Source organism: Urtica dioica, chromosome 2, assembly GCF_054948205.1.
Source record: "Urtica dioica subsp. dioica isolate 48M chromosome 2, U.dioica_male_clone48M_v1_H2, whole genome shotgun sequence".
Taxonomy (NCBI): Eukaryota; Viridiplantae; Streptophyta; class Magnoliopsida; order Rosales; family Urticaceae; genus Urtica; species Urtica dioica.
This window is the reverse complement of record NC_142757.1, coordinates 44,447,727-44,519,815: the sequence shown is the minus strand read 5'-3', so window position 1 is coordinate 44,519,815 and position 72,089 is coordinate 44,447,727. Positions and strand designations below refer to the sequence as shown.

Genomic DNA, 72,089 nt, shown 5'->3' with positions numbered 1-72,089 from the left:
CTTGTGAAGTATGGTTCAAAAAACCCCATTCTCCATAAACAACTACCTGGAATTGAATAAACAAATATAAATACATTAATAAATAAATAAATTTGGAATGTTTGAGTAAAAATGACTACCTGAGATTGAGTGAAAATGTCGTTCTCTCCGTATACCCGCTTCTCTGTGTTCTCCCTGTCTCCCTCACCGGCTTGAGTGTCATCATCTTCTTGCTCTCTTTCTTTTTCTTCTTTACGTGTCTCTTCTCTCTCGTCATCATGTGTCGTTGGTCCTCTCTCGTCATAATCTCGTGGGTCTTTATTCTTCGAAAAGATCAATTGGATCTTCTCGTCAAGGCCCTTGACATGTTGGCTTAACTCGTCAATTTTGCCATATATGTCCTTGAGATCAGACTTTACAGTAGCCATTTGATTCTCCAAAGCTTGCAACCGCTCCTCCTAATAGAATGAAAAAACATTTCAATATACATCAGTTATTAATATTAATGTCAATAAAGACATGTTTTTATTGAAATTCATGTCAGTAAAAACATGTGTTTATTGACATGAATGTCAATAAACACTTATGTTTATTGACATGAATGTCAATAGGAACCTGTAATTATTGACATACATGTCAATAAACACCTGTAATTATTGACATTCATGTCAATAGGAACGTGTGTATTTACCTGGGAATGCTTGTCATTACTCGTCGGTGACACCTTCGAGGCTTCTTTCGCTGCCACAGTGGATTTCATTGACTTTTTTTCACGACTTTCGACAACTCTTTCTTTCGCCGTCACAGTGGATGAGCGAAGTGGAGTGTAAACAATCTGGTACATTAATTCAAGAACATGATGAGTAAACAATGGTGATACATTAATCAAAGGACATGTTACTAGATTTACATGCGAGCTTGAGAAATCGATTTCTCGCATCTTTAGCGCAGAAACCTTAAATGTAGATTTCCATCGGAGCATGAGAGGAATGATCGTGTCGGAGACTTTGTGGCAGATTTTTTGCTCCGAGAGGATGGGAAAAGACTCGAATGCCCAAATTTGAAGAGGCAAAAAGAAACCCGGCAGTCTCACTTTACCTGTGTCCCTCGACCTTGACTTCTCAATGAAGGTTGTAATCTTTTCATGGAGGAAATTCCAAGCCACATTTCCCCACGGGTATCGGTTGAACTCGTCCAAGTTATCCACCAACTTGACATAGTTCATGTTCGGTACCTAAACAAAACACTATCATGTTAGACATACAAAAAGGTTTATCAAAATGCAATACTCATAATTACTATGATTACCAAACAATTCGCGTTGTCGGGGATGAGCACGTTCAGCAGAAAATATAGTATTTTAAACTTTGCCTTCTTCTCAGTCTACCATTCTTCGCTCTCAGAGACCAAGGACTGCACGACGTCCCTCTTATTTAAGGCACCCTTGTGGAAGGAAATTTCGTATAGACCATCCTTAACAACTTCCGAATAAGAACATTTAGTGTAGTCGTCAACAAACCGTAAGCCGGTGATCTCCGCAAAATTCTCCTTACTGAATGACCGAGGTTCACCGCCAATTTCAAAAAACAAAGCATCAGAAGATGAGTCCTTGTATTGTCCAGCCCGCGAGATAATATGGTTGACTATCGCCGAAGAATTGGCTATCTCGGGGACGTCAAGGAAATGCCCAAAACAAGACTGCCTGAATATATTGGTCTCTTCCTCGGACATTGATTTCTTCATGACCTCATTGAACTTTTGAATACCGCCCAAAAAGTTGAACGTAACCCCGGCAATTTGGTCATCGTCCAAGACTCTGCTCCATCCCTAAATGAAAAAAACATTACTTAGAACATGATATCGTTGAAGTACCATTGTCAAACCTGCCGGTTTATTGATAGCAATGTAAATAAAACAGACGGTTTATTGACATCAATGTCAATAAACCAAACAGTTTATTGACATCAATGTCAATAAAACAGACGGTTTATTGACATCAATGTCAATAAACCAGCTACTGTCAACGACCCCGACAACACCAAACACATGAGAAACTAACATCAACGTCAACGGATTAAAACTATAATTAACATCTCACATTTGGGCGCCAATGATCTTTCTTCAACAACATAAAACTATAATCAACATCAACACTATAATCAACATAAAAAATAATCACTAACCTTTTGATTTTTATTGGATGACTTTGTGATTCTGGGCTTAGAGGATGGTTTTTTTTATGACGAAATCGTCAAAGGAATCATCTTCGGATACCACATTGGTATCTATTTTTGGTCGCTTGGCCGGAGACTTCGGCGACTTTGAGACGGTCGTCTTCCTCTTCTTCTTTGCAACACTCGGCTTCTTCTTCGCAACGCTCGGATTCTTCTTCGCCACGCTCGGAGGAGATTTCTCAGGCAAGGGATGGGAAACGCGAGGACTTCTACGCACCACCGGGGGAGATTTCTCAGGCGAGGGTTTGGGTTTCTTGGCGGGGGATTTCTTCTTCGGGTTTGAGTTTGGGTCCGGTATTTGGGTTTGAGTTTCGGCAAAAATGGGTGTGGTTTTAGGGTTTCGGTCTGGGTGTTCGTCGTTAGGGGTCTGGGTATTCGTCATTTTGGGTGGTTTTGCCGAAGAAATGGAGAAGAACTTGAGAGAGAAAGAGAGAGCGAGAGAGGCGCGGTGGTTTCGGTGAGGTGGGTGAGAGGCGTGGTGGGTTTCGGCCGAAGAAATGTAGAAGATGAACTGGAGTGGGAGAGAGGCGCGGTGGGTTTGTTTAGGGTTTCGGTGAGAGAGAGCGAAATGGAGAGAGATGGTGAGCGATATGGAGAGAGATAGTGAGAGAGAGAGAGAGAGAGAGAGAGAAAAAGAGAGAGAGACTTTGGACGCGAGAGAGAGAGATTTTGGACGAAGAAGAAGAAGAAAAGAAACGCAGAAGAAGAAAAGAAAAATTTTGGACGGTTTCAAATTTTAATTCCAAATAAAATTAATTGATATAGGTAATAAAATTAAAAGAAAAAGGTTAAACTAAATTGAAAGGATATAAATGTAATAGCTCAATTCATGTAGTCATATTTTTGGATTAAATTTGACTTATTTGATTTTTGTTCAAAACCATTGTAGAAGTTATAGAATAGGAATAATGTATGACATTCACGCCTAGATTATCCATCTAGTTCTCGTTTCAACTTTATTGTCAAGAATTCTGCCAACTATAAGTGAAAATAAGCATATCTTATCCCACTCATTGTTTACAATTAATCGCCAACAAGAAAATATCTCAAATCAATTCTGGAAATGGAGAATTTTCTGCCTCAAATTCAAACCATTTGCTCCGGCAACTGATCATAATTTCTTTGTAAAAAAAATATTCACCAACATAGTTGCGTTCCAACACCACAATAAAATGGAGTTGTCAAGCGTAAACACCGTAATCTACTCGATGTTGCGAGAGTCCTGCAATTTTAAGGCCACTTGACTTTGTCTTTTTGGGGTTACTATATCATTACCGCAACATATAATCTTATGATTAAACTTCCAACCCCAATTCTCAAGTAAAAATCACCGCATGAAATTTTACTCAAGATTCCTCCATCATATTCTTCACTTAGTGTATTTGGATGCTCGTGTTTTGCTAAGAATATGAGTATTGAACATAAATTGTATGAGAAAGCCAAACCAAGCATTTTTGTTGGCTATCCTTTGAGCCAAAAAGGCTATCGCATATATATACTAATTCAATTCATTTTCATGTTTCTTGTGATTTTGCTATTGATGTCTCCTATTACTACATTGTCAATTCAACCCGTCAAAATTTGTATTCTTCGATTAATAATCCACTAATACGTCTGAACATATTTGCATACCTTCATCTCAAGAAGATAACACTTGTCCTTCATCATCATGTTTTCCTAATGCAAACAAATAACTTTCTATAGAAATTCCCCCTACAATTCTTATACATTCTCTTGGAACTCGTCATCTACCAAACTATCGGCAGGATTCAGGACTCTGTTTGTAGTCATGTAAATTCTCTAAATATCTAATATAAATGTTTCTTATCGAGCCTCACACAAATATCTTGAAAATCAAGAACTATATTCTTTCTCTGAACCTATGAAGTTCTTTGAATGGCCTTATAATGCTATGAGAAAAGAGATCCAAGCTCTCAAACCAAATAAAAACCAAAGCTATCATGTCCTTTTCCTCGATAAAAACCAAAGATTGGTTCCATGGCTTAACAAAATTAAATATTGATGGTACTATTGATCGACATAAGGCTAACTCAAATTTAAGGTATTGATAATCATGACACTTTACACCAATAGCATAACTAGATATTGTTTGACTTTGACTTTCAATAGCTTCTATTATTACGTGGTCCACCAATTAACGTAAAATACTGCATTCTTTCAAGCAGATCTCAATAAAGAAGCATAAATGAAATTTTCATCCAAATTTGGAGTGTACTATGACCAAAGCAAGTGCTATTCTACAAAGGCGATATATCATATGACTATAGAGTTAGAGGTTCTTGCGTTCGCGTCGGGTTCTAAACCAACTACTAAGGGTTCGAACCGGAGTTGGTCACTAAATATCCCTCCTAAATGCAAAGTCTTTATTTGGAGAGTTAGCATGATATAGTTCCCACTCGAGAAAATCTAGATCGTTACCATGGCCTGAAAACATTGCAAAGCTCAGTGTATGGGTATCAATTCGATTCGACGAGCCGTGCTATCACTTTAATTGAAAATGCCATGTTTCCCTGAAGAAAAAAAAAATAGTCTCATATTACAAATGGACTACATATTCATTTGTTGTATGATGAGTGCATGGTTTTAACACTTGACGAATTTTGCTTAAATTCGTTTGAAAATCCATTTTGTGACACTAACCGCCATTAGATTACAAGTATTTTGTTTTTTGTTTTTTTTTTTTTGTCGATATATATCGTAGTTAATACATGTGTTATTGGCTTATTTTTTAGCAGTAAGTTTGTCTCGGCAAGATGTCTTGCAACATGCTCTGTAATATGTTGAGACATCTTAGCTGTTGTGCGTAGATTCCGCTATTTCGGAAAGTTTTCAATTTTACCAAGATTTTCAGTGGAAGACCTTTTACTTATATTTTCTCCGCCTGAATGGGTAAGGAAGCCTTATTTAGACTTCCAGAGATGCTAACCACTATAAAAGAAAAAGTCTGCCCTTAGTAGTCTTTGATGCATTCATTCACACAATTAGGGTTCTTAAACGTGCAGGACCGGCGGACTGTGAAACTAATTGTGTGGTCCCTGTGGTGTATTACTATATGCGCTATTCATCATTTTATTAAGTGTTGGAGTTTCGTTTATGTTTTGTAATTCGTTATTATTGTTCACGACCGCCATTGTTGATATACACAAACACCTGGGGAGTGTCTTAGTGGAAGTGAAGGAATCTCAGATGTGTACTATTGACTACTTAGGAGGAGCCTGAGTTGAAATTCACAGGTAATAATAATAATAAATAACCTTGAAGCGGGGATCATTCATATAAGACCGATGTGTACTATTGACTACTTAACATATAGTGAATTTCTTTTCCACCGTGCAAACTGCCGCCAGAGTAGGTGACGTTGCACTGAACTGATTTACTATTGTTTGTGCCATTTACTTTTACACGCAACATTTATATTTTTTCATCTATTACATCACACCAGATTGTCGTATACATTGGCTCTACATTGAGTGCAATTTTCATATCCTCACATTTTGTGTCTCATAATCATTTGGATACAACTGTCCCATGTTTTTTTAGATATACCTCATTTCAAGTTTGTTTTCAAATTAATTCCCCACTTTAATATAAACTTATATTTGAATGTGTGTGAGAAAAATATTTATAAAAAAAAAACATAGAATCCTATCATTAAAATTATGGACAATTAAGGAATTATCTCATTATCTTTATGTCCGTTTTTTTTTTATTATTCCAAAACTAGAAGTATGACTTCCTAGATGATTTTGGACCAAAATCTAATGTCAAAATTAATCCAAAAATATAACTTCCTTATATTTGTTTGTACAAAATATCCTCAATAAAATATCTTTTTATTTACTTTTGTTATTTACTTAAAATATATGTACATCTCTCTCTTTCTCTCTCTCTCCCGTGCGTGGCTGAATTTTTTTTTTGTTGGTTTTGAGTTGTTGAATACTCACGGAAACAAGTTTGTTCTTATTTTCATTCATTTTCGTTCACCTTAGGGTTTATGGATTTTCATTAAAGTTTTCGTTGTTCTAGCATTTTTCGTCCACTTGATGTTACTTTGTGGTATTTGAATAATTCTGGGCATAATGTGGAAGGACATGAATTTCCATTTCCATGAGAATTCAAGCATGGTGGTACATGGAAAACTTTGTGGCAGATTTTTTGATCCGAGAAGATGAGAAAAGACTCGAACGCTCAAATCTAAAGTGGCAAAAAGAAACCTGACAGTTTGACCTTGCTGGTGTCTCTCGGCGATGACTTCTCAACGTTGGTTGTAATTAGGAAATTCTAGGCCACATTTCTCTAAGAGTGTTGGTTGAACTCGTCCAATTTTTTTAGCAACTTGACATAATTCATGTTCGGTACCTAAAAAAAATAGGGAAAATATCTAGAGTACCCCTTGTGTTTAATCGAAATGCGAGATTTATCCCCTGTATTTCTAGAAATATCAGACATATCCCTTCAGTTTAATATAAATGACATATATATCCCCTAAAAAAATGTTATATTACAAATATCACCCTTTTCGTTTATTTTTTGCAAAAAAATAATTTGAACTCCTCAAAATACCCTTAATAGAATAAATATTTATTTACTATTTTATTAAAAAAAATCAAAATCTCTTTTTATAAAAAAAAACCTTAACTTTTTATAAAGAAATTTTTTAATTTAATTTTTTTTGTATGTAGAATAGAAGATAAAAAAATTATTTCATTAATGGTATTTAGGGGATTTCAAATTATTTTTTTGTAAAAAATAAACGAAAAATTGTGTTATTTGTAATATAACATTTTTTTAGGGGATGTATTTGTCATTTATATTAAACTGGAGGGATATGTCTGATATTTCTAAAAATAGAGGAGATAAATCTCACATTTCGATTAAACACAAGAGATACTCTTAATATTTTCCCAAAAAAATACAATCAATTTGGACGTTTAAAAAAGTTTATTCGATTCCTCAAACCAAAACCAAAACCAAAAAAAAAAAAAAAAAAAAAAAGTTTATTCGACATACAATACACATAATTAATGTTATTTGGTACCACACTACCACACAATTCGGGTTGTCAGGTTGTCAGGTTGTCAGGTTGTCAGGCACACTTATTTATATTAAATATGTATAATATTACTATTATTTTTTATTATTAATTTACCACACAGTCGTTGCTGTCATCATTACTGAAAGACAGCCATCCAAGCCCTGCAAAATTATGTGCCTCATTAATGAAAGGTTCCCTCGATTTCAAAAAAAGGAAAACGAAAAAAAATTCCATATCATTTCCATATACAGTACATTCCATATATAGATAATTCTTCAGGAAGCTAGCTTCTCCAAAGAGCTAGAATACAATATAATGCCTAGTGGTAGTAATAAGACTATGAAAGAAGAGGCAAATAAAAAGCTTCATTTTCTAATGGTTCCACTGATGTTCCAAGGCCATGCTATCCCGATGGTGGACATCGCGAGACTACTCGCGAAACGCGAGCGCGTGACGGTCACGATCGTCACGACCCCTCTGAACTCCGTCCGATTCGAGCCCATCATCGAGCGCGACCGAGCCATGGCCGGCCTCGACATTCGCCTCCTCTCACTCCCATTCCCACACACCGAGAACGTCGACTCGCTTCCCTCCCCGGCCCACATGTCCAGCTTCCTTCGCGCCACGTGTCTCCTCCAAGAGCCGCTCGAGAGACACCTCGCCGGCGCCGGAGGAGGAGATATCAACTGCATCGTCTCGGACAAGAACGTGACGTGGACCGCCGAGACGGCGAGGAGGTTCCATATCCCGAGGATCCTCTTCGACGGGATGAGCTGTTTCACTATCCTCTCCATTCGCAACCTCCATTTCTCTCGGTCCGATCTCGAGAAGGCTGTTTTGGACTCGTCCGAGAAGTTTCGGCTCCCGGGGCTGCCCGGCCCGGCCGTCGAGCTCTCCCGGGCCCAGCTTCCCGGCCCGTTCAACCCGTCCTCGGACCCAGAGCTCAACCTCTTCCGAGAGAAGACAACAAAGGAGACCGAGGAATCCGAGGCTTTCGGATATCTCGTCAACAGCTTCGACGAGCTCGAAGAGGTCTACGCCGAGGCGTACCGGAGAACGACGAGTCGTAGGGTCTGGTGCGTTGGACCGGCCTCGCTGGTGAACGAGACCGATCTCGACAAGGCCGAGCGAGGCCACGCGGACGATCCAAACTCTTCGTCGAGACGGAAGCTCGCCGCGACGTGGCTCGACGCGTGGGAGCCACGCTCCGTCGTGTACGCGTGCCTCGGGAGCATGAACCGGCTGACTCTGAGCCAGACAGTCGAGCTGGGTTTAGGGCTGGAACGTTCTAGAAGGCCGTTCGTGTGGGTGGTGAGAGGAGGGTACAAAAGGGAAGAGATCGAGCGTTGGCTCGCCGGAAAGGAAGGGTTCGAAGAGAGGACGAAGGACCGAGGGTTGATACTCCGCGGGTGGGCCCCGCAGGCTTCGATTCTGTCCCACGGCTCCGTCGGAGCGTTCGTCACGCACTGCGGTTGGAACTCGGTCCTCGAAGGAATCTCCGGCGGGGTTCCGATGCTGACGTGGCCTTTGTTCGGGGACCAGTTCATGAACGAGGCTTTTGTGGTCGGGGTTCTGGGGATCGGCGTCGGGCTCGGGGCTGAATCGGTGGTTCATCTCGGCGAAGAAGAGGAGAGTGGTTTCGACGGCGATGATGGGTCGCCGGTGACTAGTGAGAAGATCGTGGAGGGTTTGGAGAGGCTTACGATTACGAAGGAAGGTAGAGAGAGGAGAGAGAGAGTTGAGAAGCTGAGTGAGGCTTCTAAGATGGCCATGGTGAAAGATCAAGGATCTTCTTATCGGAACATTACGTTGTTATTACAAGATGTCATGCAATGTGTTAAGTAATTAAATTCGTTCCTGATTATTATAAGTTCTAATCTTTTAATTTCTGATTGGGATATTGTCCCCTTTTTGTCGGATAATAATATTACAAACTGTTCCGCAAAGAATCGATTAGAGCATCTTTAATGGTTTTTTGCTTAACAATTATAGAGATTTGCTTGTAAATATAAAAAATGTTTAGTTAGTTGCTTAATCATTATTTTTCATATTGACTATTGATTTAGCTAAACAAATCTAAGCAAATTGGCTCTATTAAGCTAGTTGCTTAACTATTTAGCTCTAGAAAAATCTATGTGGCAAATAGAGCTAATACATTTAGCTAAACCATTAAAGATGCTCTAAGATGCCGAAACTCTACGTACGTGGAATTATCTTTAAATAAAGACAAATTTAATAAAGAAAGATATTAAGCACATACTGGGTGAAGCTTTTAAGCAAGAGTTCTCTATTAAAATTGTCCTACTCTCCTCCTTATTCTTCTCACATTTTATAAGGTTGAGGTCAGTGTTCGTAGGTAATAAACCCCACGATCATGTAGTTATTTCGTAAATTTCCACTTTTGGTATGAAAATTTATATATATATATATATATATATATATATATATATATATATATATATATATATATATATATATATGTATGTATGTCTTATTTCCTTGATCAAATCCTCATCCTCCATTTCATTAAAGCCTAAGAACAGACCTAATAAATAAAGAACATCCCCCCGAAAGATAAAGCTGTGAATATCACATTTCTTCTTAGAAGTAAAAAAAAAATAATAACCGCACCCCACACCTCCACATTAATGAGAAAGTCAAAGGCATCGAAGATCATAGAGAGGCACCTTGATGCTTCGAACCTTGGAATCGGAGACTAGTAAAAATGTCTAAAACTACAATTTTTATTATTTTAGTTCAAATTATCAAAATTGTTATAGCTAATTGATGTCATTTCCACTTTCATATAGTGTTGATAGTTAATTAAGATAACCGTTGTTTGAATTTAATTCAGATAACCGTTGTTTGAATTTTATTTGGATACTGTTATGCCGTCGTTTTCACAATGTAAAAACGACATCCAGAGAGCAAAAAATAATACATCAAGTCCATACATAATGCACAAGCCCACAAAGCAAACTCACGCACCAAGCTCCGAGTCAACACTCATGAAATGTCTTTCAAAAGATTCTCAAAGAATGCTTTCAAGCTAGACTTCTTGACAAATCTTCAAGACAAAGCCACAAAAAAGACCACCCGGTCATCTTCACCCGGCCAAGACCACCCGGCCATCTTCACTCGGCCAAAATCACCCGGTTGTCTTCACCCGGCCAAGACCACCCGGCCATCTTCACTCGGCCAAAATCACCCGGTTGTCTTCACCCGGCCAAGACCACCCGGTCATCTTCACTCGGCCAAAATCACCCGGTTGTCTTCACCCGGCCAAGACCACCCGGCCATCTCCACAACCTAATCAAGTACTTTTCACCAAACTCTTTACTCCTATAAATACCTCATCTCAACTCTCTCTCAAAAAAAGTTCTCTCTGGACTTAAAAAAGCTCTGCTTCTCTCTCACTAGAGAAAAAATTTCCTCTCTCTACCCTATAGAGACGAGATGAGACCCCCCACCTCTACTAATGTTGAGCGTCGGGGGAAAACCCTCCGCGCCCCCTAGTTCATGTTTCTTGATTCTCAGGTTGAAGAACATGATGAACGCGAAGAACACGATGAACGCGGAAGATCCAAAGACCCGGAAACTCAAGAACCCGGAGACCCAAATATCCGAATAACATAAACACGACGAGAAGAGAAGAACTTCATCAAACCCAACCTACGTGCGGTCATAGGGTCCGGCCCTAGATCGAACCACGGACGGTTTTTAGTGCTAATCCAAAAACGCGGTTAACATTTTGGCGCTAGAAGGAGGGGTTCCCGAGACGATCCGACCGGACACAAACAAAGAGACCATTGACAAAGTCCTCGGTTAGAATACTTAATCAAGCCCTGAAAACAAGGTTCGCGACAACGACCATTGTAGCTCAACGCCTCATTGGCTTCGCGACCATTGTCGCTCAACGTCACCTTGCATTGCAACTCTTGTCGCTCAAACGCGACCTTGCCTCCGACCCTTGTCGCTCAAATGCCTCTCTGGCTCGCGACCCTAGTCGCTCAACGCCTCCTTGGAAATTCGAACATACGACCCCGGATAGCTAAGGTGTGATCGGGCCCGAGTGGTATAATGACTCCGACCCGATATGGCTCGGACTAGTCCTAAGAAGGGCAAAGCCCCGATCTCAAGGGGTACGAGTGAGCCTAGCCCAAAAAGGCACCAACCCTAACCGTAAGTGGTTGAGTCATCATGGTATTCGGAGTATGTTTCGCTTAAACTCCCGGCGGTTCGGAAAATTATCGATCCTAAGTGAGACCCTCGCAAAATCTACATTGAGGAGTGCAATGCCCCATACCACTAATAGCTCGAGTCGGTCCCAAGCAAAGCTCGCCTTACGAGGCATGGTCTCCCGAGACCCTGATCTTCCGAGATCGAGCACAGCCACGAAAGGGACTTACTCAGCCGTAAGAAGTTTGAGTCGTTGCACCACTCAACATAAGTTTTTCTTGGGTCCCCTACGCCTTCCGAGGCACGATCTTCCAAGATCGAAGTCTTCCGAGACGCACGCCTTCCGAGGCACGATCTTCCGAGATCGAAGTCTTTCGAGACGCACGCCTTACGAGGCACGATCTTCCGAGATCGAAGTCTTCCGAGACGCACGCCTTTCGATGCACGATCTTCCGAGATCGAAGTCTTTCGAGACGCACGCCTTCCGAGGTACGATCTTCCGAGATCGAAGTCTTCCGAGACGCACGCCTTCCGAGGCACGATCTTACGAGATCCAAGTCTTCCGAGACGCACGCCTTCCGAGGCATGATCTTACGAGATCCAAGTCTTCCAAGACTCACGTCTTCCGAGGCACGATCTTCCGAGATCCAAGTCTTCCGAGACTTACGCCTTCCGAGGCACGATCTTCCGAGATCCAAGTCTTCCGAGACTCACACCTTCCGAGGCACGATCTTCTGAGATCGAAGTCTTCCAAGACAAAATCTTTCGAGATCGAAGTCTTCCGAGACACAATCTTCCGATATCAAAATCTTTTGAGACTTACGTCGACGAGACGCAAACCCCACGATGTCACATTTTACAAATCCATGCCCCACAAAACGCGTCTGTACGAGGTAAATCTCTTAGCCACAAGAGCAAATAGAAAGACATCAACAACAAAACTCTCGGGGAACACCAGACAAATTTCTCGCACGACAAGTCGCACAAGAAACTAGGGGGTTAATGTTATGCCGTCATTTTCACAATGTAAAAACGACACCCAGAGAGCAAAAAATAATACATCAAGTCCATACATAATGCACAAGCCCACAAAGCAAACTCACGCACCAAGCTCCGAGTCAACACTCATGAAATGTCTTTCAAAAGACTCTCAAAGAATGCTTTCAAGCTAGACTTCTTGACAAATCTTCAAGACAAAGCCACAAAAAAGACCACCCGGTCATCTTCACCCGGCCAAGACCACCCGGCCATCTTCACTCGGCCAAAATCACCCGGTTGTCTTCACCCGGCCAAGACCACCCGGTCATCTTCACTCGGCCAAAATCACCCGGTTGTCTTCACCCGGCCAAGACCACCCGGCCATCTCCACAACCTAATCAAGTACTTTTCACCAAACTCTTTACTCCTATAAATACCTCATCTCAACTCTCTCTCAAAAAAAGTTCTCTCTGGACTTAAAAAAGCTCTGCTTCTCTCTCACTAGAGAAAAAATTTCCTCTCTCTACCCTATAGAGACGAGATGAGACCCCCCACCTCTACTAATGTTGAGCGTCGGGGGAAAACCCTCCGCGCCCCCTAGTTCATGTTTCTTGATTCTCAGGTTGAAGAACATGATGAACGCGAAGAACACGATGAACGCGGAAGATCCAAAGACCCGGAAACTCAAGAACCCGGAGACCCAAATATCCGAATAACATAAACACGACGAGAAGAGAAGAACTTCATCAAACCCAACCTACGTGCGGTCATAGGGTCCGGCCCTAGATCGAACCACGGACGGTTTTTAGTGCTAATCCAAAAACGCGGTTAACATTTTGGCGCTAGAAGGAGGGGTTCCCGAGACGATCCGACCGGACACAAACAAAGAGACCATTGACAAAGTCCTCGGTTAGAATACTTAATCAAGCCCTGAAAACAAGGTTCGCGACAACGACCATTGTAGCTCAACGCCTCATTGGCTTCGCGACCATTGTCGCTCAACGTCACCTTGCATTGCAACTCTTGTCGCTCAAACGCGACCTTGCCTCCGACCCTTGTCGCTCAAATGCCTCTCTGGCTCGCGACCCTAGTCGCTCAACGCCTCCTTGGAAATTCGAACATACGACCCCGGATAGCTAAGGTGTGATCGGGCCCGAGTGGTATAATGACTCCGACCCGATATGGCTCGGACTAGTCCTAAGAAGGGCAAAGCCCCGATCTCAAGGGGTACGAGTGAGCCTAGCCCAAAAAGGCACCAACCCTAACCGTAAGTGGTTGAGTCATCATGGTATTCGGAGTATGTTTCGCTTAAACTCCCGGCGGTTCGGAAAATTATCGATCCTAAGTGAGACCCTCGCAAAATCTACATTGAGGAGTGCAATGCCCCATACCACTAATAGCTCGAGTCGGTCCCAAGCAAAGCTCGCCTTACGAGGCATGGTCTCCCGAGACCCTGATCTTCCGAGATCGAGCACAGCCACGAAAGGGACTTACTCAGCCGTAAGAAGTTTGAGTCGTTGCACCACTCAACATAAGTTTTTCTTGGGTCCCCCACGCCTTCCGAGGCACGATCTTCCAAGATCGAAGTCTTCTGAGACGCACGCCTTCCGAGGCACGATCTTCCGAGATCGAAGTCTTCCGAGACGTACGCCTTACGAGGCACGATCTTCCGAGATCGAAGTCTTCCGAGACGCACGCCTTTCGATGCACGATCTTCCGAGATCGAAGTCTTTCGAGACGCACGCCTTCCGAGGCACGATCTTCCGAGATCGAAGTCTTCCGAGACGCACGCCTTCCGAGGCACGATCTTACGAGATCCAAGTCTTCCGAGACGCACGCCTTCCGAGGCACGATCTTACGAGATCCAAGTCTTCCGAGACTCACGTCTTCCGAGGCACGATCTTCCGAGATCCAAGTCTTCCGAGACTGACGCCTTCCGAGGCACGATCTTCCGAGATCCAAGTCTTCCGAGACTCACACCTTCCGAGGCACGATCTTCTGAGATCGAAGTCTTCCAAGACAAAATCTTTCGAGATCGAAGTCTTCCGAGACACAATCTTCCGATATCAAAATCTTTTGAGACTTACGTCGACGAGACACAAACCCCACGATGTCACATTTTACAAATCCATGCCCCACAAAACGCATCTGTACGAGGTAAATCTCTTAGCCACAAGAGCAAATAGAAAGACATCAACAACAAAACTCTCGGGGAACACCAGACAAATTTCTCGCACGACAAGTCGCACAAGAAACTAGGGGGTTAATGTTATGCCGTCGTTTTCACAATGTAAAAACGACACCCAGAGAGCAAAAAATAATACATCAAGTCCATACATAATGCACAAGCCCACAAAGCAAACTCACGCACCAAGCTCCGAGTCAACACTCATGAAATGTATTTCAAAAGACTCTCAAAGAATGCTTTCAAGCTAGACTTCTTGACAAATCTTCAAGACAAAGCCACAAAAAAGACCACCCGGTCATCTTCACCCGGCCAAGACCACCCGGCCATCTTCACTCGGCCAAAATCACCCGGTTGTCTTCACCCGGCCAAGACCACCCGGCCAAAATCACCCGGTTGTCTTCACCCGGCCAAGACCACCCGGTCATCTTCACTCGGCCAAAATCACCCGGTTGTCTTCACCCGGCCAAGACCACCCGGCCATCTCCACCACCTAATCAAGTACTTTTCACCAAACTCTTTACTCCTATAAATACCTCATCTCAACTCTCTCTCAAAAAAAGTTCTCTCTGGACTTAAAAAAGCTCTGCTTCTCTCTCACTAGAGAAATATTTCCTCTCTCTACCCTATAGAGACGAGATGAGACCCTCCACCTCTACTAATGTTGAGCGTTGGAGTGCGCGTCGGGGGAAAACCCTCCGCGCACCCTAGTTCATGTTTCTTGATTCTCAGGTTGAAGAACATGATGAACGCGAAGAACACGATGAACGCGGAAGATCCAAAGACTCGGAAACTCAAGAACCCGGAGACCCAAATATCCGAATAACACAAACACGACGAGAAGAGAAGAACTTCATCAAACCCAACCTACGTGCGGTCATAGGGTCCGGCCCTAGATCGAACCACGGACGGTTCTTAGTGCTAATCCAAAAACGTGGTTAACAGATACTACTGTCGGAGAACATGTTCAATTGTATGTCATTTTCCCTTTTCATGTAGTGAAGACAGTTAATTCAGATAAACGTTTTGAATAATTTTATATGGATACTTTCGGAGTACATGTTCTGTTGTCTTTACATGATCATTTTTATTTAGTTTAACTACCATATGACTTACTTATCAAATTCTCTTTATTTCAAAATCCTGCTGAGAAAGTTTGGTTCTTAGTTCTTACCATATAAATGGATAGTTATTTCAGTGATCCTAAGAGCCTACTTTACACGGACCCAACTGTTGAATACAAAGTTGTTCTCTACACCACGGATTGAAATCCCGGGGGAACCGGGCCGGTTCCCCCTTTTTTGAACTCCCCGGCACCGGGACCTCAAAAATCGGAAGTTTTCGGTGATTCTGGGGGAACCGGACCGAGAACCAGCGAGGAACCCGGTTCCCACTTCCCGGTCTGGTTCAATTAAAAAAAAACCCGGGTATAAATACCCGGTTTCCTCCTAAACAAGCTCATACACGTCGGTATTGGATCCCCAAATTCCCGCCACGAGCAAGAAGCTTCTTTCCCAGATCCCGCCCGGATCCCGCCAATTCGCCAGTTTCCCGACGCGACGACGACCATTTCTTCCCGGATCCCGCCAGTTTCATCATTTCTCGGTGAGCTTCCCGACTTTTTTTTAATGTTTTTTTTTAATGATTTTGAGTTTAATTTTTGAAATTTCTTGATAATTCTTGAAGATTAAGTATAAATTGATAGTTGTAAACATGAATATAGTGTTTATTTAGAGTTTGTGTTCATGTTTCTAATTTTTTTTGTAATTAATCCGAATTATGTTGTAATTTTTTTATTAGTTAGTGATGATTAAGGTTATGTTGAACTTGTTTATTGATTTATGACCAAATTTTTATGAATTGTTTTTTATTTTAGAGTTTGTGTTCATGTTTCTAATTTTTTTGTAATTAATCCGAATTATGTTGTAATTTTTTTATTAGTTAGTTATGATTAAGGTTATGTTCAACTTGTTTATTGATTTATGACCAAATTGTTATGAATTGTTTTTAATGTTAGAGTTTATGTTCATGTTTATAATTTTATTAGAATTAATCCGAATTATTTTGTAATTTTTTGATTAGTTAGTGATGATTAATGTTATGTTGAACTTGTTTAATGATTTATGACCAAATTGTTATGAATTGTTTTTAATTTTAGAGTTTGTGTTCATGTTTATAATTTTATTGTAATTAATCCGAATTATTTTGTAATTATTTGATTAGTTAGTGGTGATTATGGTTATATTGAACTTTGTTATGAATTATTTTAAATTTTTGTTTAGAATCCGTGAATATGTTAGCTCTTGTGAATACGATTTATGATTGTTAGTTTAATTTAATTTACTAAAGGTGATTTGTTAATTTGTAGGTTACAACTTACAAGAATGTCGGCCCCCGACCCAACTAAGAGGTATATTTTGCGAGCATATTATGAGAGGTGGCGGCATCACGAGAGTGAAAAACACCTAGCCCATGTAGACCCAACCAAGAGTGTCAAATTTTGTGAAAAAGTCTCTCCTGAAGTGAAAGCAGAGATGCAAGCTTTATTTCAAGGGAATGTCGTAAAAAATAAGAAGAAACAATCGTTGGATTCTACGCTTCGCAAGACATTGAATAAAAAAGTTGGCGTGAAAGAATCAGATGAAGAAAACTACGAAGCTCAATTACGAGCAGTGATGAAGAGGTCAAGCCAAAAGACGGCTCCGACAGAATGGGAGGTTAGGATGATGTCGAGGCCCGACAGTTGTTCTACGACAAAATCTCCACCAGCTGCTCCGTCATTATATTCATTCTATGTTGAATTTGTTGAACCATAGTATTTGGTAGATTATGTTGGAACTTTATCACTTTGGTTTGTACTATTGAACTTACTTTTTGTTGTGTTTGTAATTTGATATTGTGTTGAAACATGGTACACTATTTTTAATTTTATGAATTTTATATCCTACGTACTTTGTATGTTTTCTATATATATTTTTTTTTTCTGAATTCTTCTCAGTAAATACGATATTTGACGGTATTCTTCTGCGGTAACGATAAATTCAACGGTACCAGTTTCCTTTTTTTTTCTTACTGATCCTTGCTCTACACTACCCAATTCTACGAAACGCGAGTGTTATTTTTCAACTTAATTTAGTGTTTTTTACTGCTTAAAATAAGAGTTGTACACAAAGAGACATAAAAACGTCAATAAAAATTAGCAACAATTTGAACCGGACACGAAACACGAAACGGTTACGACACGATTTAAAGCAGATTTAGATCTCAATAAATGGGTTGGTTCTTAATTGGGTCGAACACGCTAACACGATTAAATAATGGGTCAAAACGACACGATTACGATAACACGATTAAAATCCGATTAACACGATTATTAAATGGTCGACACGAAACACAATTACGATCCGCACGAATATGACCCAGTTAATACGGTTACGAGTAATAACACGATTACGACCCAGTTAAACACGATTAATATTATATATGTAAAATTATTAATTTATAATTATAAACATAAAATTGATATTTGAAAATATGATGGAATAAAGTAAGGTATATTTCTATTTACTTATGATAACATATAGTCAATAGTATATCAATTGACTTCACGACAGCAATAATAATCTAACGAATTAGTTGTTTTCAATTAATAATTTAACTAGTATATTTAGTGGTGTTCTCATAATTCACAATTTGCAATCACAATAATAAAGGTCTCATATAACATATCGTATTCAATTCTTATTTTATTTCAATTCATATTGAACAATCACATTAACAATAGTCTCATAATACTGTATCATATTAAATTTTATTTGATTATAATTCATATCGAACAATCACAATACAATTCACAATAGTCTCATAATAACGTATCATATCAAATTTTATTTGATTTCAATTTTAATTAAATTCATATTGAACAATCACAATCACAATTACTATGGTCTGATAATAACATATCATATTCAATTTTATTTGATTTCCATTTTAATTCAATTCATACAATTAGTATGGTCTCATAATAACATATCATATTCAATTTTATTTTATTTTCATTTTAATTCAATTTATATCGAACAATCACAATTCACAATCACAATAACTATAGTGTCATAATAATGTATCATATTCAATTTTATTTGATTTCAATTAACATCAAACAATCACAATTCACAACTCACAATCACAATAATATCATAATAACGTATCATATACAATTTTATTTGTATTTCATTTTTTATTCAATTCATATCGAACAACCTGTACAATTACAATTTATGTAGTCTCATAATAATGTATCATATTCAATTTTATTTTATTTCAATTTTAATTCAATTCATATCGAACAATCACAATTCACAATCACAATAACTATAGTCTCATTATTATATTATTCAGTTTTATTTGATTTCAATTCAATTCAACTCATATCGAACAATTACAATTTAGAACTCACAATCACAATAACTATAGTCTCATAAAAATGTACCATATTCAATTTATTTGGTTTCAATTCATATTGAACAATCACAATTCAGAACTCACAATCACAATAACTATAGTATCATATTTAATTTCATTTGATTGCAATTACAATAAAAATGACTTATTACCTCTAATTATAATAAAATGATTTCAATAACATTAAAACAATTTCTCTAAAAACCCAAATCTTTTAATTTCCCGCTCTAATTGTTTACCGCATTCCCCCCAAATATTTTCAACTTGAACTTATATAACCAGTTCCCAGCAAAATTGGATATAATCAATGAGTCAATAAAATAAAAAAGAAATCACCAAAAAAGAAGAGAACACAAACCGTCGAGCCCTAAAACCTTAAACCAAAAATGCAATCTCACCTCTATCTTCCTCGGCGCCGATTGGGGCTTCATCTAATGAAACCTAGCCTCCGCCAATGACAGCGACGAGGTGCGATCTACCGCAACAACGCCGATGATGCAGAACGCGAAATATAGAACATTATGTTTGAGGAAGACGGTGAGGTAATTTTTTTCCGCCGTCATCCGTCTGTTTAGTGCCGCCGCCTCCGTGTCGTGTAAGTCCCCTCTCTCTCATATGATACGACCCCGAGAAGTCGACGATCTCGTCCAGCCTGTGAAGATTCATCCCATTAGCAAGACTAAGACCTTTCTCGAAGTTCTTGTGCCGTCCAGGAGCACACACCCGGCCGCTAATGGCAACCTCGGGATCCCGTTGTAGTCTCAGCAGCCCAATTGTTTTTTTTTTATTATTTCGTCATTTTAAGTACATTTTGATGTTATATTGCTCTGGGTTGGATACATGTTCGATTCCCTGAATTCAAGTTGGTTGTTTTATTTTCTCTAAAGTGTTAATGTATCCTTGTATTTGCATACCATGTGTTTGTCAAAATGTCGCAGAGATAATTTGAAATGGTATTATTTTCTTGACTATTTTTTTCAGGTTTTGCGTGCCGATTCCAACAACAATGAGAGGATTTTGGGGATTAAGGATGATGAGGCTTCGGACTTTCTTTTGTTAGAGCTTTGTTCAATTAAAAGGTATGCTCTTCGACTCACATGTTTGTTGAATGTGATTTTATTGATTTTAAATTGAATGTGTGGAACTTGTAAATAGAAGCTTATATACTGCGTTGGATGATATGGAAGGAATTAAAGTCTCAGCAACAAGCTTTATTATGATGTTTTCACTGCATGCAGTAAAAAATGGTGAATTGAATGTCTTTTTGTGTTCAATTATGATATCTTTATAGATGATATCTTGTGAAATATAATTTATTATTATTATTATTATTATATAATAGTCTTTAACTTAGTTATATATATATATATATATATATATATATATATATATATATTTTATGAAACTTGTCTCGATTTATTTTGATTATCTAACGTAGGAGTTTGATGAGATGCCTCTTTCAGACGAGCCGATGATTTCATAAAAGACGTTTTGAAATTCAAGTTACATGACGAGGATGTATAATCTAAAGGTTCAAGTATTTTTATTGGATAAAACTAATCATATGTCTGTTGGAATTGATCTAGGGTTTAAGAAAAAGATTAAACGCTTCGGGAAGCGGCGGAATTTTAAAAAATTTCTTTACAAGTAAAACCAGTTTTTACTAACCTAGACAAAGAGCAAGTACACGTAATTAAAAACTATTATGAGCTAAGAAGTTTACTAACCTTTCTTGAAGCTTGATCTTTGAGAAGCTCTTAGAAAGTTGCAACGCTCGTCTCCCCTCGCAGCACGTCCCTCTTTCTTTCCTCGGCACCTCGAGCAACCACGAAAGTTTCTATCACTAAATCACTCGAGAGAAAAGGAATTAGTGAGTGGGCACTTTTAAACATTACGACTTAAGAACAAGTCTTGAAGTCGCAGAGCTAAACTCTAGGTCAAATGAGGACCTAGGTGCCAAGACAAAAATCGAAAATAAACTAGAGAGAGAGAGGAGTTCGGCCAAAGTTCTAGAGAGAGAGTCTCTCAAATCTCTTAAACTTGGATGAATGAAATGTGAGGAAATGAGGCTCCTATTTATAGGACAGGTCTCACCTTCAATAAGATAGTTTCCTCTTCTATAGAATATCACATATTCATGAGCCAATTTCCTTTTTTTTTCCTTTGAGATACTCGGCCAACACAAGCCTTCTAGAGGCCTTGATTTGTTTCCTTTTTTGTTCCTTTCTAGCCTTGGCCGATTCCCCTATTGCATCCTCATGCAAATTTGTTTCCTCTTTTTCTTTTGGCAAGTATCTTGATACATTTATGCACAAAATATTCTCTCTATCTCTTGGGTAGTAGGCGCCCAACATGTCCTCTAGAAGGAGCTTCTAGAAGTTTCTTTATTTGTTCATGAGAACACGAAAAAGGCCCATTAAGAATTTTCAATGAAATTCTTATGAAATGAAATTAATCCACAAGGCCCAATAAGACTAGTATTGGCCGAGTGATGCATGTCATCAAATGACCTTGTCAACAAATTTATTGACATTCATTTCATCATATGTCTCAAAAGACAAAAATACCCTTTTGACAATTTTCGTTCTTGTTTTGACTTAGCTTCCAGTTTAACTATTCCTACTCGATGTGATTCGTGACAGTGACCTCATGGACTCAAATGAACAAAGCTTGAGCTAAACACTTGGACTCAAAGGTTCACAAACTTTTTCCAAGTTTAGCTTAATGCCAACTGACTCCACTAAAGAGTTGACACTGAAAAACTCTCGGTTCAAATGAATTTATTTTCTACTCAAGAATTCGACCTAATTATGATGAGCGGATCCACTGAATATTATCTATGTTTACCCTTCATGAATGTCATCAGCAAGTCGGGATTTACTAAATTACCATTTTACCCTTCTAGCTGTTATTTCCTCAACTCCTTTGTCGCTTGTGAATAAGTTAGAAACAATGTATTGACGAGGAGCTAACAAGTCACATTGTTTCATCCAAAAGAGTCAGGACTCAATTTGGACACTGGCCAGTTCATTTATTCACACTCCAAGGAACAAAGCATGAGGTGACATACATTGCATTTCAGCAATCTTGTACATGAATTCCATATCTATGAGAACTTCACAAAGTTACTCATGACATTCTCACAACTTAGTACTTCACCAATAGGCCCTGTTCGGAATCACATAGTGAGTCCGAACTCTGACTTTCTCAAATGAGAATACTAAGGTGTGAAATGACATGTCCCATTTCAGGATTAAGGTAAGCATGATGCAATTCATACATAGTGACTTCGAGACATAAGAGGTTAAATGGTTTGTTCTTATCTTGTCTCTAGAAGTGCACTGGTCAATTCGATACCTTCGGAAGATACCTAGAAGAGCTATAGAGTCTCCAACTCTCAATGCCTCATAACCAGACATCATAGATTCTTCTAACAATCGTACTGAGGTCAATAGTCCTTTGACCTTAAGATTGCGAATATATCGTTTTAAGCAAACTACGAAGAGTTTGTTCATGCAGATCTACATTTGTCTCTTCGTAAGTTGTTAAGTTTGTTTATGGACTAAAAGACTAAGGTTTTATCATAAAGCTTCAAACAAAGAAAGAATGAATGAACGTTTCAACTTTATTATTAAATGAATAGGCAATTACAAGCAAGAGTCTTCATGAGACTTTATTACATCAAATGTACAAAATAAATACTACAACTCTTCTTGTGGGCACCATTGACAACAATGTCTTCTTTTATTTATTTTTGAGAATGATGATTGTATTTTGGGGCATGTTTGGTTTAAAAGTTAAATTGGAATGAGAATGAGAATCATAATGAGAATGGCAATGTAATGGAATTGAAACGATTTTACTTTGTTTGGTTTGTGATTTTGACGTGTACGTAATGAAAATTAAATTGACAAAACTACCCTTATCTTCTTCATTGAAAATTATTTATACTGAAGCTTGTTCTTCAGCAGAAATGGTTTTTTTACATTAAAAAAAAAAGATGCAAAATTCAAATCATATTACTTTTCCAAGATTTCAGGAAATAATTAATTAGAAACCGAACTTGACAAATAACCTCAAATCAACCTAAAATTGATATTAAAAAAAAAAACAGATCTCGTTTTTTTTTTTTTTATAAAATCTCCAACTCCACCACCGACGGCAAAGAGATTGTCGGCACTTACTCGGAGCTCTCCTTGGCGAAGGAAGGCGGCGCGGCGGAAGGGGATCGGCGGCGGCGGAGACGACGACCTCGCGGCGGACGAGGCAGGGAGGGTGTGGCGGGCGAGGGAGAAGCGGTGGCACAAGCCGAAGAGGCGGCGGAGGTCGGAGACGGTGCCGTCGGCGGAGGCGGGACAGGAGGTGGCCGAGGTCAAGGACGGTGGAGAGTTTTTTGGCACAGATAATCGGAGTTGCACCAAGGAAGAAAACAGTGGAGATATGGGTAATTTTGGAACAAAGAAATTATTTCGTGGGAATGAGGGATTCTTAGCATAACGGGAGGAATGAAAATACGTGAATGAGAATTCAGCTGGAATGGTTTAGAATGGTTATTCTCAGTTTTTTTAACAAACCAAACAAAATAATAGATTCTATTCCATTCTCTTTCATTCCATTCCCTTGTTATTACGTCGAACCAAACATGCCATTGGAGTCTTATTTTCCCATGACTATTATGTTTGATATATTTTTATTTTGTTAAGATTATTTTTTCTCTTATAACTATTATGTTTTTTATAATTTAATCTCAGTTAATTGAGTCCGAATGTCTAAACACGATTAAAACACGATTAAATAAACCATTTAACACGTTTATTAAATTGTTTAATTTAAGCGGTAATGGATCTGTAAAAAAATAAACGGTCGGATTTGGATCTAGATTTCAAACACGATTAATAAATGGTCGGATTTGGTTTTAACAATTATTTATGCAAACACGATTAACACGATACGATTACGACACGAACACGAAATTGTCATCCCTAATATTTAAGCGTTATTGGTCATATTTTTAGATATATCTAAATTATAATTCAATTGATAAACTGATCTTCAAGTAATTAATTATTTTGGAAAAAAATGATTATAATGTTATTAATTATCAGTAATTTTTTTACAGTTAATAATATAAAACATAATTAAATTATGACAAATTAAATAAAACATGCATGTAATTGCCACAACAAGGTAGTTGGAATAATAAATAATAAAACCATATAGCTAAAGTTCAAAGGACCTAGCTAATATAATCACTAATATAATTTAATATATAGCTATCAGCTAGGGTTCTCAATTCACCTCATAGGATTTACTTTACATATATAGTAACATTAAATTTTCTACCTACATCAATTTTTTTTCCCATAACCATATAATATATGGTCTATATCTACATGGCCTATAGGTACCGGCTGAGGAGCGATGTCCGGACATTCAACCTGGGCGGCATGGGTTGCAGCGCCGGAGTGATCGCAGTTGACCTGGCAAAGGACCTCCTCCGAGTCCTCCGCCGCGAAACCCTAGCCCTACCCCTAGTCGTCAGCACCGAGAACATCACCCAGAACTGGTACTTCGGAAACGACAAGTCCATGCTCCTCCCGAACTGCCTCTTCCGCGTCGGCGGCGCCGCCCTCCTCCTCTCCTCATCCCTCCGGAGCGCCAAAGCTCCTCCACGCCGTCCGGACCCACCGCGGCGGCTCCGACGACGACACCTCGGCCTTCTCGTGCGTCGTCCAGTGCCAAGACGCCGCCGGCGAGACCGGAGTCTCGCTCTCCAAGGACCTCATGTCCGTCGCGGCTCGGGCCCTTCGCCGGAACATCACCGAGCTCGGCCCCCTCGTCCTCCCGGTCTCCGAGCAGCTCCGGTTCGCCGCCGCGCGGGTCTTTCCCTCCGGGAACAAGCTCCGGCCGTAAGTGCCGGAGTTTGGCCGAGCGTTCAGGCACTTCTGTATCCACGCGGGCGGGCGGGCGGTGATCGAGGAGCTCGAGCGGAGCCTCAGGCTCTCGCCGGACCAGACCGAGGCGTCGAGGATGACTCTGCACCGGTTCGGGAACACGTCGTCGAGCTCGATATGGTACGAGCTGGCCTATGTGGAGGCGAAAAGGAGGGCGAAGAGAGGGGATAGGGTTTGGCAGATCGCGTTCGGGAGCGGCTTTAAGTGCAACAGCGCTGTTTGGGAGGCGATCAGGGACGTTGAACCGTCGAGTGAGAACCCTTGGGATGACTGTATTCATGATTATCCGGTCACTGTTGTTCAACGATGATATGTATGTATATAATATATATATATATATATATATATATATATATATATATATGCGTGTGTACTTTGTGTGTTTACGTACGGAGGAGAGTGAGGGTGGTTTGTTTGAGTTGTGAATGGTATGACACATGCACGTACGGTTTTTCTTGTTTGGTTGGTTTGGTTTGGTTTGATTTGATAAGTATTGTGTGTTTTTTTTGTGTTAGTGCTCTAACTTCTAATAGTTGTGAAATTTAATGCAAACGTGGGAAGGAATAGAAATATTCCAACTTGGTATTTGATAACATGGGAATGAGAGTATTTTCGCATTATAATACAAAGATCTATACAATGTGATATTGCAGGGATCAATTATACAAAACAGATTTTGTTTTACTAATCTCAATTTTTTGGAGTCTCGTACTAATTTAGAAGCGAAAACGAGATCAATTAAGATGACGAAAGAGATGGAGAGTAAATACAGAGTTAAAAAATTAAATAACTCAAAAATCAAAAAGCATCAAATAGTTTGAGGTTTAATTATAACATTTTATTTCATCAAAATGAAAATACAGTTTTTAAACTTGTTAAATTAGTTTTTTTTTTTTTCTAATTCTTTGATAACTTGTTATATGTCTAGTTCAAAAGAATTCTCTACATATTTAACGGTTTAGAAGCATACATAATGACATAATCTTAAAGATAACATGTTAGTTATACAAATATATATATTCTATGGTACTATAATCAAATTTTGAAAAATTTTGCTGACGACTTATTTTTTTTCATGCTATATATATAAGTGGTTGGTATTTGTATCAAATATGACAAATCATGGTTGTATTTAATACTAAAAAAGGCGTGAACAAACGTGAATTTTTGTTAATGTTTGCAAGTTATGAATATCTTTATTATTCTACCTAATAGTACTTCTGAAAGTTCAAATGTATATTAAACATACAGTTCTAAGTAACCTAGATAATCAAAGCTCCATAAATCACTTTATGTTGGCAGCTTCCATACAAATCCTAGGTACGTAATATAATACAACATCTTGTATATGCATTGAAACAGTTAGCGTGACAGATCCTTATAATAATTAAGATTTAAGATACAAAATATGTCATCAACAGAACACTTTACGCTTCAATTCTACTTTTGGTCATATTTTTTATTTGCATCATGCGTTTAGAAATTACGTGAGAGCTCTACTTTTTGGTCATATAATATGTCAATCCGAACAGTAAACCAGTCAAACATATAAAAATTGCGAAACTCTATATATAACGTACGGTCACTAGTATTCTATTCGCGTGACGCAATTAAAATCCTGGGTTGGGAGAAAGGATGAAAAAATAAGGCATATCCCCAAAACTTGTTGTGCTATTTTCTTACAGAGCCATCTTTGTTCAGTGTTTTCCTTCAAATTGGAATGAATGAGCTATATATATATATATATATATATATATATATATATGAAGGCTCATCACAACCCTTCAAAGTATCCTTAAAACAAAACCCATAGATGATTCAACCGATACGGTGATTGGGCTTAATAACAAATACAAATACATTATACATTGGCAATCAGATTCAAACAAGACAGAATTTTAGTCATGAATAAAATCTGAAATTGTACTATGCTCCAGTCCAGAAACTCCCATAATAATAGCACGTCTTCATTATTAGTGCCGTTAGCTGAACTATCTTATCCAGTATAAACTACCCACGCACGTTATTTTGTGTCTTGAATGATGTAGAGTTAGAAAAACATATTAAAAAAATGAAAATGAGATGTGGAAATAAAAAATAAAAAAATATATATATTTAAATGACTAGCTATTTTATGATTTCATTTTTGTTTTTTGTTTTTTTGCTTGTTTTTTGTTTTATACAAATTCAAATGACCTTAAGTAGCAAACTCAGTGCACAAGCCCAAGCTTCGTAAAACTTTGCACCGACAACGAATTAAATGTCTGATGACGATTATTAACGGAGACAATTCGTTGGTGCGTTGGCAAATTTACACCACGTGCGTGAACTGTAGATAGAGAGGTATGGCATACCGTCTCATTCAATGCGGAAATGAAATGAAGATAAATTTGAAGATAATAATTTGATCAAGTCAACTTGTCAACTTGTACACACCAAACAACCCTATAATAAATAATACACATATATATACGTAATGTAGGATAGGACTGAAGAGAGAACCTTGGGTAGTAAGCAAAAAAATAAAACACAAAAAGAGCTAGCTATGGTGAACCTCTTGACATCAGTGACCTATGTGGTGGAATTATATTTATCAAAAGTTTGCGGGTTGAGTCCCCACACCGTAGAAATCGAGCCCGGGACGGTGATCCGCTTCTGGTCACCGTCCCGAGACTCTATAGAAACGACGAAATCGTCCTCCGATAAGCCAGTTCTGTTGCTTTTGCACGGCTTCGGGGCCTCGGCGGAGCTGATGTGGGTATTCCAGATAGCCGCGTTCTCGCGGAATTTCTCGGTGATCGTCCCGGACCTCCTCTTCTTCGGCGGGTCGTTCTCGCGGGACCCGGACCGGTCCGTGGCCCGCCAGGCCCGGTGCCTGGCGCGGGCCCTCGGGGCGGTCGGGGTGGGCCGGGTCGCCGCGCTCGTGGGCTGCAGCTACGGCGGGATCGTCGGGGCCCACATGGCCCGCGATGGCGGCGGGGCCGGGCTGGTCGTGGAGCGGCTCGTGCTGTCGAACTCGAACGTGGCGGTCACGGAGTCGGACTGCGTGGAGGCTCTCCGGCGGGTTGGGGCCGGGTCGGTGCCGGAGTTGATGCTGCCGGAGACTGTCCCGGGATTGAGGAGGCTTCTTCGGTCTGTTGTTCACAAGCGGTGGTGGTTCCCGGATTGGGCCTATAAACACTTCCTACAGGTATATACATATATATCTATATATTTTTAGTCTAATAAATATATATGTATATAGTTGCGGGAGCTCGATTGGGGCCAATTTGAAAAAATAAATTTCAAGGGGAAATTTAAAAAAACATATATATAAGTTGGGGCGAAAATTATAAAAATTTAATATAAAATTTTTAATTTTCAAAATTCAGAGATATCTACCGTCCTTTGTATATATATGGTGGGACCAAAGTTTTAAATATAGGCGATATCTAACTATATTTAGCCGTTATCTAAGTTTTTGATGAGTTTCGGTATGATATGTGTAATATAATTTATAGTTTTAAAATATCATCCAATTTTTTTTACAAAATTCGTGAGTCAAATATTTAAAATTCGGTAAAATTGTGTTCAATTTTATTAATTTTAATTTTTAAATAAAAAAATTAGATTATTGTAAAATATGTTTACTAATTTTATTTTAAAATTTTGAATTATTGTTGACAGAGAGCATTTATAGTACACATGTTATTATGCATAATAATTTCATATCAAGTCTTGTGTCCTCGTAAAGAAACGAAAGGAACCCAAATATGAAGAACATATTAAGATCATTTGAAAAATAAAATAGAACTAATATAAGTTAAGATTTTTATTTTGAAATATATATATATATATATATATATATATATATATATATCATTTTATAGAATATTCGTCGGTATCCCCATCGATAATCGGTATCTCGACGAATATTTTATAGATATTAAAAGTACCGCTACCGATGTAGATACCGACGAATATGTACACGTGTGATGTATGGACTATACATTAATTTTATATACACATCACCATATGGTATCAGTCTGAGACATAAGTTTGCATGTGTTTTGTTGTGGTATATTAAACTGCCGATAGATATAGTATCATATACGTATCATATATGTACGTCCTAATGAAAAATTAGTGTCGTACTTAGACCTGGGAGCTTGTTAACCTATCCTTAACATAGTTAGTAGTTACTAAAATCTATTAATAATATATATATATATATATATATATATATATATATTATGTATATCGTATAAATATATCCGTGTGTGCATTCAGTTCAGTTAGAAATTGTGGCAAGAAAGCGAAGTGCCTGTTAGAGCATCTTTAATGGTAAGCTAAATGTCATATTTAGCTTATCATGTTACATGCTTCTCATTGGTTGAAAAAAAATAAGACTCATTTTTTGCTAAGCTAATGGCTAATTAGCAATTTGCTCTATAAAGCTAATTTGCTAAGCTAAATCAATAGCTAATATACAAAACAATGATAAGCGTTGTAGAAGCCCATTGGATTCTACAACGGATATTTAAGCGTTGTAGAAGCTTCTACAACGCAGGATTCTACAACAAAAAGCGTTGTAGAATCCTTGTTTTGTAGTAGTGCAAGTAGCTTAAAACTTTTGCTATTTATTAGCAAGTCCCTCCAAATGTTAAGCAAATGACCATTAAAGATGCTCTTATTAGCTAAAAACGAGCCCGACACGAAGTATCTTAAACTTAATTACTATAATGACCTTGTAATTAGTGTACGAACGTGGTATATATTGAAAGAAATTGCACAGTGTAATTTTGAAGGACACTCTTTGGAAAGGGATAGATAGATGGAGTAATTAGGCTACATATATAATTATTGTGTTTCATAGATAGTTGTGTTAATTTGCTCTAGGCCATAAAACTAACCCACCTTTTGTTTGATAAAAATATTTCATATATATCTGAGTTTAAATGTAACTGAGATGAATCAGGAGTTCAATAAGCATTTGGCATGGAAAATACTTTACTACAAGTTATTTTTGTTTTTCAATGTGTGTGTGTGTATAAATATAATATATATATATATATATATATATATATATATATATATATATATATATATATATTAGGCCAGTTTTAAGTATCCTAATATTTTAAATTATGGACGTTATACTGTTCTACCAAATATTAGAAGTAGTAAGTATTTTAGTCTACTTTAATTATTAATTTTTTTTTTCTGTTTTTTGCTAGGACGTTGTTATTTTACTTGTTTAAATTATGAAAAACCTTTTCCCTTAAAAAAACCTTTAAAACATATCATAAGTAATCATTTTCCCAAGTGAAAATAACATATGTGTGCTTTATTGTAAAATGAGACGATCATTGCACCTATAAAAAATTAAGAGAAGTGTTTCACATATGTATCACCACATGACATCCAAGTCGCACTTATAATTTGAAAATTTGATAAATAGTACTCTTTATGCAACACCCTAATATTAAAATATTTGAATGTCAAAACTACCAATTCTAATTGGTTCATATGAATACTTGTACCGGAAAAATGTAATAAGAGTTTTACAATTTATTTTCTCGTAGTTTTGATTGAGCAACAAAAACATGTCATTAATGACACACGGCTGTCACACGCTATCAATGCTCAAATCAATGATCAATCAATGCCCAAGTCCTTTGAGCGTTGACGATTAATTGATTTTTCTACATCTTTTCTAGCAAATATATATATATATATATATATATATATATATATATATATATATATATATATATATATATTTCTTTTCTGGACAAGCTATTTCCATTTTTCCCCTACAAGAAAGAATATAAGTCAAGTTCAAGAAAGAAGCTATATATGTAATTGCGCCAACAACCAGAACATTAATTTCCAATCACAATAAAAGATGACAAAGTCTTACCAAAAGAATAAATAATCCTTTTTTTATCACATTAAAATATGACAAAAACCTTACCAAAAAAGAAAAAAAATAAAAAAAGGGTATGTAAATGTTATTCACGTGTAGACATATATATATATATCACAGGTCATGTTTGAGTGTAGAGAAGAGAGAGCCGAGCTTCTAAATGCTGTTATTATCAAAGACGAGGAGTTCGTTATCCCCAACTTCTCACAGGTACTATAAATTAAAGTGAATTTACATACGACTTTTAGCTGTATTGACTTTTGAATTACTTAATTAACATTTATATTTACCGTCAAGTTTTTTGAACATACGACCGTTATAAATTACCTTTGTGGGAAAACATGGTAATAATTATCTATAGACCGTTATAAATTATGATTGAAATCTTCTACTGAATATTTGTAGAAAGTATACATTATTTCCGGTGAAGAGGATCAGATTTTCAACATAGAAACAGTCAAGCAAACAAAGGAGTAAGAATCTTTCTTATGCTTCCCTTCTTTTGAGTGTATATATATTTATTTATTCCCCTCGTGATATAATTTCATATACATATATAAGTATGTATGTATATCGTTTTTTTATGTGACGAAAAGTATTTTTTTTATTTTTATATATTGATCCATCAGGAAATTAGGTCATAAAGCAACTCTTTACCCTATCAAGAACGCAGGCCATCTTGTTCAAATAGAGCGACCATTCCTTTACAATCGCCTCCTCAAGAAGATTCTTCAGGACTCTCCTAAAAATAATTAAGACTATATGGTATTATATATAAGTTGTAATTTGTTTGTAATTATTAATCCCTCATTTAGCCCAAAAACTGTGACAGCCTCAGCCTGAAAAATAGTATGTATGATTTATAACAAATATCGACGGTTGAAGTCGGATTAATGTACAAATTATAGTGATGCTCGATGAAAAAATTGGGCAATGTAATTAAGTTTCAATCGATAAAAATCAGTATAAAGTATTTACTTTATTTGAGAATGTTGTTACATTAATTGGCGATTTAATGTTGGCAAAATAATATAGAATCGTGAAATATATTATCGGATAGCGTTGGGCTTTGTTACAATTTTCGGCCACAAGTGTCGCAGTTTGTGTTGTAACAGTCCTGTATAACAGTCTCGGCCCATTGACTTTTGGGCTTCGCTACTCCGACTTGAAGAAGGATTCCAGCTTGGATTAATGAGATAATGGGCTGGTGTTCCTAATCCGACTTCAAGATTTGTGTTGACCTAATTTTCTCTATAAATAGGTCATCACCTCACCTTCTACACTCACGCCTTTGGAGAGATTTATTTGAGTGTTTTAGTTGAGCTTAGAACGACATGTGTTCAAGCTTTTAAGGTGTCTTTTACCTCTGCTTTGTTGCCTATATACGGGTGATTGTATTAGAAGCTAGAGGTTAGGTTTTTCAATTGTTTTTGTTGGGAAACACATTTAGAAGTCTCGGGAGAGATATTCTGTGGAAATCGAGGGGATCTCGTACTTAGGGGGAGTCTAAGTTGCTGTTGAAGAGGATAGACGTAGGTTGGGTAGCTAGCGAGGGAGTCGTTGAGTGTAAATCCTTATTGTACCACGTTATCATAGTAAATTGTTTTCCACCGGGCAAAGGCCCTCCAGACGTAGGCACGAATTGCCGAACTGGGTTACCAACTCTGGTGTCTATTTATTATTTCCGCACTAACATCGTTTATCTCGTGTTTCTCTAAATTTCAGCAACTGTCGCACTTTCTGTTACAACAAATTCTGCAACAGCTGCACAGAATCAGTTATTTCAATTGGTATCAGAGCGGTTCACTCAGTCCTGTTGAGTGTGATCCGTAGTGTTACTGATCTGTTTATTTAGAGATGGAGTTCATGAGAGAAGGTGCATCTATTGGCCGTCCGCCCCTCCTCGATGGTGGAAACTACTCGTATTGGAAAGCTCGGATGAAGGCCTTCTTAAAAGCACTAGACGAGAAAGCTTGGAGAGCCGTCCTCACTGGCTGGAAGCACCCCACCACCACCGATGATGCCGGAGAGACTATTTTGAAACCTGAAGTTGATTGGTCTGTGAATGAAGATAAACTGGCAAGCGGTAACTCTAAAGCTCTTAATGCGATCATGGCTGCCGTTGACCCCAACACATTCAAGCTGATTTCTACATGTGAAGTGGCCAAAGACGCATGGAATATCCTTCAAGTCACTCATGAAGGAACTGATACGGTACGAATGTCTCGTCTCCAGCTTTTGACTACTAAATTTGAGAACTTAAGAATGACAGAAGATGAAACGATTAGTGAATTCAATTCTAGACTTTGTGACTTGTCTAATGAATCGTTTGCCATTGGTGAAAAAATGTCTGAGAAAAAACTTGTCAGAAAAGTTCTACGGTCGCTTCCGAAGCGGTTCATCTACAAAGTCACTGCCATTGAAGAGGCTAAAGACATATCCACGATGAAGCTGGAAGAGTTAATGGGTTCCCTCAGAACCTTTGAGATGAACGATGAGCACCACAATCCCGAGCCGAAGACTCATGGAATTGCATTGAAAGCTAACCTCGACAACAACCACAGCCTTACTGAAGATGAAGACTTGGCTAGGACTATCTCTCTCCTGGCTAAGAACTTTGGCAAATTCATGAAGAGGATGAACAACAACACTCGCATAAGTGTTTCAGAAACTGTCTCTGACAGTTCCCAAAACAGATCCAACGCCAACGAAATTTCCACAGATTTGAATGTTAAAGCTAAGGGGATTCAATGTCGAGAATGTCATGGATTCGGTCATATCCAAGCAGAATGTGCCAACACCCTCAAGAAGCGTAACAAAAGCTACAACACCCGTACTTGGAGTGATGAAGATTCAGAAGAGGAAGACATTATTGACAACTTCCTTGCTTTTACTGCCCGTGATTCTCAAGACAATTTGAAGCCATGCAACACTGTCGCAGGTTGTGTTAGTGACGCTTTCTACAACAACGAATCTGAAGTCAGCAGCAACGAAGAAGATGAAGAAGAATTAACACTTGAGTCTGTTACCAAGGCTTATGGACTTCTCTATAGCAAGTGGAATGAGGTTGTTAGTCTTAATCAAAGGCTTTATGAGAAAATTGCCACCGCTTCAAAAGAAAACGATGAACTCCTTGCCTCTGTTGCCTCCTTAAATGAAGAATTGAAATCTGAAAGATCTCAACAAGATAAGTTTCTTTCTGAAATAACTCTCTTGAAGAAAAATATTAGAATGCTCAATTCTGGAACGTCAAAACTTGATGAAATTTTATGTATAGGAAAAACCAGTGGCGATCATCATGGTCCAGGCTATCAGAGAGGAGGAGTATCCAGCTCTAAGACTATATTCGTCCCGAGCATAAATTCCCAGAATGAAGCTACTGGCTCAACAACTGTTACAACAGTTTCTGCAACACCTGCGAAGGCGAGCCAAAAATCTTGGGTTTGTCATTACTGTGCGAAGAAGGGTCATATTAAACCATGGTGTTACAAGCTCCTGAAAGATCTGAAAAAGCAAAGACGTTCAAGGTCAAACCCTCTTGCCATGAAAAAAGTTTGGAAAATCAAAGATCCACAAAATCGCGGTGCGTGTACTCCTCTAAAAGTCCTGACCAAAGACGAGCAATCTATCGTATGCGGTAACTTCATAAAAGAGAATGTTGCTCCGGAACAACAACTTGCAGATATTTTCACGAAAGACGATTCAAAGTTCGAATCACTTAGGCCTGTCGTGGGTCTTTGTGTGACTGATTCGTGATCTATCATCGACGTGTATTCGAGTATAAATATGGAAAATTAATGCTCGAGTACACTTTTATTGAGGTACGATATTTTTTTACCTCAAGTGCAAGTTGTCATGTTAATTCGGATTTTTAGTGTTCGTCCGATGAGTTGTCTTTGTGTTTTTCGTAAAAAAAAAAAAAAAAAAAAAAAAAAAAAAAAAAAGAAGTCGAAATTCGAAAAAAAAAAAATTGCAGATTTCCAGATTTTACTGTTCTGGTTTATCACTCGGCAGACAGACTTAAACGTCTCAGAATCCAATCTCCACCGTTCAAAATGTACCTTTATGTGTTACGACCTGGTTACGACCATGGTGTACAAAATTCGTGACGATCCAACGATTAACGAATTCAGAAACTCGTGTTTGGCAAGGCTGGTCGGAGTAGTTGCGATTTTTTTTTTTTTTAAATTTTGTTTTCTTCTCCGATGAACCAACGTTTTTCTCTCCCTCCGGGGTAGATTTAGACTACCATGAGCGCCTCTTTTCTACACTCATTGAGCTAGAAGCTTTTGTATTGAGCTTGGGCCGTGTTTTCTCCGACGCCGTGATATTTTCTTTTCGACAAGAAACGAGTTCTACGATGATATATCATATTCAGGGGGAGCAAATTGTTGTTTGGTGGTTGTTCAACTTTGGAGGTATGTTTATGGAAAAAAGGGGGAGATTATGTGACTCTTGGTGACTCTGCTATAATGGTGTTGAAGCTTCGTCGTCGTCGTCATCGTCACAAGTGTCACAGGTACGATTCTGTTTTGCATTTAAACGCCAAAGGAGGAGATTGTTGTTACATTAATTGGCAATTTAATGTTGGAAAAATAATATAGAATCGTGGAATATATTATCGGATAGCGTTGGGCTTTGTTACAATTTTCGGCCACAAGTGTCGCAGTTTGTGTTGTAACAGTCCTGTATAACAATCTCGGCCCATTGACTTTTGGGTTTCGCTACTCCGACTTGAAGAAGGATTCCAGCTTGGATTAATGAGATAATGGGCTGGTGTTCCTAATCCGACTTCAAGATTTGTGTTGACCTAATTTTCTCTATAAATAGGTCATCACCTCACCTTCTACACTCACGCCTTTGGAGAGATTTATTTGAGTGTTTTAGTTGAGCTTAGAACGACATGTGTTCAAGCTTTTAAGGTGTCTTTTACCTCTGCTTTGTTGCTTATATACGGGTGATTGTATTAGAAGCTAGAGGTTAGGTTTTTCAATTGTTTTAGTTGGGAAACACATTTAGAAGTCTCGGGAGAGATATTATGTGGAAATCGAGGGGATCTCGTACTTAGGGGGAGTCTAAGTTTCTGTTGAAGAGGATATACGTAGGTTGGGTAGCTAGCGAGGGAGTCGTTGAGTGTAAATCCTTATTGTACCACGTTATCATAGTAAATTGTTTTCCACCGGGCAAAGGCCCTCCAGACGTAGGCACGAATTTCCGAACTGGGTTACCAACTCTGGTGTCTATTTATTATTTCCGCACTCACATCGTTTATCTCGTGTTTCTCTAAATTTCAGCAACTGTCGCACTTTCTGTTACAACAAATTCTGCAACAGCTGTGCAGAATCAATAATTTCAGAGAATTTTGATAAAAATATGATTGATTTGGATGATATGACTCTTTTGACTAAAATACCAATGAAGACCAAAATAATTGAGAAAGTTATGATTCTATGTTTGTCGCGGTAGTAACTATATTTTTTTTTGTCCAACTTTGGCGTAGTGATTTTGTTAGTCTTCAAGGTTATTTTGATCGTCCTAGCTTAATTTTTTTTTACACTTTATGTAGAATTAGTCATATTTTATCAAAGTTATTCTCATTTATTTTAATAGGTATTGATTTATATTTTTTTTATTATCAATTGTCATAACTTTCGGAGTTAAGATCAGAGGGTTTAATCGAGGAAAAAAAAAATTGGAAGTCCTTGATGGCAAGGACTTAAATGTTAGAAAATTAGGAGAAACGCCCTTAATTGCGAAGATTCCCCGCGCTGCTTCTCTCCGTCTCATTATTTCGTCTAACACTTTGAAATTATATATTGCGGAATCTTGTCTCCTAGCTTACTCCCTCTTTTTCTTTTTCGTTATCAGTTATGGGGCTAGGTGATATTTCATTTTTTTGAGGGATCAATATGAATTTTGTCAATGAAATTCGTTTTAAAACTAATGATGTTTGAGAGGGGTAAAGCCTGAGCTAACTCCATAACTGCTTGTAATGCACTAACTCACTAAGGGTAAAGTCTGAAGCTTGAAACTGAAAGGAGAAAAAAAAGAGAATCTTGTTGTATCGTTGGTGTGATGTTTGCGTTATAATTTTGTTTCTTCGAAGAATTATAAAGTTTGATGTTTAATAAACCTAGTTATAAGTTATAACTATGTTATGAAAAGAAAATATGACGTCCATTTTTTTTAGTAGACATGACGACGTCCATTTATATTAACATATTTTTCATGTATAAGTGATGATTTATTATTAAAAAAAAAAAAAGTTCAATAACTGACGGCATTTAATTTGTCCGGTGACGGGCCTTGACAATAAAAAATTATATAAATTATATGAATTGCCTTATTTTGAGAATAGTAGCTTTTTATGCCTCTTTCACATTATTTTTCTTAGAAATGCTATATATTTAGTATATAAACATATTTTTCCATTAAAAAGAGAATTGATTTGAAAATAAAGATGAAATGAGACATAAATATGTACAGCTAAAATAAATAAATTGTACAACCGTATCCAAATCCAAAAAAAAAAAAACACTTTTAAAGCTTTGAAGTAATTTAGTCATGAATCGATAGTTGATACTTGATACTACTGCGAGTTAGTTGCTACGTTGACTTTGTTTCTCCTCAAAGTCAAAGGTCAAAAGGCGTATGCTAATTAAATGTGTTTAGTTAACCAGTGTGTAGACATAAATAAAAGTAGATAGCAGTTAGACACGCATTCATGTTTTAGTCGCTGAAAATAACTCGTATACGTACGTTACGGTAGATATGAAACCAGTGAGTAAAGCTCTAAATGACCATATCATTGAGATGTCTAAACTTCATATGAATTTCAACCATGCACTTCCATGCTCTAAAAACGACACCCTCCCCTACAGAAAACGATAGCAATATTGCACCATCACTTCATGTATCTATAGATTACACTTTTTGTACGGATTTATTTTAGTTTTATTTTTTTTGCCTTTTATTATTTACATTGTTATTAGTTCCGCGTAATTCAATCTATTCGATCAAGTGAGTTTATCGCGGTAAGTGTTGATCAGAAATACGCACGAGATCGACACTATGCTTCCCTTCTTCGTCGGGATCATCACCCGCACCGCACAGCGTGTTTCATCCCCAGAAGACACCTTCCACGTTGACCTCGAACACCCTCACAAACTCCGCCATGTCAATGCTACGTATGTCGTATGCCTCCATGATGACACATTACCCCAGAAACATTCTCAGGAAAGATCCACTAAATGCAGGTTATGCAGCTTTTAAATCGGATTTGACCTCACTTTTTATTTAATCATGACATTAAGAGACTATTTTTTTTTTTTAAAGAAAACTGATTCATTAACATCATAACAGAGCTTTAACATCTCTTTGAATACAGCAGTCAAGCCACGCAGGGCAGATGACAGAAACAAAATCAGAGATAACCAGCCCCGTAGAGCCGAATCTCTCCGTCAAGACAAGAATGTCTCTGATGATAGGCCCCTGCAAACCGTTGACCTGCTCCCCACTCACCAGTTGAGTTGCACGAAGACAGTCGGATTCCACAGCAGCCACACGCCAACCCTGAGCCTGGATCAGACGGAGACCCCATCGCAGCACTAGACACTCAGCTGTCAAAGCCGAGTCCACCCCTCCGACCGAGACCGCCGCAACACCGATCACTTCGCCGCATCAACATTGAGTTTAAGCTCCCCGGGATTTGGCCTAATCCACGCTTCCTGCCGCACCGTTCTGGCCACGCCGTGCGTTCCCGAACTAACCACACCTTTCCGAAAACTCGCCAGCCAGTTTGCCACTTCACCGACCCATGCCTCCGGAGACTTTATGACGTTCTCAAAAAGTCGGAGGTTCCGATCAGACCACACCGCCCAAATCAGACCACAAATCGTCGCTCTAAAAGGGAAAAACTAAACGCACACCGTGTGAATATCGAGTTTCGACCTCCATTTGAATTTTGACCATCTTACGTTTAGTGTTATTGCTTCTTAATTATCTAACTCCATTACCGTTCACCGAGCAATTGTATTTTCATTACTCGATTAAGTGTTTTAGTCCCCCAAAACTGCCTTTGTACACGTAACATCAAAACTGCCTGTCCTTGCCAGCAAACTAGTAAAAACCATGTTCCAGACTTCCTTTCATTTTTGGACTAAAGTAAACTTTTGCGTGTTGAAATTGTTGGCCTTCTCAGCCTCCAACAATTTTAAAGAAAGTTTTAATTTTCTAAAATTGTAAACTAGATTTATGAATCTTCGAACATCGTAGTAAGTAGAGCATCGTTACGGTCGAAAATAGCAAACTATTTGTAAACTTAATTTAATATAATCAAATAATGTAATACAAAAATGTACCACAATCGAGACCTATGTATGGGAAGTTACTAGTAAACGCCTAAAAATAAAATAAAATAAAGGCATTTATCAGCGAAACCTCCATAGATTTGATTTCGGCCTCCTATGAATCAGAGTAAGCACCATATTATTTTAAGCTTATCTGGGATTAATAGAGGCTCTTATCAGAAATTGGTACGGATTTTCATTTTACGTCTTTCATATCTCCTCAGTACAACATGTAGCCATATTGACACTCAAAACTGATATTGTTAATGTTGATTATAATTATAATTCAATTGCACAACAAGACTGATCAAACAGAGCATCAGTTCTCCAAGGTGATATAACATCAAAGGTGATTCAGTCGCAAATTACCCATTTGTTATTAAGGATTCATCATACGCCCATATCTAATCCATAAAAAAAATGAATATTATACTAATTTCGTTGAAAATCTTGAACAAAATTATAATTCAATCCGAAAAATAATAGAGATCAAACAGAAAGACGCAAAAGAAGATAAAGGGCATCAGTTCTCCAAGGTGATATAACATCAAAGGTGATTCAGTCGCAAATTACCCATTTGTTAATAAGGATTCATCATACGCCCTTATCCAATCAACCAATTAAAGAAATTAGAAAGCCAAAAAAACAAACATTACTGGATGGAAACTTGAGATATTAAAAGAGCGATCGGAACCTATTAGGATTCATAATAACAACATACTGTTAAACAGTTCAGTGGATTGACAGACATGAATTTCTATCGTCACCTCGCTTTTTAAATCATCTCAATCCATCATAACCAATCATACACCAAAAACAATTATTAGCAATTTCAAAATCTAGGAAAAAAGAATTAAAATTAAATAAAAAAACTACCAGTGAAAACTGAGAGATGAAAGAAAGCGATCGGAACCTGTCGAGATTCGTAGTTACAACATACTGATTAACCAGTTCAGTGTATATTTGAGCATGAATTTCTATCGTCACCTCGCTTTAAAATCATCTCAATCGATCAAAATTATTTATGAACAAGTAAACAAAATCAAAATCATTTCGTGATGAGGCTCAGAACTTCTTAGAGGTTTGTGTTGCCGTCACAGGCCGTGAAGGCCTCAAGTACACGGTAGTTTTTTCCTCACAGCCATGGCTATGTAACCAAATTAAAGCATTTACAATAAGACAAATAAAAAATAACACATTACGAACCGATGAAAGGATGAGAACGAAGCCGCCGAGTCGATTGATGTCAGAATTGAGCGTCGGAATGGTTATATAGAGTGAGAGGAAGATAAAGGTAAGATAAAACCCTAGTTGTAACGTTGGGCTAAAGAGTTTTGGCTATGGGCCCAACTATGCTCATCACGATTTTCTTGGGGAAAATTATAACAATGTCCATTTTAAATATTGTGAGTTTTCAAACGTAACTATTAATTTGAAAGTACCGATTTTGTTCTATTTATTATTTTTCTAAAACCATTATATATTTTCTTATAACAAATAAATAAAATAGAAAAATTAAACACTAAGTAACGGGAATCTTTTTACCTTACTATACGCTTTAATTTAAAGAATAATTTTGCACTACTTTGTTTTCAAAAAATAGATAATGGTTCAAAATATTTGTTTAGAAAGTACTCATCTGATTTTGAATATTTTCAGCTTTTTCCCAAACAGAGGTTAACAGTAGGTTATTCATTGGTATATAGTCTTTGAAACGGGTAGTTAAAATGTGTTTAGCACAAAAAATGCATTTACCATTAAACCAACGCCAACGTAAGCAACCAAAATTATTTTATTGCTTATGTGTAATGTCGTATTTTTTTTTCTTTTTTCACGTCTTAGCATTGTGGGTAGTAATGATTATGGCAATGGTGTCACTTTCTAACACCGATCTCCACATTATTTTGTGTAATAAAATAAAATAAAATAATAAACACATCACTACTTTAAATAGAGTGGGACCCACTTCAACCATCTTACTTTGGATAGAGTGGGATCCACTTCAACCATCTTTTTGTGGTCTTTATACAAAGTGATACATTAGAAGATGTAGACGAATAAAAAATAAAAAATATTTATTTTGATCATGTGTAAAAAATTCGACAACTTATGCATAGGAATTGCTTTTAGGGACTTTAAGTCTCTATTTGCAATTTTTATCACAGCTTAATATTGAATTATTAATATTATTATGGAAAAATGATGTAGATATACTTAGTTTAAATAGAATGTTGTGCTTGTATCTTTGATTTTCAGGTATATTGGGTTCGTACCCTAAGCTTTATAAAAATGACTATTATATCTTAGAATATATAACAATGTCACATTTAGTCATTTTGTTGTCTTTTTTCAATAATATTTCACATTGCTAAATAGCATAAAGTTTACAAAAATAATGCCTTATTTTTGCCAAGATCCAATAAAAATTTTTGAGTATTAACAATATATATTCGCATATTCAAATTTATAGTATACAGTTTCAACAACTGCTTAACCTTTCTCTCTCCTTCGGAAGCGTCTCTCTCTCAAAAACAGAGTAAAGAAACCCTAGCTTCGCCAGCCGCCTCCTGGGCTCCGGCCTGGGAGGTAGGACGGTTGCTCGCGAGGTGAGCATCGGCCTCGGTAGCATCTCTTCACTGACTTGCGCGGCTCTAGGTGGCGTTTCTTCCTTCGTCCTTGCATCGGCTCAGCTCATCGTTACTCTGACGCGCCGGCGGTTCCTGGTGCTCGGCCGTGGTGAAGACCTGGGAGTCGCTGGGGCTGGAGAAGCAGGGACCGTGCTCAGGTCTCGGATCTGAGAACGGTTTGGCGGCTTCGGTGGGTCTATGGTTCGCAGGTGGCCTCGGTGGCTTCGGTGGGTCTGTGGTTCGCAGGTGGCCTCGGTGGCTTCGGTGGGTCTGGTCTCGGATCCTTCGGTGGGCCTGTGGTACGCAGGTGGCTTCGGTGGGTCAGGTCTCGGTGGCTTCGGTGGGTCAGGTGGCTCCGGTGGGTCTGGTCTCGGATCTGAGAACGGTTTGGCGGCTTCGGTGGCTTCCTCTGTTTTTCTCTCCGACTGGAGTGATACGGAAGAGTATGCGGTGAGACTCCGAGCTAAGGATGGGAGGGACGTGGCTGAAGAGTTTTTCGGGTGCAGAAGTGGTCGGATCTGCCGATTTGGTTGTGTTGTGTTTTTTGTTTTGTGTTTTTACTTAGTTATGCTTTATGTTTTTATGCTAGTTAGCCCATGTTGCGTTGGGTTTGACTTGGTTTATCTTGGACACGGATTAGCCGTTGTCCACTATCCCGTTGTGGATTTCCTGTTAGGTTTTGTTCTATACAGGTTGAAGAGGCATCTTCTTCGTGGTCATCAAACCGAGGTTGAGTGGATCTTTCCATCTACCAATTTTGGTTTTGTTGAAAGAGCCCTATGTGTGCTCAATTACTGTGCTCGTCGTTCTTCCACTTGTCGGAAGCATGCACAAAACGTGCGATTACCGGAACTTAGTGTTAGTTTCACTTCGATATAGGTTTGAGGTGTTCCATGTACTAAGGTATTTTTCTCCTGTATTGATGAGGTTTTACCCAATTTTAATGGAAAATCCGTCACTTTCAAAAAAAAAAAAAAAAAACACAATATATATTCGTATGGATTCGATATTCAATCTATAATTGAAGGTATATGAAATGAGTCTTGCACGTTACATATATGGAAATACGTACATGTTAGTACTGTAAAACTACAATGAATGCTCCTTGCTGGATTGCATCACAAATATATAAATGCAATTGAATCAAATGTGATAATTACCAGCCCTTCAGTATTACTAAATGTAATAATTAAAGCGCTTTTTATTCTTCTTTTTTTTTTCTTCATTATGACTGACTGTCCACTCCACAGCCACTTCCTCCCAAATTTTATTCCTTCCTGACCTTAATCCCCAACTACCAACTACCAACAACCGCTTTATACCCATTTTAGGAATAATTCAAACAAAATTTCTTGTGTGTTTTACACATTATATATTGTCAAAACCTAAAACATCTTAAATAAAATAAAAAAGAAAAAAAAGAGTAAACCATGAAGTTTATTTTCCTAAAAAAGTATCAACTTAATCCATCAATCCTTTTGGTGGTTTTCTCTTCGGTTACCTTATCAAACCCGAGTTCAGACATGTCTTGTTTTGCCATCAAATTCCTGCAATGCGGAAAGTTGAGGGTCAGTCAGTGTTAAAATCAGAAACACACCGACAAAAACTCACAAGTTCAGATAAAGTAAAGTTACAATGTTTTTTGAAGGAAGGTTTAGCCAGTGTGTTAAGCCATGATATCTATCAGATTACACTCTACGAGGGAACTCACTTTTCCATACGACATAGAAGATACATTTTAGAGAAGTTTCTGCACTTCTCAGATTGGTGGCCAAAGCTTTTTAGGCATTGGAGATAATCCTTCTTCTCCTGAAAATAGTAATAGAAAAAAAAAACATGAGATATAATAACACAAAAAATTAGAACATAAACAAGGTTAATAGGATTACAATGTCACATAAATGCATATGATCCAAAGGAAAAACCCCTTTCTCTGGGGGCACTGGTCTCATTCCTCTATTTCCCCCGAACGCTCCACCTGCAAATAAAATTACGCTCCTTTCTAAGATATGGCACATTTAGATATCATCGTTATTGGATTCTTTCATCGGAAACCAATCGACATATATTGGTAATTTAAAATGAAATAATGAGACAACACTCCCAATTCAATCAGGATCTAATCTTCTGATCACATAAAAGTTTGTACATTTATTCACCATGAAGTGGCAAAGCAACTATTGTCCTCGTTTATCTGATTAAGCAATAAAAATAAATGAAAAGACAGTATTTCTATTTCGCCAAAATTCTAAAGACTAAAAATGCATGCATATGCTAGTTGAACAACATGCTTAAAACATTTCTGCTACTTAAACCTGGAAATAAAAAAAAACCCATCTTATAACAGTAGTAAGTAAACCATACCTGCACTCATTGTGTTCTGAAATTTGTATCACGGCTTCAATTTAGAGGAGTGATATCAGCGTACACTTGTTCCAAGTGGCATGTATATTCTGAAACATAATCCGCAGAGTGGATAAAAATATTAAAATCCTAGAACCTAAACTGATAATAAACTTTTTCAAGCCATGTGAATTCAAAATTAATACATATGATAGAGAGTTCTAACTCTAACCATCACAACAGTTTAAGCAGAATTCAAAATTAACCAGAACAAGCGTTCACCGCCTGACATTAGAGTTCGAACTCTTGGTTAACCAATTTTTAGAGTCAATAATTTTTAAACGAAATTATGAAACTGTCTAATTTTTTTTTTTATATACATAATAAAAAAAATGTCACAAACCGCCTCAACCTGCATTTTTTTTTATCAAGTATCGAATCAGTTTTATCAAGAATCGAATCAGAGCTTCGTTATCTAACGCACTCAGACCAGCAAAGTCAAATCATAGACCCCGGCCCCGCGTAGCAGTTCCGACGCCTTTGACATGGTCGCTGACCTGTCCGCGTCTCCGACGGCGCAGAGACGGAGCCTTCCGACGACCTCGGTGGTGGTGAAGCTCCAGAGGCGGAAGCTGCGGACCCCGCGGACGCCCTCCATCTTCCCGATCTCGGCCACGGCCTATCTCAGGTCGAGCCTGTGGGCCCAGGGGACTCTCTGGAGCAGAACCTCGGCCGAGTTCCTGAGCAGCGGGATCACGGACGACACAATGAGGACGAAGATGAAGATCGAGCATGTGGGGTCCACGGCTAGCCAGCCCTTTTACTTGATCAGGAGGATCGATATCACGACCCTCACGCTCCCCAGCGTGTCTGCCAGAACGTGGAGGAATATCCCTTCCCTGTTGTGGTCCATGTGTCCCTGTTGGATTTTCTTGGACTGGATGATCCTCAGTTGGATCTTCCACTGATTCTTCATTTGATTCTTTCTTGATCGGCAAATGTTGGTCCAAATGAACACCCATTGAAGTGAACGCGAAGTTGGAATTATATATTCTCACGTAATGACAAAAATTGTCTGATTCTGATCCGCTCTCAAAACAGAATTTATGCACAAAAGAAGCTTAAAATAATCAATGCCATAGAACTGTGGCTAAGGCTTCGCCGGTACGACCGAGAGACCCTCCAAGTGGACCCAAGTTCAGGATTAGTTCTTTATTATAGGCCATTAATGATATTTATTCAAGGTTCTCATCCAGTAAGATATAGGTCATGAATGAATTTTTCCAGGCTCCAAACATACCCCTTAACAGGGTCACTAAATATTTTTACTTTATACCTTGTTCGAAAGGACACCGTGTCGGATCTTCTCCAAAGTATTGAGACAAGGATTCTGCACTTCTTCCCTGCAAGAAATTGTAGAAGTACTTAGTTCCAAACTCAGTATAAAGTTTGTTTATTAAAAAAAAATTAGCACCAAACTCACCACTTCTGAGTACAAGGAAATTAGAGAGCGAATTACAGCTTCAGCGGTGCCAAGAAAGTCCTTCAAAACCTACAAGAACAACATCCACTTCTTCAATGGTTAAGAGGCCCTTGAATACACAAACTCAAACTAATTCACTCTTTGCAGTGTTCACAATTTTGACTGCCCACAAGCCTTTGACTTCGCTGTGACTCAATCACTGATAACGTGTCACAATGACAATGGACACATTAGAAACAGGGCAGTCCTATTCTTTTAATAGCTAGCCAAACTTTTGTAATTATGCAATAAAGGCCATAACAAACTTTTTCTTTCCCTTCTTTTTTGTGTTCTTTCATCTCATGCAGAATCACATTCAACTTCCTTGTGGTTGGAAAACGCACTCAGACACAAATATCTATCTATATATATGTATACATATAATCTAGGTAATATGCTTAGCGGTTTCATTGGATTCAATGTTCCATATTCTTCTTTTGTTGGGACATTTTAAACTTTTTTTATTCTTTATTAGGATAGGCTAATTTAGTGTTTTGGTCCAGAAGGAGATCTTGTGATTGTACCGCTAGCTCAGACCGGCAAAGGAATCGCAGAGTGTGAATTTCTCAACTGGTTTGTCAATTCCTAGATAGTTTGTTTCATTGCTATGAATTAATATCATTTGTTTCACTGAAAATATTGACTAAAGGTTTTACATTTAGCAGATTCGAGAGGTCTCTCATACAATGTTCATAGATAGGATAGGCTAATTTAGTGTTTTTAAATACTTTGATGTGCACAGAGAAGTAAATATATTAATCTGAAAGGTTCTAAATGAAAGAATGAAGCCTCGAAGAGAATAATCTGTATTTGTCTATCTTCTGTTTTTTAGATCTTACTCTCGCAGAGAAATAAATAAAGAAAGAGATTCGTAACTGAGTGATTCTACGGATTAAAATGACAGAAATACTTGTGAGAACACACTGCGATGAAGTTGAAACTGAAACTATATGGTATTTTTATTGATAATTGAATAGAATATTACACCCAAAACGGCTTACAATCAGATTGGTAGGCCAATCTCTCCCTATATCAAATCTGGAAACCCTATTTCACATTAAATTCGAGTAAAACCTATATCGAATCTGAAACCCTAATTTTGAAATCAAATTCGAGCAAAACCTATATCAAATCTGAGAACCCTAATTTATAAACCAATTCGTACCAGAATCCACAAAAGAGACGAAGAAGTAGAGAGAACGTACCGTGGAGAGGAGCGGAGACGCTGAACTCCGGCGATGACGCGCGCGACAGCAATGGCGAGTTATTCGCTGGCAGCGAGGAGCACCGAAGAAGAAAGAATATAGAAGAAGAGACGAGAAAGAAACAGAGAGTCGAGAGAAAACGGTGAAGCGACGAAACCGTACGTTACAAAGTAAAAGAAAAATAAAACGTGTTGTACTGTAAACAGTAATTTCGGAATTAGGTACTTATAAAAAAGAGAGCTTGAAGAAATGGCCGAAGAGAGAAATTAGTAAAACTGGAGAGTGAGTGAGAGAAGAGGGAAATGAATAGGCACCAAAGAAAATGCAAAGAAAAGTATTAATCGGTTTTATCAATGAAAAGATGGCTCATATATATCAGCTGGACGAAAAGGTGACTCGGATGTCGGCTCGGGCGAAAAGGTGGCTCAAATCTCGGCTTGTGAACAGTACCAAAATATTCGCTCTTATTATTATTATTATTAGAAGGATATATATATATATATATATATATATATATATATATATATATATATATGTAATGTATAAACTTTTGTAACCGCTCGACTTGTGAATTTGAATAAAATGGACGAGTTTTAATTCAAATTCTTGTTGCATATGAGACGTCCTTAAATTTTAAATATCTTGGAAAATAATAATATTTAAGGTTGACGAGATTTCGGAATAAGAATATTCGAGTAAACTCGATATTATTTCCGAATAAAATTATTCGGAATAGACTCGGAGATTTAAAAATCTCAAGAGTAAAAATAAATTCCGGAATCCCTTAAATATATTCAAGATAACGGGAAATAATAATAATTTTCTCGGTTATTTTTCAAGATTATTTTTAATTAATTAAGGACAAGATTGTGAGGTTTTATTTTAAAAGGACTTATGTGCAACATTTTGAAGGACGAGATTGAAAGAAAAAAAGTAAAGGGGGGTTGTTTTGGGAGAGACGTGTCAAAATGTGGGTGGGCCAATTGTGCACGTGTGGCGCGAGGAGAGGTTGCCACGTGGATTTCTTATTCCACTCATCCCTCCCTTGCACGGCCACCTCACCATTCTCTCTCTTTCCTTCTTTCTTCTTTTCTTTTCTTCTTCTTCTCTTCTTCTTCCTGTGTCTCTCGCGCAAGAACCAGACACAAAGAAAAAAAAAAAAAAATTCGGCCATCATCACCGAGCTTCACCTTCACAACCCAACCTCACATTCTCTTCCTTTTTCCTTTCTTCTTCACGCCGCGCCATCATCCTTGCCGGGCTTCCATCGCGCGCGCTCCGGGCCGAGGAAGAACAACGCCGTCGAGAACCGCCGTGACGCCGGTGCAAGGGAAAAAAAACACCGGGAAGGAAGCGAGAACCCTCCGTGGAAGCAAATCTCACGGGTTAAGGTGAGAATTTCGTGTCCTTGAGTGAGATTTGAAGTTAGGGTTCTTAGATTCAAAAATTGGGAATTTTGAATCCGGGTTGAATTTGGTGAAATTGCTTGGTTTTAGTTGTTGTTTGGACTCGGTTAATGATGTTTGTAGCTCGAATTTGAGGTTTGAGTCCGAATTTCTTTGGCTTGGTTTTGTTTTGGCCGAAAATGTGATGAACTAGGGTTTGATTTGGGGCTTTTGATTTCTGCGAGTTAATTGGTGTTTCTGGATATGTGAATCTGATTGTTGTTAGTGTTTGAGGCTTTGATGATGACTCGTTATGAATTTTGAATATTTTGGTTGGATTTGATGCTTGGCCGTGAGTAGTTTTTGGCCGTGAGAATGGAATTTGGCTGTGTAATTCTTGAGACTGATTTGAATTGTTGATGTTCTGATTGTATTGAGGCTGTAATGAGAAAAATTGAGAATCCGGATGTTTTGGTTTGGTTATATGCTTGACCGTGAGTTTGTTGGTTATGTTTTTGGCCGTGTGAATTTCTGCTTGTGTATTGGTTGGCTAGGTGATTCATTTGTGGTCGTTTGGTATTAGAACGTTTCTGGATAATTGGATTTCGGATTAAGTGTACTTAATTTGGTGTTGGGTTCGGGATTTTTGAAATCGGGATTTGGTTTATGAAACTGATAAGAGTTGGAATTTAAGATGTTAACTCGTCGTTGGGTTCCAGGTTTGAATTACAGATCTTGACGGACGGACGGGAACCAGACGAGTCAAGGGCAACGAGATCAGTTTCTGAAGATATCAAGTGAAAGAGTTATCGAAATAAAGCTCGATTAACTCGTGAGTTTTAAATCGCTTATAGCGTTTAAATACTCTTAAATATGTACTTTCAGTATTTAAATAAATAATTTATAATTATTTATTTAATGATGTTCTTGAATTTAATTTAATTATTCGTTTGGAATTCTCGGTTATTTTGTTTTCGGATTATTGAATTTATTTGAGACTCGTGATTAATTGTTGAATTTTATTTCGTATCCATCTCGGTACGAGAATACGCGAGACTTGAATAAATTTAACTTCCGAAGAACCGGGGAATAATAAATTAAATTCTCGATTTCCGAACCAACTCTTATCCCGACAACGAACTCTATCCTCTTTAAGTAAACTTGAATCCAATAACTAACGGATACTCAACTCCGAATGCTAGTTCTTTCGACGTTTCGACAAGAGCCAAGTGCCTCGAAGAACGTGCGAAGCAAGACATCTACGGGAATCGTCGAGCCGTCTGTCGAACAATTCCAGGTAAGTGTGGAGACATAAGTCAACTACTTACCAAGGGAATAACCATGTTTGTTTGTGCATTTATTTGCTAGTAAACAAGAGTAGGTGAAAGCCCTAAAATGAATAAACTTGAAATTTAAGGCTTCGGCCACTCTTGCTTGAAAACTTAATTCGGGTACGCCCGTTAGGTTCAAACGCTAACTTGAACCAGCCACGTTTGCTATGTGTATAGTTAGACCTCTCTTCTAATTCTAGGAAGTAGGTTAGAATCGAGAGGACGGAAGAGCAATAGACTCTCGAATTCAATCGGGAGTAGAGAGTTCGAAAGTCACATTTCGAGCTTTCAGCTTAAAACACTTAACGAGCTTCAAAGGGAAATAATAATTTCTTTCGGGGTTTATCCCGTTACGCTCTTCCGTATATAAGTTTAACGTGTACGCTGTTAGCCGCAGAGTACCCAAACTTTAATTAAACTCGTGTCGGTGGTACCCACAAGTCAACGACTTGTGTTTGTGGCAGACCTAGGTGGTCTGTATGGCGCTGAGTACTCAAAACTGGGGAGAACCCAACGATAACGGGCAGTCGCCACGAGCGAACCCGATGGTAATGGGCAATCGCCAAGAGTGAACCCATTCAGCAATGAGCAGTCGCCTCGAGTGAACTCATTGTCGTGCCAAGGGGGCACACATGCGCCGACGTCAGATGAAGATGGTACCACTAGTGGATCCCAGACAATCTTAAAACACCCAAGCCGCCGTAAGACTGCTGCTCGAGGTCTGAGGCTGGCTTATTGTCGTTGTGGAGATCGTAGCAGAAGAGGATGTACGATCTTGCAGAACGACAAGTGAATAAATAGAGTGTGATATCACGCGTCAGTTATGCTCTAATGTTATGTTCTAGTTATATCTAGCAATCATTCTGCATTCTTGTGTATTTGTTTGCACGTCACATGGCATTAGTCGTTTTACTTTATAGATAGACTCCCACTTACTGAGTCATTCGACTCATAGTTTTATGTCCCTTGGTAATGTAGATAAGGGAAAAGCTCGTAAGCGGGAAACGAGATTGAAGACCGAGACCGAGCGCGTATTGCCTTGACCTATGGGCTATGGGGTTTCTTAATCGGGGGTTAGTGTCTTCTGTTAAAACGTTCCGGAACATATTTGTATAGGAGTCGCTATAAGACTCTAAGTTATAAAAGCGAAAAATTTCCCCGAATTTTCGCAAACTATTTTATTATGTTTAATATATAAAAGTATTATGATCTATTGTTTAATATGAAAAATATGAGAGTTGATCGGTCGCGGCTCGTGGGCGAGCTGTCGCTCGCGGGTCGTGACAATATATTGTTTATTTAAAAAAAAAAATATATATATATATATATATATATATATATATACACTAAAACATCATCAAGCAATGCAACTCAAAATTGAAATCAGAATTAGAACGATCATTAATCACATCCTTGTTAGCTCGAATTCGGACTCGGGACAATCCCAACTCGCTCAGCAATAATCAAAGCTCCAATAGGTCCTTAAGCCCGAGCCTAAAGGTCTTGGGCTCGCTGCCGACTCTCAGCTCAGTTCGGGAAAAGACCTAGACATTCTTGAATCTAAACTGGACAAGGAAAGGCCCCAGAGAAGCCGCTGAAACGCTGCATCTTCGACGAACAGCAAGTCTTAGTTGTCACAGCGCATTTGGCTATCCCATCGTCGCTGCTCGGACAGCGGGTCCGACACAAAAATAAAGACGCCAAAGACACGACCACTCCACAAAATCCAAATCTCAGAATTCTTAGCAAGACCAATTTCAGATTTTCGGACGAAACAAGGAACAGGAGAATAAAATTAACACAAACGAGCTATCAATAAAATTTCAGATTCTCAAACGAAGCCTTAATTCCCTGTTAACCAATTACGGACATACCAAGAGCAACTCAAGAGAGAACATCAAAATTAAATTCAATCAACAACGATGAGAACCATCATCGAATTCCATATGAGAATCCACCAATCTCGGACCTGAGCTTAAAACCCTAAATTCCTAGAGCCCTAGAACGGGAAGGGATAAAAAAAACCCGAATCTTAAACTGAAATTCGAATTCAGCAATTCAATACTATCAATTCAATCAAAACACTAACAATCTACAAATGGTTTTCGGACAGAGCACAGGACGAGGAAAAAAACGAGAAGTTTTTACCTTGAATCAAGAAGAATTTGCTGATATTCCTTCCTTCTACTCTCCCTTCTTCTTCGGTTCTTCTTCCTGTCGCTCAGCTCTCTCTCTCTCTCTCTCTCTCTCTCTCTCGTCGCTCTTCTGAGCGGTTTTCTTCTTCGTTTTTTTCATAATCGGTTCTTGAGCTCAGGAAAGGAAATTCTCAACGGATTTGCTGTTAAATCCCTTATTCTTTCCCCCTCATAGTTTCCAGCACAAATCATTTTTTTTTTCTTTTAATTGTTGCAAATCAGTCCTCAACTTAATATTTCACTCACAAGTGAAAACAATACTTAAAAAATTACTCGACTAATTTTCTCATCATTCAAATATATTCAAAATCTTTTGGAATTTGATCCTCGAGACATTTTATTAATTTACAATAATTAACAAAAAAAAAAAAAAACTTTGTCAGTAACATTCGAGATGAATTCAAATTTTCTCGAAAATTATTCTAAAATCTCATGCAACTTTAAATATTTTATATTTTGAATTTATTTATTGAAAACAATTGATGATTAATATTCTAGATATCAAAACCTTCCGCTCGAATTTTAAAGGATAATTGAATAAAAAAATTCTTTATATGAAGTTCTTTTCATTGTAAATTTTTCTCATTGTATTAACGCAATTTCCAATGGAGTTATTGATATCATCAACATTGTTGGATAAGAGGTTGCAATCACCCAAGTACTATAAATATAGTGTGGTACACACCTATCCTAAGGGAATACCCTTTCAACTTATTTTGTTTTTACCTGAAATTTAATCGTTGTTATGTCATCGTTTTCGCGAGTTAAAAATGATACTTCAAAAGCAAAAACGACATGAGACTATTTAGAAAAATCCAAAAACCCTAAAGATTCTTTAGCCAAAAGCCTCAAGAGTAGAAGACTTTTTTCCCATAGTCTAAAAACCAAAGGATCATTCCTTCAACAGCCTCACAAAAATATCTTTCCGCCAAAGTCTCAAAATCGTAATATTCTCCCGTCAATAGCCTCATAACCAAAGAATCTTTTCGTCAATATCCTCAAAATCGAAGGATCGTTACGACAAAGTCCAAAACCTTGGGATCACTCCATCGAAGTTCCAAAGTCGAAGAATCACTCATCCAAAATCCCAAAATCAGAGGATTCATCAACCAAAGGATCTTACTGCTAGAATTCTTAAAACTAGAGAATCCGTCCGTCAGAATCTTCAAAACCGGAGGAATGCTCTCGCCATAGTCCCTAAAAGTATATACTGCTCCGCCCGAACTACCTCTTCGACTAGGTGATCCAAACATGCTCATACCAGTGACCTAATAAAACCTTGGCTTCGACAATACTCAGAAAACTAGCTATGAAATCAACACCGTAAATAGTAAAAACAAGTGATTACTAGTCCACACAGCCCTATTATATTAGCTAACTATGACGAACCGCCGATAGCTAACCCTATTTGTCAAACAATTCAGAGATGCAATGGTCCTAAATTTAATCTATCAAAAGCATTAAGATTTGGAAGTAAGGTGAACGAAACAATGTAAATTCACACGTGTGATTCAATGAATCTCGGTTAAGCTCTACACTAAGATTACAAAATCCTCACGAAACTCATAACCATAGTCGTACCACTAATTACTAGTCTCTTCAACAATTACGGATTAAAAGCAACTAGCATGGCTATAGATATTAAAACTTCTACCTGGGTGATCAATTCAAATAGAAATTATAATAAATAAGAACAGTTTACAACCCGAAGAGTAATAACAATTTCACAATAATAAAACTGAGCAAAGTCTTGAATTAGCCCTCAACCGTTTAAAAGAATTAGCTAGACATAATTAAAATAATATGATGAATAAAATAATATGGAACCATGACGTTAATTGAATTCAAAAGTAAACCAAAGATGGAAAACTTTGAACTGATGTTTACGTACATGTAAACTAAAACCAAACCAAAGTCATACAAATATATAAATCAACCCAAAAGATGAATAAAGAAAGGAGTATGATTACTCAATATTATTAAGTAAAAACAATAAAAGGAAAAGCTAATGAAGATGAAACCAATGCACGTGAATAATTCTTGGTCATCAAGCGCAGCAAAAATATCCCCCCTAAAGAAGAATGAATAGCCAATAAAAGTGCAAGTCCTTATACCTAAAATTGATTCTCTCCCCGCCTAATAGAAACAAATCACCGAAAAATAACTCAAGACGTAGGGATTATGTATATTATTAGCCAAACATTCCAAATACAGCCTAAATACATCAGTGGGCTTTTTATTTGATGATGTCCATCGGCCCAAACGAATATATTTCTTCCTTTTGTTGAACCGTGAGCCTTCTTCTTCTTCCAACCAAGTGGCTTGATTTCTTTCTTTTTCATTCCGACACCAAAGTCTATGTTATTTTGCTCTAATTTCCTCAATTCACATATAATTGCACATAAATCATTGACACAGAAAAGTATTAATACAAGTGTAGTTATGAGTGATTGAAACATAAAATATGGTGGAAATTGACATTAATTAGATAAGAAATAAATCACTTATCAACAAGCGGTCCTGACAAAAGCGATCCATAGCTCAAATCACATCCCGATACCATAGAGATAGGATTTGGACGACCTCGAGCGATCCATGTGACGAGCCCTCGCTCTATCACGTGTCGCACAATTATTTTATGTGATTTACGTTTTGGGTTTTTCATTGTTAGATTCGTGTGTCTGTGGGTGTGTTTTTCCCATTTTTTTATTATGAGCTTTCACTATTGGTCATCTACCTATATTGCTTAACAAAAATGACATTCAATGTAGTCATAGGACATTTTTCTTACGGTATGAGTGGTTGTGTTATTATATTGATATTACTTTAGTTATGTTAATTAATGGTTCATAGGTCTTGTAGTCAACCTATACACACACAATAACCTCTAGATTTATGTCACCGGTGTAGGTATAGAAAATGCATTTGAGAAATTTCTAGCTAACTATGTGGTTAAATTTTGGGCCTATATTTTAATTCGCAACTGCAAGATATACCTCTATATATTACTTTTGTACACGACATTATTTCGTGACATAAATCTTCAAGTTCATTCTTTTCAAATGAAATCCAAAATAACAAATAAAAACGCAAATAGACGACTAGAATATATGAAAATAAGAAGGAAAAAAATGTTTGACTAAGAAAAAGAGGTGTAAAGAGAGCACTGGCTAAAAATTACAGCAAAAATAAGATCTCATTTAATCGACATGAATCATAAAATTATTAGGGATAAACAAATACATGCAAAAATAATATAGACAAAATTTATGAGTGTAATACGATCTTACAACCAATTGATAAGAGGATAAGATTTGAAAACATGGATGATACAAATTTTGCGTTTCAATTAGGTTCAACTCTCGTATTAGTATTATTTTAGTAGAAATTTTTTTTAAACATGTTTTAATTTTTTTTCTCTGATATATGCAAATCATCAAACTCATTGAAAGCCTTTGATCAACATAGGACGTCATGCAGATTCCCATTATGTACCACACAATTGAAGGTAGTAGCTAAAAAGCCTACTAAAAACTAGAAAAAGTTGAGAGAGGAGAAATTGTAGGAGAATGAGAATATGATATATGCCTCTCTCATATGTAAAACTTCTCTCAAAGCATACATCAAAATAAGACTTCTCTCATATGTACCACATGCAACCCACACTAGTATGTATATATATGGGAAACATGTTGGAAAATTGTATTGTCGATTTGTGTAGTAGAAAAAGGAGTTAGCATAACTGAGCAAGGAAATCAATCAAGCTAATTCTGATACTAGCAAAGGGGGAATAAAAACTACGTATACAAATATTGATTTGTTTTGCTCTATCTGAATATTTTTCTTCTGAGTAGAACTAGCATTCATACATAATAGTGCTAGAACACAATATTTTTTTTTCATATAAACATCTTCTATAAGTTAGTATTGCATACATAATTTCTTCCGCAAATAGTAATACCTTGATTTTGATTCGCGTTCAGATCCCCCAACAAAAACTTCCTAAGTGCTTGGCAGATGAACAATACCAATATTATTCCACGAAGTCCTTCCACGTCTCTTAAGACCGGCAATGAACCCAAACAATCTTTTCATTCTCGATCGTTTTTTGGATCATGACGAGAAATTGTGCACATCTCGACTACAAGCCGCAAAACTGATTTCTGCTCAGCGTTTTTCGATCGGTGTAGTATTGTTGCTTTGTTTGGCTTTTCATTGTTGAGCCATAAGCTCAAGATCTACTAATGTATCATTGATCACGTACAAGATTGTACGGTTGTGTGTTCATTTTGATTTTGATTAAGTACGTGTGTTCTTGCCCTTTCCTTTATTCTTTCGGCTACTAACTTCCAGCCTATCCATTTCCAATGTTGGAAAAATTGGCTTCTATTGTGGTTTTCATTCAAGCTTTATTAATGATTCAACATATATTAAGACGTCAATTAGCAAAACTTTACTCTAAGAAATCGGATCTTTTATTTAACCTTACCAACTAATAAAACTAATAAAATACCAACAGAAATACCTTAATTCTGACCGGAAGAAAGGTACGGCCTTTTAGCATTCCATAACGGACAAAAATGGTTCTAAATCTTATTATACGATAGAGTTAAAGATTAACACGGTTAAAGGTTAAACTTTAAATTTAGAAATTGAAACAGTTACAGAATTAACTTGTTACTAATAAGATTTTTTTAATAAAAAGATTCACACACAAAATCAATTAAAATTAACCATTTGATTAATTTTAAGTTTTAACCGCCAAATACAATTTAATTGCCGGTTAATTTTAACCGGTGAAACTATCCATCTCTAATTGTAATCATATATGTTTCATCATTAGAGTCCTTCACCAAGTACCTTTCTTTATTCATAAAAATGTGAAGAAACAATTGATTGCCGTTCAGTACAAATGTGAAGATAAAACAGCTTGTTGGGGTGGTTATAAATAAACAATTCAGTGGACTCGAATTGAGCTCATCCATATCATCTCACCCCTTGATCTTCTACATAAAAATGCTACTAACTGAAGAATCATCGTGAACACGCCATATAGTTTCACCCAATAAGTTAGCCACACTCAGAACAGTCAACTGAGGGAATGAATTCTTCTCCGAAACGGGAATGGTGTTCGTTACGATCACCTCTTGAAATAAGCCGCCCGAAAGCCTCTCGATCGCAGGAGGGCTGTCACAGAGATGATCAAACAAGAAGAGCAATGTTTATAAATGAGTTATTAACATATTAGTTCATTAAACTAGGAATCAGAAATTGAGGGAACCACTGATTACTAGTTAATAAATAAAATAGTATTTTTTTAGGAAAAACACCTTAGCACGGCGTGTGTACAACATGCATATACCTCCCTCGCCCCCTCTTGGTGTAGAAGAGCCGCACCTTTTGAAATTGTCCCTACAATCAAATAGCAATAGAAAACATAGTTCATGCAACCGAAGAGTAATTTTATAGACAAACGGTGGTTAACAAGTGCTTAACCTCGACTAAATTCTATATCTAATTAAAGAATAATAAAAGAACCAGCCAGCCGGCCCCCGAACTTGGTTTATTCATAACCTTATAAAATTTTGATATTTCGGCAAAAAATCCAAAATTCGGTTATTTTTTTATTTTTAATAATTAAAACCGGATTTCTGTCGAAAACCAGCAAAAACTTTAAGACAGCATGTTAAAATTTTCTTCAGCATTATCATCGGGTACCGGCATTTTAATCCTTGTTTCTACTCACCAGCAGTATCAATCATGTCATCCACCATTATTGCAACTTTTCCTTTCACGTCACCGATGAGGTTCATTACCTGCATGAATCAAGTAAAACACAGATTCTAGAAAGTAGATAATTATGATAAACCATCATGAGCATTAACATTTTAATACTAATTTTTTTTCTTCTTCTAAATTTACAGACACCAACCTCGGCAACGTTGTGTCCATGTCGCCGTTTGTCAACAATGGCCAAAGGCGCATCGTAGAGCTTTTTGGCAAAGGCACGTGCTCTGGCGACCCCACCGACGTCTGGAGAGACGACCACCAATCCGTCAGAGTGTATTCTTTTGCTCGCGAGATAATCAAGTATCACTTGCTATACAATTTACCAACACGACCGTATAAATACGCTAGCGAAACATGTATTATACACCCAACGCAAACCCGAGAACAGAGAATAAAACCCGCGAGGATATTTTACCTCGCAATAAATATGATCCACCGGGATATCGAAATAACCTATTGACTGCCCAGAGTGAATGTCGCAGACGAGAACACGATCTGCTCCAGCTTTGGTTATGAGATTCGAGACTAGTTTGGCTGCAATCGATTCACGCCCTTGGGTCTGAGGAAAAACAAAAGATTATATTGTTGTAGAGCAGAATTCTAATTCAATACCTATGAATAACTTGAATATGTCGAGAGAGAGAGAGAGAGAGAGAGAGAGAGAGAGAGAGAGGACAAACACTTGAATTAAAACGACCATGAAACGGCATAGATTATTAGGATATGAATTATAATGTGAAAAAGCTCACAATTTCCATTTAAAAGCACTAAAAAAGTTCACGAAAAAAGTTACATTATACTAGTGTAGTATAATATTTTTTTTTTACCTTTCTGTCGGCTCGAGCATATCCGAAATACGGAACCACAGCAATAACATTTTTGGCCGAAGCCCTGCGACAAGCATCGATCATGACAGCGAGCTCCATAAGGTTCTCATTCACAGGCGGGCAAGTGGGTTGAATGAGGAACACATCACACCCTCTCACACTCTCTTGAAGCTGAACATAAGTTTCCCCGTCAGCAAATCGCTTTATGTTGATCTTCCCAAGCTCCAATCCCATGTACCAAGCAATGTCCTACCATAAACATCAATCAACATAAGTACCATTACTCAAAATAAGAATCAAAGAATTTTGAATATCCAAAGCAAAGTACAAACTAAAGAGCACTCGGCCAATAGAGACTGGATAAAAGAAAAGAACTAACAAAACAAATCAATAACGAGATAACTTCCCATGGATCCTGAAGTTGAAGATAAAATCTTTATCTTCTAAGTTCTAGCGAAACTAGATGAGAATTTATAAAAGAAAAGTGACCTCAACATCAATAAAAACAACTAAACTAACCAAGTTCAACGGTATATCCACAGATCGCGGAGCGCATCTGATGCAACTAAACATAAAATTTAAAAAACTATAACGTGTTTCCAAGCACCTGTAGTTCTAATCTAGCAGATAAACTCCAAAATTTTCCATAAAACTTCATATCAATAATCACAGTTATTCATCTCATATTACCAGTCAAAATCTCTTTTTTTCGGTACCTGACTGAGAGCGGAGTTTCCAGTGCCAGAGAATAACTTAATCTTGGAGCTGTCTCTTTTCGTCGCTCTCTCCATTCGAGCTGATTCCAAGAATTTGGGAAGCGTCCGGTCATTAAGAACCGGAATGCTCGGCTTTCCATTCACATATTTGGATGGTTCAGACACATCACATCTCTAGGAGACAAATCCATAGAATTTCACAATGAGCATAAATGATAAGATCAAACAAATTTTTTAACTTAAGCCATTAAATCTTTTAACAAAACAACCGTTTTTATTATATTACACCACCACAATTTTAAGGCAACAAAAATATTTAATCTAAACAACTCAAAAAAAAAAAAAAAACTTGAAACACATGAACACGTTCATATAGATTTAATATTAAAAAAAATGATTTAGTAAATAAAACCATTGAATTGACAGGTTTTCGTAGTCTTTTTCTGTATTATAATCCAACACCCAACTAACACGTAATTTCGCATGAAACAATATATCCGCATCAAAATACTCCAACTAAAAATCCTTTAAGCTTTCTCTGCTAAAAAACACATATATACATATATAAATATATTTATTAAAAAAAAGGGAATAAAAACATTAGTACTGCAAAGACAAAAAAAAAAAAAGACTGAGCACGAATGGCTGAGACTGCGATTCTTACGACGGTGTGTCTCGACAATGAATCGCCAGAGAACAAAGCTTCGCGGCGGAGCGAGAATCGAGATGTAGCGATGAACGAAGACGATGACATCGAAGACGAAGAAGCCGCCGAAGAAGATGACGAAGAGGAAGGAAGAGACGGCATAACTATCGAAGCAGCCATGCCTGGAAGCTCTAGGGTTTTTTTAATTTGAATTTCTTAGCCAAATAAATACACGACTCGGTGTAGACTAAATCTCTGTTCCTTTATCAATGGCGGGTTTTTTCCTTTTCTTCTCTTCCGTTTTTCAATTAGTTGTTTGGTTCCTATTTATATATAAAAAGGGATGCGCTTAAACGGCGACGCTTTGTATTGTGTGGGACCCATAGCTAGAATCCTAACTCTAGCAAAGGAGGGTTTTTTTTTTTTTTTTTTTTGCTAAATACAGAGGAGGTTTGCTTGAAAACACGAGTGAACGAGTGAATCACATTCTTGTCGTTTTTAATACACATCCAGTTGTTCCACGTGGCAAGTTATTCGTTTTATTTGCTTCACAAAAATTGTTGACCGAGTCTGAGTATTTTGCATATTTTATTCAGTGTTAGAAAAATTTAAAAATTAAATTGACGTACGCATTATTGTTATTATTATTCAATTTCAAGTTTTCAACTTTGATTTGAAAAAAGGATCATTGATTGTTGGACAACAAAGACTCTTGGTCTTCTACTCTTTCATGTAGTGGCTTGGGTTGTGTTTCACGGAATAAATAATTTAAGACACTGTTTAGAATTCCTCTTTTGGTGCATAAAAGTTGGAAACGAAATAGGAGATTCCATTCCAAAATGCGTGATTTAAGACATGTTTGGTATGCATAAATGTGCTTAAGGTTTCTTGATAAATTTGATTATTATCTCATTTTTCTTTTGTTTCTAGATCACTAATGGTTATCTGGTTTAGTTTATCTAATATTTTTTAGGAGTATATAGATTATTTAAATCTCTTATGACAAAATTATAGTCGAATAATATTAAAGCAAGAGGCATGAAATATAAGAGGCATGAAATATACTATGAAGATTAAGCATGAGTTGAGTTATTTATTTAATATTTGAATAATTATACTATAATTTTAATTGATAGTAGTCATTTACCTATTTTATACACACAAAAAAATTTAGTATCAATTCTATTAATGATAAAGAATCAAGAAAATATTTTTACACGTTATGCTTTAAAAGCTACGATACATATTAGGCGGTATGCGGGTAATCAATAAAACTAATTAAGGGGGTGGCTTGACTCCAATAAACAATATTTTATTCTTTATAGTAGACTATTTTAATCCATTGATATGATTTCATTCGATCTGATAGAATTGGATTACTACGTACTAAATGTTAGAATAATTTTGGGACTACTAATGTCATTAAATAAATGTGTTGGGTCATTATTAATTAAGTCAAAATTGATGTGGTCTAATTTAGAATAAAGTTTGTGACTTAAGGACATATTTGTCATGAAGTTATTATGTGGCTACCATAAGTGCTAATCTAATTTGATGAGGGGTCAAATTAGAAATATGTAATAGTTATTAGTAACTGTCTGGCAGTTATTAATAACAGGGTAGGTCCCTGATTGCAGTACGTACGATAATTTTCTTGTATCCCCATCAACAAGAATTCTACAGACTCAGGTAAACTGCAATCAGAAGACAATCCAACTATTGTTGTTTGCAATCCATGGATTCAGGTACGCTTCCGCTATTTAAGATCTATGGTTTGGTTTCTCTTTAATTGAATTAGGATTTTTTTTAAGGGATTCAAAAATCCTAACAATTGGTATCAGATTTAATTCTTGAGAATTTTGGTTTTGGTTTTCAATTGCGTCGATGTCTGGTGTTGTGATTCGACATTGAATTGTGCGTAGCATTTTGAATTATCGATGGACTATGGTTCAGGTTTCTGGTGGTTTAATTGTGGGTATATGATCATCGCACGGTATTACCTTGTGTTTGGCAATTATTTGCGATATACTTGTTTGGTTATTTGCGATTACACAAAAGTATCAGTTTTGTGTTATTAAACTTTGTCGCATATGACTTCTTTATGACTCCCACGTTGATGCTAAAAGTTGTGGTTCTGTGATTAATGTTTATCGCAAGTGATTATTCTGGTTTATTTTTTTGTTCAGTGGTCATACGTAGCAATTAATATATGTGTAGCATATTTAAGGTAATATTTTGTTCCTTTGATTATTTGGTGGATTCCAATTTGATCTTTTGCTTCAATGAGTGCACATGTGTCGCATATGAATTGCGGCTGTGACTTGACTAATATCAATATTACATTGATATTGAATATGGAATTCTCAGCATATTTTTTTTCCCTTTTGTTCGGTGCATGGTCAAATTTTATTTTTATTTCTTTTGACCATTCAACCGTGTATCTATACTTAGCCTTTTTTCTATTAGAAATAAGTGCATATGCATACATATTTATGCATGGAAGTAGAACTTCGGTTGTCAGTGCATTTTTATATTTATATATATATATATATATATATATATATATATATTAATGCACATATGGCATGAAGCTTTAGTAATTCAAATTAATGGTATATTATACATAAATATTTATCTATTATTTCTAATAAATAATTGAAACAAAAATGTCGCCAAAGTGACCTTTCTTGTGTAGATTATTTATGAAGAATTTTAGATGTTGTGTATATGTTAATTTATGCGGATACTAGTCGGCCCAAAGGAAGATTAGTGACTGGCCAAATTACATATACATATTTGTGATGATAAACATGTAACAATTGTAAAGTTTTACTTGTGAATAATTGATCGATCCAAAGATAGGTTAATTTTTACGAGCCTTATTGTTAGTGTTTGATCATTACAACAAGATTACCATTAGCAATTAATATCATTGTCCAAAGACTTGATATTGATGTTGCATTAGGTATCTTGGGATGAGATTTACCATTATTTGAATTTTATTGCTTATTAAGGTTAAATTTTTGTGTATATATGTTTATGTGATATTGTATTGTTCTATTTCAGTTGTTGCTACTGTATCTGCTAATCTCAATTCGGTTCCGGTCCTTAACGGTAACAAGTTTAAGGATTGGAAGGAGAACATGATGATTGTTCTTGGCTGCATGGATCTTGACTTATCGCTTAGAATGGATAAGCCGGCTTCTCTTACGGATGCTAGTTCCGCCGATGATAGGCGGATCTATGAGAAGTGGGACCATTCTAACCGAATGAGTCTTATGATCATCAAGCGCGGCATACATGAAGCTTTTAGGGGTGCGGTGTCTGAACAGATCACCAATGCCAAGTGTTTTCTTGCCAAAAAAAAAATGCTTTGAAAAGAGCGATAAGGCTGAAACGAGCACTCTTTTAAAGATGCTTATTTCAATGAAGTTTAAGGGCAATGAAAACATACGGGAGTCAAGCTTCGTTTGTCGAGAGTCTTATGTATGCTCAAGTTTATGCGTATTGAAATATTGCGCATATTGTTATAGCTTTACGCAGATACTTAATATAAGTATGGATCATTGGAAAGCACCCAAACAGATCATAAGGTACTTGAAAAGAACAAAAGATCACATGCTAACATATAGAAAGTGAAACAATTTGGAGATCAATGGATCCCCTTACTTTGGCTTTGTGGGATGCCAAATCAGTAGGAGATCCACATCAGGCTATGGTCTTTTTTGTGGTGGATGTATGTATAAGGCATCCAACTATGGTATATGGCTGATGAATTTTGTCATGGGGCTGCGAATTGTGGAAGGAATTGAAAGGCCGCTTAAGTTATATTGTGACAATAAATCAGTCGTAACGTATTCCAACAACAACAGGAGCTCAACGAAGTCGAAACATATCGACATCAAGTTCTTAGTTGTTAAGGAAATAGTGCAAAGTGGACAGATTTACATAGAGCATTTAGGAACAAACTCCATGATAGCGGACCCTCTTACAAAGGGTCTACCACCGAAGGTCTTTCAAGAACACACTTCTCATATGTGTGTTGTAGAGCTTCAGGATAGATTCGGTGGGAGTTTGTTTATTTGTTTGATTTATGTTGTGTGCTTTATGTTTGTTTGTGTTGTTTCTGATCAGATTTATGGTATTAGTTTATTACATTTTGCATATTCAGGATAAAGTTTGATCTCTTTAAAGTAGGATCGGATAAAATTGATATGAATAGATCACCTTGCATATAATTTTATCTACCACATATTCATGATTGATCTATGTCATTTGATTATATTGATGTATGTGACCATTGACGTGTTTAGTTGTGATTGATACAACGAAAACAACTTTGATCATATATTGATGTAATTGATGGACGAGATTGTAATATGTCACATCATAATAATGACAATTTTTGCGCGCTAAGGTTGACACATTTATTTTATACATGCGTAGTCCAGTGGGAGATTATTAGAATAATTTTGGGACTACTAATTTCATTAAATAAATGTGTTGGGTCATTATTAATTAAGTCAAAATTGATGTGGTCTAATTTAGAATAAAGTTTGTGACTTAAGGACATATTTGTCATGAAGTTATTATGTGGCTACCATAAGTGCTAATCTAATTTGATGATGGGCCAAATTAGAAATATGCAATAGTTATTAGTAACTGCCTGACAGTTATTAATAACAGGGTAGGTCCCTGATTGCAGTACGTACGATAATTTTCTTGTATCCCCATCAACAAGAATTCTCCAGACTCAGGCAAACTGCAATCAGAAGACAATCCAACTATTGTTGTTTGCAATCCATGGATTCAGGTACGCTTCCGCTATTTAAGATCTATGGTTTGGTTTCTCTTGAATTGAATTAGGATTTTTTTTTTTAAGGGATTCAAAAATCCTAACACTAAATACATCAATAGACTCTTAAGTAAGAATTTATATATGACATTTTTAACTTGTTTATTTGTATAAAATTGTTACTATTCGACAAATTGATACACTAAATAGTTTGGTGATTTTTATCATTTGCAGTCTCAATTTCCTCTTTGACTAAAACTTTAGATTTCGTTTATTAGTGATAATGTAGACTGAAACGTGATGGATTTCGTGCATGAAATAATTTGTCTACGATGGAAGATGAAGGCTTTTGGGTGGACCTGAACAAGGAATAAACGAAATAATAAATTATAAAAGTTCATTAATATATTTGTAATATAATTTTATTTTCTTTTATTTTCGAATGTTCACTGCGATTAGATTGACATCAATTTTATTCTGTTTAATTTTCTGGATAAAATTAGTGTCCATCTAATTGCTGTAACTTGACCTTTTATTCAATCCGCCTGTGGTCATTCAGGTATTTAATTAATTAATTTCAAAGTGTTAGATTTGAAGGTGAATTGAACTTGTACATGTTTCTGTCTTGGTGTTGCATGAATTTGGGAATCTGCCTTGGATAACCTCAATCTGTATTTTCTGAGTCACTGCTTATATGGAAGGACTTATCTCTCATTTATCAATTATGGTCCATTTTCGCTAATCCAATCAGCAAGTGTCTTGCGAAAAGTAACACCCATGCTCGCCAAATATCACCTATATGGGAGAGCTATGAAGCTATCTATATACTGGATGAATGGGTGCACTAGTACTCACATCCGTACCTGTTAAAAAATACATGTTAATCCATATCCATTAACCTGTTTTCTGAAATGGGTTGGATAACGGGTAATAATCACTAAAAAAACGGATGTAAAATTTCAATGCTCGTTTCCGTTAACCCGACTCGCAAATAAAAAAGTAGAAAAAAAAAAAAAATAAACCGCTCAAATAGTCTATATATAATTAAAAACTATAATTTAGAGTAAAAATATAATTTAAATTGAAAACACTAAAGCAAATTAAAATTCATAATTACAATACAAGCAATTTAAAAAGTTGAAGGTATCAAATTTATTAAAAAAAAAACAAAAAATCGTTAAATTATAATGGGTCGTTTCTTGTACCCGTACCCATTTAAATATTAATGTTGATTACCCATTAACTCATTTCGAATGGATACTATCCTATCCGTTTAGACCGAATAATGGGCGGATAAACATCGGGAAATGAAAATCGTTAAAACATACCTCTTGAGGGTTACAAGATGATGCTGAGCAAGGGAACTAATTTGTTTCTTTCCATTTTGTCTAGCAATCAAATCACGGTTTGCAGGCGAGAATTGCTGGAGAAGACCGAAAGAACTGTTGTCGCATCACTAATGCCAAATTAATTGGATTAAATAGAAGGAAAAAATTGAATTCAGTTCGGAAATTTGTAATCCGATTTCCATGTATGTAACGAGCGAGGAAATCATCTGAGGCATTTGCTCCAATAACTTCATGGATGAAGACAAAACTTTCGAAAATAAGAATACATCATACATACTTGACGGTGTTATTTATGGTCAGTGTTTTAGCCAAGACATTCTTCAGCAACTTCACTAGTTGACTTGAGCCTGAACATAGGTTCCAAAGCCCAAATGAAAAAGTAAAAATGTGACATTTTCTTAAACTTGATATCATTGGAAGAGCAGCCGAACAAATTGGCTTTCATGTTTCACTTCTACAGATCATTGAAGTATCAATTTTCCAAAACTCAAGTATATTATGACTTTAGTCTATGAACAAGTCTTGTTTTCTATTCAGAGCATATCAAAACCCTTGCACATTAAAAAAAAAAAAAAAAAAAAAAAACCATCATTACCTTCGTTTTGGTTTTTGTATTAATTCTTTATTTCGATAGGCCAGTCAATTTATTCTAGACCAAGGTTTCAAATATCGATATCAATACTCATACCGATGTTATGATTTTATGGATATATCGAGTATCGACGAATATTCTATAGCAATTTCAATACCACTATCGATTATATTGATGATATATCGACTACCGACGGATATGTCGACAAAAATCCTATAACAAATAGATATTCTTAAACAACCATATATATATATATATATATATATATATGTCATGAAATCCAAATTATTAAAATATAAAATCAAATACTACAAAGTTCATGACAAGATTAAACTTAAAATAGACATTACAAAACATAAAATAGTTCTCAAATGCTTCAAATTAAATAAGAGTAGAAAACTACAACCTTTGAAACTCTGAATCAGTTAGGTTGAGCGTCGAGGGGGCTGAAATGTATGGGGTTGCACCAACTGACCTTGACAGTATACAGGCCATGACATGTATCATGAATAGTATTCCATGTAGGTTTTGATGTGCATTTCGTAGTTGTATTGATTCAGACCGATGTATAGGTTGAGGACAGGAAACGGTTCGTACTGAGTTTGAATGTCAGTCATTGATAGTTGAGCCTTAGATCCCGAGACCGACATCGAATCAAATAGGGAAGAAATTTGATCAATATTAGCAGTCGAAGCACGAGACATAGGAGCTGCATAAGTTGGTGGAGCGTCAACAAAATAATCAAATGTGAATAGTTGATCTAACCTGTCATTTGTACCAGTATCACCACCACCTCGGCCAAAAACCGCTAATAGGACCCTAAGTACCAAATTCATGCCCACCTCCTTGGTCAATTGGGTTACCACCACCCCGATCATATCCACCCCCGTAATCCCTACCATATCTATATTCACCACCAGCATATTCGACACCTCTACCATGTGAACTACCACCAAAAGTACTACCATTGTGAGTAATAACACCATAAGTACTACCCTCGTGAGTACTACTACCAGTAGTACTACCACCATCAATACTACCACTATCGTGGCCAACATCGTCCCGCATAATTCGATCGATGTCAACACCTAAATTTCGAGCCTCGGTAGCTACTTCAGGATTAGGGTTACCAATATCACCATCGAGGTGGATTGGTCGAATCCAATCAAGGATTTCCTCATCTAGGTTTTCGTTACCCACCGTCATTCGCAGCTTCCATATCTCTAAGTTGCAGCTTTTGGTTGTAGCTACAAAATACAAGCTGCCCCAAGTGTTTGTAAGCCAATTAGTTCCTTTGTTTGGTGTGGGTCAATGCAAACGTACTTCAATTCCTCTCGCATGCGGACGATGATATTGTTTGGGACAAGCTGCGCATTGCCAACTTTCGCAATGTGGGACATTCATGCCCAAAAACGTTCCACCATTCGGATGCAAATGAAAACAAGCCATATACTATGTAACTAACAACTTGATACTTATTCTAAAATTAAAAAAAAAAAATAACGTACCTAGTGGCATGTTCGTTATTGCAGCTATGGTAGCTCGCTCTCCAAATCCACCGTTTACATCACAAAAAAATTCATCTATAACAAAAACAGTACATGTATTCAATATGTATGTCCAAAAATTAATATGCATGTACTCGATATCAAATTTAAAATCAAACAATTGCTTACCTCTTTGCCAATATCGGTGTAGCCTTCGTGTGGATGCAGTTTATCGAAGACTCTAGTCACCGTTTGCATATATTCACTACGCATGTCAACATTGGGATTGTAGTGAAGCCTTGGATTTAGCCAAAGAGCTGCTTCATGTAACAGATGATGTAGATGCTTCTTCCACCTTTCAGTCACAATGTCTACCACCCATTGTTTGCTTTGAATGTGTGGCAAATGTGCAACCATCGACTCAAACATGTTGTACATCATCCCGAGAGTGGGAATCACTTCAGTGTCCACGACACGTAGAGCTGCGTACATCGGCTCATAAATGGAGCAAACCATGTCAAGGGAAGTCCAAAAAGAGGCGTCCATCACCGTTTGCTCCACCGCTTTACCAACGGCGAAATTCTTGAGCTTGGACACTTTTCCACGATTCTAATATGAACATATTCCACAGCTGGACTCTGTTGCTGCGTATGCTCCTACATGCCAAGTAGTTCGTAGCGAATCGTGTCTTCCCAAGGCGAATAAGCTCAGTCGGGCAGTATTCCCTCGTCATTGCTAACACATTCAAGTGGTAAATGAACTCTGTGATGTTACGAGCTTTCGTAACTGGTTCTGCAATAATAAGAGGTTTTCCAATGTCCTCGAACATGAGGTCGATACACTATGCGGTGCATGGCGTCCAATACACTTGGTATGTCTTCATCAACTCTTTCCCAGCTTTAACATAAGCCAAGCCGTTATCAGTAACAACTTGCATGACGTTGTGCACTCCAATATCGTCTATGACGTCCTTCAGCACTATATATATATATATATATGCGGAATATTTGATGTTATTCGACGCATCGATAGACTTCAAGAATACTGTACGTCCAACGGAGTACACCATTATGTTGAGAATACTCAACTTTGTGGTCTCAGTCCTACAGTCGGACATCCATATTGTTCCCATGTGGTCGTTGTGCATCCACGTACTTCTTGAAGTCTTCAACCTCCATCAGCAACTACACAGAGGATACCTCATAAGGCGAGGGAATAGGCATATTGGGACCTATACTACGATAACGGAAAAAATTATATTTAAACTTCTATAACATAATTAGTTATATAATTAAGCATTTAAAAATAACTTCTTACACGCTTCGGCGACTCCAGCTATCATATTCTTGAAATGATGAGATTTTACTTTGTTGAACACGATATTCGTGTGGATGAAAAACTTGCTAATTAGGCGGCCTACTATTTTTTCTTACTCGCATTCACCATCTCCGAAATTCTTTTCTGCTTCGCACTCTTTGATCGATATAGAGATGGAGCCGGAAATATCACAATTTTCCGTCCACAATCATAAATTCCAATTCACACGTCGGAAATATCCTAATTACTACACTAACCTCAAGAAAATAATGATTATGGAAATTATCAACTCGCCGGAAAATTCGCCGACTGCCGTCAAAATGGGTGGTAGTAGCCGAAAATTGAAAATCTCGCCGAAAATTAAAAAAAAAAGTTTGAGATCTGAAAGATAATCAAGTACTAATCTCAAATATGCAAAAATTCAACAAAACTCGAGTTAAATCAATTTAAAAATGAAAAAACATTCCACAATCAAAATCAAATTTCGGACCTTACCGTGCATTCATGGTGGATATATCGGCGATATGGCATAAGAATCCTTTGACGCTTCACGATTTTCCACAGATAAGAAGGCCATACCACGCAATTCGGCGATATGGTATAAAATTTTCACAGCGATGGACGATATCAGACTGTAAGAATATGTCGATTTTTTTGGAATTATAGGTGATATTTTGCTATTTAATACACTCCAAAATTAGGTTATTCAACAAAAATTTCATGCGAACATACCCAAAAGTAAACACACACCCATCAACTACAAACTTTATTCACAATTAGGTCGTTGAGCGAGCTTTCAAGATTCTCTCGCTCACTTGCTCAATTTTATATGATCACTTGCTCAGTACGATCTTCGGATTTCTTGGATGGGCAGCGGAGGGAATTCTCCGACGTCAAGTCGATAAGGGACAACGTGAAGAGGAAGGTGTGCTATTACTACGATCTGGAGTTGGGGGAATAGTACTATGGAAAAAAACACATGATGAAGCCTAACCGCGTTTGCATGACCCACAAGCTCGTGTCCAGCTACGGCCTTCTTCGTCACTGATGGGAATTTTCTTAACTAAAGAAAAATTCTACACGACGCAAGCGAACGTGTCGTCAAGTAATAGAGTGCAAAAGCACGGATATCGATCCCACAAGGACTCTAGACTATTTCCGAAACAAACTCACTAGCTTTCTTTTTCAAGTTATGAAAATGAAAAATGGGGGTTTTTGATTGTTTTGAGAACAAGATGAAATGTAAACAAGAGTGAAAACAATATTTAAACACAAGTTAAAAGGAAGGGGCACGATTTTGTTATTTCATCGAGTCGGTCGGTCAAGATACGATTCTAAGCTCGGGTTTAGAGTGTTAAAACTTAGTCTCAATCCCTCCTATAACATTCACTAATCTCTCTCGAGTCTTTAGGATTCTAGCTATGTGTCGAACTTACACCTCTCGGTTTGGGTTCTATTAAAACACAAAACCGCATTTAGCCCAGGATTTCAATCAACTACAACTACCCCCTAGTCTTTCTATAGCTCTAGGAAGGTTAAAGATGGGATGAGTCGAGCTCACTCGTTTATTACCTCTCGGTGTCTAAAGATTCACTAACTAGGTAGCTACTCTAGTTAGCGCTAACATACACCCATACCCATAGAATTTCACTCTCAACCCAACCATGAAACACCAATCTAATCCAAATGTTTGACCAACCAACTCAACTACTCAACTACATCGCACCCCAAATCTATTTAGCTACTCATGATTAAGAATAAACAAAGTAAAATTGAAATAAGTAAAAGAAGTAAAATAATAAAGAAACAAGACATTGAATGCTAATCTCAACAACCAAATAAAGCTTCCATTAAACTCAAGCACTACTTCAATATTCCACTTAGATAAAACAATAAAGTAATCACAATACTCAATGCTCAATACATAAAGGTAGTTAACAAAAACTCAAATAGAATATTTGAAAGCTTAAAATATGTTCAACAAAGCAAAAAGTGAAGTAAATAAATAAATAACTATAAATAAAAGAGATAGAGTTAAGGATGAACAAATGGAGGTGATGAGGATGATGGAGGTTGTCACTTCTCCATCTTCTTCTTCACTCCCAAGCTCAAGAACAAAATGAGTGTCAAACCCTAGCTTTCTCTCTCTCTCTCACTTTCTCTCTCAAGTTTTCAAAACAAAAATAAAGTGTTCTATCTCAAGTCTCCCTTCCCTCCTCTTTGAATAAGTGTATATGAGGGTTTAGGAGAGGTTTTCGGAGCAAATATGGACCCTTGGATGAGATCCAAGGGCCAAAAATGATTTAAAAGACGAGCTCCAAAAATTCTGAAAAAGCAACTGGCGCGGCGCGCCACTCGTAAAATTCTGAAGGCGCGTCGCGCCTCTCTTGCGCGTTGCCCGCTCGAGCTCTCGGGTGTAAATTTAGTCACCAGGGCGCGGCGCGCCATTAAATAGGCACGGCGCGCCAACCTTGAAACGCTGACTTCTTGTTGACCGTCGTTGACTTTTGTTAACTTTACTTCAAAAGGCCATAATTTCCTCGATTTAGCTCCGATTCAACCCGTTTTCGCACCACAGCCTTCTCTCACTCTCTTTATCCTGAAAACATAATAAAACTACAAAATAACATCAAAAACACTAAGAACAAGTTCCGATTCTTATCTAAGAGTCATAGAT

The 72,089-nt window shown here is 37.3% G+C and overlaps 3 protein-coding genes, 1 long non-coding RNA gene, 6 other non-coding genes and 2 pseudogenes across 12 annotated transcripts; 4 read left to right on the top strand and 8 right to left on the bottom strand.

The window, feature by feature from the left end:
• The first annotated feature begins 7,568 nt into the window (after positions 1–7,568).
• On the top strand, positions 7,569–9,218 carry LOC149404923 (UDP-glycosyltransferase 73C4 pseudogene; annotated as a pseudogene).
• A 15,265-nt stretch (positions 9,219–24,483) lies between these two features.
• Positions 24,484–25,339, top strand: LOC149404922 (3-ketoacyl-CoA synthase 4 pseudogene; annotated as a pseudogene).
• A 2,190-nt stretch (positions 25,340–27,529) lies between these two features.
• Positions 27,530–31,896, top strand: LOC149404921 (uncharacterized). 2 transcript variants are annotated; one of them, XM_089602705.1, is made up of 4 exons: positions 27,530–28,219; positions 31,058–31,147; positions 31,347–31,410; positions 31,567–31,896. In XM_089602705.1, the coding sequence occupies exons 1-3, from the start codon at positions 27,575–27,577 to the stop codon at positions 31,386–31,388; spliced, it is 777 nt and encodes a 258-aa protein (XP_089458831.1). In that variant the 5' UTR covers positions 27,530–27,574; the 3' UTR covers positions 31,389–31,410; positions 31,567–31,896. The 2 variants fall into 2 exon arrangements, with proteins under 2 accessions (XP_089458831.1, XP_089458823.1); XM_089602697.1 differs by having other exon boundaries at positions 31,343–31,410.
• A 7,413-nt stretch (positions 31,897–39,309) lies between these two features.
• Positions 39,310–39,446, bottom strand: LOC149404920 (small nucleolar RNA snoR83). Its single transcript, XR_016295713.1, has one exon. It is a non-coding gene; the product is annotated as a small nucleolar RNA snoR83 (small nucleolar RNA).
• A 150-nt stretch (positions 39,447–39,596) lies between these two features.
• Positions 39,597–39,688, bottom strand: LOC149404919 (small nucleolar RNA Z101). The gene has a single exon (XR_016295945.1). It is a non-coding gene; the product is annotated as a small nucleolar RNA Z101 (small nucleolar RNA).
• Positions 39,689–39,800: 112 nt separating this feature from the next.
• Positions 39,801–39,892, bottom strand: LOC149404918 (small nucleolar RNA Z101). Its single transcript, XR_016295944.1, has one exon. It is a non-coding gene; the product is annotated as a small nucleolar RNA Z101 (small nucleolar RNA).
• Positions 39,893–39,968: 76 nt separating this feature from the next.
• LOC149404917 (small nucleolar RNA snoR14) lies at positions 39,969–40,057 on the bottom strand. Its single transcript, XR_016295947.1, has one exon. It is a non-coding gene; the product is annotated as a small nucleolar RNA snoR14 (small nucleolar RNA).
• Positions 40,058–40,187: 130 nt separating this feature from the next.
• Positions 40,188–40,277, bottom strand: LOC149404916 (small nucleolar RNA snoR14). Its single transcript, XR_016295948.1, has one exon. It is a non-coding gene; the product is annotated as a small nucleolar RNA snoR14 (small nucleolar RNA).
• Positions 40,278–40,346: 69 nt separating this feature from the next.
• On the bottom strand, positions 40,347–40,429 carry LOC149404915 (small nucleolar RNA U61). Its single transcript, XR_016295590.1, has one exon. It is a non-coding gene; the product is annotated as a small nucleolar RNA U61 (small nucleolar RNA).
• Positions 40,430–43,025: 2,596 nt separating this feature from the next.
• LOC149404913 (uncharacterized) lies at positions 43,026–52,023 on the bottom strand. 2 transcript variants are annotated; one of them, XM_089607683.1, is made up of 8 exons: positions 51,847–52,023; positions 46,983–47,048; positions 45,739–45,807; positions 45,592–45,658; positions 44,277–44,365; positions 43,802–43,890; positions 43,624–43,721; positions 43,026–43,459 (listed from the first exon to the last, which is right to left on the bottom strand). In XM_089607683.1, the coding sequence occupies exons 5-8, from the start codon at positions 44,284–44,286 to the stop codon at positions 43,369–43,371; spliced, it is 288 nt and encodes a 95-aa protein (XP_089463809.1). In that variant the 5' UTR covers positions 44,287–44,365; positions 45,592–45,658; positions 45,739–45,807; positions 46,983–47,048; positions 51,847–52,023; the 3' UTR covers positions 43,026–43,368. The 2 variants fall into 2 exon arrangements, with proteins under 2 accessions (XP_089463809.1, XP_089463810.1); XM_089607684.1 differs by lacking the exons at positions 45,592–45,658; positions 45,739–45,807; positions 46,983–47,048.
• Positions 48,323–49,669, top strand: LOC149404914 (uncharacterized). Its single transcript, XR_016302027.1, has 3 exons — positions 48,323–48,373; positions 49,087–49,199; positions 49,570–49,669. It is a non-coding gene; the product is annotated as an uncharacterized LOC149404914 (long non-coding RNA).
• Positions 52,024–56,732: 4,709 nt separating the features above from the next.
• Positions 56,733–60,227, bottom strand: LOC149404912 (ribose-phosphate pyrophosphokinase 1-like). The gene is made up of 8 exons (XM_089606764.1): positions 59,891–60,227; positions 59,227–59,400; positions 58,511–58,759; positions 58,099–58,242; positions 57,826–57,993; positions 57,640–57,709; positions 57,224–57,305; positions 56,733–57,080 (listed from the first exon to the last, which is right to left on the bottom strand). The coding sequence occupies exons 1-8, from the start codon at positions 60,050–60,052 to the stop codon at positions 56,900–56,902; spliced, it is 1,230 nt and encodes a 409-aa protein (XP_089462890.1). The 5' UTR covers positions 60,053–60,227; the 3' UTR covers positions 56,733–56,899.
• Between the last annotated feature and the right edge of the window lie 11,862 nt (positions 60,228–72,089).

Coding starts and splice junctions, on each gene's coding strand:
- LOC149404913 (XM_089607683.1), bottom strand. Junction 43,722..43,801: donor ATATGCATTTATGTGACATT/GTAATCCTATTA, acceptor TACTATTTTCAG/GAGAAGAAGGATTATCTCCA. Junction 43,460..43,623: donor CTTCTATGTCGTATGGAAAA/GTGAGTTCCCTC, acceptor TCCGCATTGCAG/GAATTTGATGGCAAAACAAG.
- LOC149404921 (XM_089602697.1), top strand. CDS start 27,575: ATGGTGAACCTCTTGACATCAGTGACCTATGTGGTGGAATTATATTTA. Junction 31,148..31,342: donor TTATCCCCAACTTCTCACAG/GTACTATAAATT, acceptor GAATATTTGTAG/AAAGTATACATTATTTCCGG. Junction 31,411..31,566: donor ACAGTCAAGCAAACAAAGGA/GTAAGAATCTTT, acceptor TTGATCCATCAG/GAAATTAGGTCATAAAGCAA.
- LOC149404912 (XM_089606764.1), bottom strand. CDS start 60,052: ATGGCTGCTTCGATAGTTATGCCGTCTCTTCCTTCCTCTTCGTCATCT. Junction 58,243..58,510: donor ATGCTCGAGCCGACAGAAAG/GTAAAAAAAAAA, acceptor GTTTTTCCTCAG/ACCCAAGGGCGTGAATCGAT. Junction 57,994..58,098: donor TGGATCATATTTATTGCGAG/GTAAAATATCCT, acceptor TAAATTGTATAG/CAAGTGATACTTGATTATCT.